Here is a 70897-nt window from a genome sequence, read left to right on the forward strand (position 1 = left end):
CGGCGAGGGATGCCATGCCTATAATAGGAGGATGACGTGTGTCCTCCTATATATTTCCGAGGTAAATATTTAAGTTGTATGTTATTATAACTTTTATGGCAATAATATCTAATAGCTTCATATCAAATATCTATTGTCAAGAGATGTGTAAAAGCTCGTATAAGTTTCAATGTAAATAATTAACATTTCCTATTTAGCATATAAGGGCATGTTTGTTAGGATTGTAATCTGGCCAGATTATATAATCTAACTAATTAGTTCAAAATAAATTAGATTATATAATCTGGATAGTTTATAATCCTAAACAAACACCATCTAAGTTTACAATGTAAATATTTAACAATTCCTATTTAGCCTGGCATAGAAAGGAAATTAGAGTTTCAAAAAATACGGTGAGTACACTCGTCAGGAAATTAATGATCCGTCGTCCTCTTTAAGACCTTATTCGGTTGTATAGAGATTGAAAAGGATTGTGAAAGATTAAGTCTCTTTTTTATTTTATTTTAACTAGCAAAGAATTTAATACTCTTGGATCCACTTCTAACCCAACAGGAAAGTTCGATTACGACCGCTTGGTGCACATAAGGGTCAAGGGATTATGTGGCGCAAGTGTAATCATCGAGAACCGTCCAGTGGGAGGAAAGAACCTATCTATAATTCTATATCCGGGAAGATGATGCAGCAGTTATCGTCTCGGATGCTTGGTTAAACCCTGGGCACAATATGGTTTGAACAGTGAAATGCCGCGTATTGGCAGGGATCATTCTACCTTCATGGCTCCATTGCCGTGGTGGTTTCATCATTCTACTTTCATGTAAAAACATTAATAGCATAATGAGAGGAAAACCTTCAGAATAAAGCATTGAAATCGTAGGTTCAAGTTAAGACATACAGCCCATCATTTCCTCCACTGATGCTGTTTGGATTCATTCATGGACCTAAATGCATCACCGTGGTGTCCCACTGTCCCTTAACATGAGACTCACCTCCACCTTGCCCCTCCCAGTCGGATCACCTCTTCCGTTCCAGAATCCCTGTGCGCCCTATCGTCGCCAGCATCATTCTTCACGTTTGTCGCATCGCCGTACAGATCCTTCAGCTTCGCCAGGTTCGACAATTCTGGAGCCCTACCAAACGGGCTGGAGCGATGTTTGTCGCCATCACTTCTGCCACGGACTGGACTCCTGCTCCTGCTCCTGCGGACGCTTGCATGTCTACTCCGGTCAGAATCCCTGTCCCTCCTTTCACGGCCTCGTGTTTCGCCATCCCTGTTCGAATAATCAGACCGACGATGATCGCGGTCTCTGTGCTCACGAGCATGCCGATCAGGCTCCCTATCCTTGTAGTACCTGCCACTGCCACGTTCACGATCCGAGCGCTCCCTCTCCAAATCATGATCACGCTCAGAGCTCCGACTCCGGTGCTTCATCGGTGGCGATTTCGCACGGTCACCTTCCTTGTCCTGTTTGGAAGGTAACGTTCTTCGGACCGGGGAAGAATCCCTTGTGGATGCACGGTGTGGAGCGCGCTGACCAAAGGAGACAGACAAAGAAGCCTTTACGGAAGGAGGCCTTCTGGCGGTATCATTTGATTCAAGCCTGTTGGAATCCCCAGTCATTCCTGACTGCTTTGTTGGAAGCTTTAGCTTCTCAAGGTGGCTAGTGACCTGTCGGAGGATTGGGAGAGGCACTCGTGGAAGGAGACTGTCGAAATAGTACTGCAAAAAGAATAACAAATATCATTGACACTTTGTTTTTACATGTGAAAATAATAATCCTCAATGTCGAAATAGTACTGGAAAAAGAATAACAAATAAGAAACAGCGAGGAATTGCATCAGAGTTATCAACAAAAATACAGACTGGTAGGTCAATCTGATGGTGATTTAATAGACAATGATTTGTCATGGCAGTTACGCTGGCAATTGCACGCACCTCTAAAATTATTACAAAAGAGTAAATGACCATACTGTTCAGTGATCAAGATTGCAGGAAAAAACGTGACAATTCAGTCAAATGTTTTGCAATTGCCTTCAGCAAACTGAATTGACCACCGTTAATGTATAGTGTATCGGCGGATCCGAAAAAAGGGTGCAAGGACAAATCTGCTTTAGAGCAGCCTTGGTTTATCCCTTCCCCAGATCCCTGGTCTTCCCCCTTTTTTTAGAGCAGCAACAGGAACAACCGACCAAACCAGAAAATCTTACTTTATGTCACTGCTTTCCTAACTAGTGTGGCAATTAAATGTATGAACTATTGGGCCTCGGTTAAATTAGATAGGAATTTAGATAACTTTGCAATACAATACATCAGAGCATCTGACTGGGAATAAATGTGGAGTCAAGCACCAAACAAGAAGAAAAAAACTGGTTTTACAGTTAACCATCAAATCAGTATCCATATTAGCCATCTTTTTTTCTTTTTAGTACCATTTCCTCCAAAAAAAACAACTATATGGTATTTAATGCGTTGGAACCCTTTCGCTTCTGTCTAGAAAAAATGGAGTTATTTCCTTCATAACATATCACATACACCTTCAGTGAAGAATCATGTCTGGAGGAAAAGAAAATACTAGAAACTCTCGCCGCAAGAAACCAATATGGGCAAAAGCCCCATGTACATACATGTTTGTGTGATATAATCCTCAAGATGTAAAAAAAGATTAAAATTATCTTGCAACCTACCAAGACCAAACCATTCCAAATGTTATGAATACTTCAACCACTTGAAACATAGGTTAAACTAGCAAAAAACAGTGAAAACAGAAATTCTGAGCAACACATCATGACAAACCTTATACAGTGATGTTACTGGCGGAAGAGATGATGTCTCCTCTTAAAAGCAACTCCACAATTGAAACATCCCCTCAGTATGCCAAATCAACAGGTGAGTGATTCAAGGAAGACTAATTGCATTTAAGTTCAGAAAATAATATGGTTAACGGTCTCTGCCCTCGGATGTAGTTGGATAACTAAGGAGACACTGTGATAGCAGCTCAGGATACTGTTTTTTTATATGGAATAATTGTGAAATAACTTCAAGAGATATACCTGACCAAGGAGGAGATCACGCACATAAACGCCCATTGTAGTCACTTTACGATTTGATCCAGGTGCAAACTCCTAAAATAGTAGGGCATTAGATTTAAGACATGGACACGGGAAAGAAGTGTGAAACGGTTTTTTATTATGTCGTAAAGAATCATAAATATTTTACAGCTATAAACATGGGCAAATCAGTGCTAGTATAGGCATGAAAAAAATACTATCAAATATAGATCCACAAGGCTAAGCAGTAAGTTCATACGTATGCACATCATTGTGTTCCAAAGAAGTAAAAGCTAGGACATTTATGGGGGATTCCAGAGAACCACCAATTTTGCCTCAAAGATTGCATATTTCAATATATCATTGAATACATGTTTCGAGCATTGGCTGATTGGCTCCTTTTTTCTGATTCTAGACTAGAATACAAACATAGGAAACGAATTTTGTCCCACCTTTACTTTTTACAACTATATCTGATTCTTTCTACAAGCACTGCTGTTAGTATATAGCAGCTGCCAATATCAAAAGATGATCTTTAGTTACGTTACACAAGTTTTAACATGCCATTTAAGTGGGAACTATGCAACAGAAACTCGAGGATATGATTCAGAAACATATGGTTGAACACTTAAACTAGCAGTTGTTCTCTTGCGGTTTAATTTAATGTGAAACAAACAAAGCAGAAGCATAAGTGCTGATGCAGTAGAGACAAATACCTCGTCATCCTTGATATAGGGTTCATACCAAGTCCAAAGTGTCTTCGGTTCTGCAACGTATCGTAGGTAGAGGAATCCAATCTGAAATAAACCAACTATTACATTCTGGTACCCAAATTCACTTGTTTGATAAACTGAACATTTGAGATGATCGACAAGCTAGTGCCATGTAAGGATGGGCATATCACTTGGTTCTATGTAAATGCAACCAAATCTATCAGCTATCAGACTATCACTACTACTGGGCTATTACACGTACTACCAGAGAAGTTTTAGGCTTTTAGCCAAAAACAATACAGTGAGGACCATTTATAGTCGTATTTGGCTATTTGCTACTCTACTCGCTACGAAAGGTATGGTATAGGTTCCTGTAGAGTTCAATGCTTTCCAAGGTCTGATTCGCTAACTAAATCCCCTAAACTGTAACAATCGGCAAGAAAAATCTGTTCCTGCAGCGGTACATGCAGAATCAGCAAAGAAATCATTGAATAGAAAACCAAGAGGGAAGAGGTTCACTTACAGCTCTGATGTAGGGGGAGTCCTGGTGCTTGAGCAGGCCGTGCATCTGCTTGACGGTGAGCTTCATGGTGAATAACTTGTAGAGGAGGCAGAAGGCGGAGGAGGGCCCGCGGCAGTTGCCGGTCATCCAGGGCTCGACGTGGTCCACCTGGTTGTAGATCTCGTCGACGACCTCGTGGTAGGTCTTGTACTTGAAGAGCTCCTTGAAGTAGTCCGAGGAGAGGATGTTCACGGACAGCACCTTCTCCATCAGCCCCTCGATGGAGCGGCCAGACGACTGGATCTCCATCCTCTCGCCTCTGGAATCAGCAGAAATCAATTCGAACCACGCCGGGGGCCGTAAGGCGCATGCGGGTAGCAGAGAAAAGAATAGAAAGTTTACCTCTTCTCTGTTCCACCGGAACGCGAGCTGTGCTAGGGGCGCCCGGGGAGACGCCGCCGCGGCGGCCCGGAGGATTCGCTTTGGATTGGAAGGGTTCTGTAGGAGAGGGACCTAGAGGAGAAGCGGAGGGGAGGAGGAGCCCGTGGCGTGGGATGGGTGCCTGTCAAGCGTGAAGGCACCCGGGTTGACGCGCCTGTGCTCACTGCTCAGTCACATCAGAGCCGTCGGCTGGACGATCTACATACGGATCGTACCGGGTCACAGGGACCAGCCTCGAGTCGGTTTACTTTTCAGGCCACATTCTTATTTTTAATTTGTTTTTAATTTTACTACATATTTTATTTGTTCTTGAGTAAAGATAAAATATTGCGTGGTTCATATAGCACTTCCACATATTTTTCTAGTCTCGGCTCATGTACTTGTGCTCTATGTCATGATCACCGAGTTAATATGGATGTTCTCTGTCCAATTCATGCAGACAAGGGTGTTATTGGACATGTTTGGATTCTAGTTCATGTGGACTAACAATCATGCTATAAGATTTCTCTCTTCACAATGGATACAACAAGAGTCACAGTGTTCTTAAGGGCAGCTAAATGGGCCCATTGCCGCAGCAAAGTACTCATGGAGTATTGGAGTATTGTGCTACGGAGAGCAAACATCGCAAACTACAACACTTGTTCAATTAGAAGTAGATTGAAAGGGATTAAATAGAAGAGAATTTAATCCTTTCAATCCGCTTGTCTAGGTTGTTTGTTAGCTCGTTCGCTGGTTTTTCTACTGTGCGCACTGTGCGCTCTGTGTAGGTTTTGGGCCTGGTTTTCCTTAAAACTAGGTCAATTCCATTCTTTTTAATTGAAAGGCAGAGTTCCTGTCATTACGTTCAAAAAAAAATCCTTTCAATCCGCTTCGATCCCCATATAATCTAACACGGCCTTAGGTGTTACAAACAACCATAAAAAGTAAATAACTGTATAGGATAAACAATTAATAAAACTTCTCGTTCCATGCAATCATGAAAATTCGGAAACAACATAAATCACGAGAATTTTGCATGTTTTTTTGCACAGTTGACGATGAAAACTAGCACAACCGAGAATGAAAAAAAGAACAGCGGCATGATTATTTTAGGGCTGGTTTGATGGGGAATTGAAGGGAATTTACGATGAAGGAATTCTATTGGTATTCAAATTTGATTCCTCCCATAGATCTCTCCGATTTCCTATCCACCAAACCAGTCCTTAAACAAAAAAATGCAGTCCTAGTTTGAAATGCCTTAAACTAATGTCTCCAATTTTCAGATTCTTTTAGCAAGGAGGAAGCAGTAAAAGGAAATATAGGTTGGCTAGGTGGCATATTGTCTGTCAACGAAAAGCATTGGGAGGTTTAGGCGTTTCTAATCTAGCTATAAAAAATATTTGCTTACTCGATAAATGGCTCTACAAATTACTTAATGAGGATGGGATGTGGCAACAGTTACTCAAAAATAAATACCTAGGAGATAAATCTCTTACTCAAATATCTAGAAGACCAGGTGATTCACACTTCTGGTCAGGTCTAATGAACATCAAGGATCAGTTTCTTAGATTGGGTCACTTTCAAGTGGGGGATGGTCAAAACACCGGATTCTGGCAAGATAAATGGCTAACCAATCGTCCCTTTTGTGAGCAATTCCCGAACCTTTTTAATACAGTGCGCATTAAATCGGCCTTGGTTGCAGAAGTTTGTCTAGACACGAATCTTAATTTATCTTTTCGTCGAACAATTACGGGAAGTAAATTAGTGGAGTGGAAAAAATTGTTACACTTGCTAACGACGGTTAGATTCAGCCCATCTAGAGACAAATTTTTGTTTGGGATGGTCATAAGAATGGAATTTTCTCTGTCCAATCTGTGTACCATTTGTTGATGTATAATTCAAAAACAATCGGAACAAGATGATTTGGAAACTTAAAATCTCCTTGAAAATAAAAAGTGTTTTGTGGAATTTAGGTCAGGGAGCGATCCTCACCAAAGATAATTTAGCTAGAAGACGATGCAAATGTAGCTTGACTTGTTACTTTTACAACCGTAATGAGAGTATACACCACCTCTTTTTCGATTGCTATATTGCCAAAAATGTTTGGAGGATAATTTATCTTGCTCTAAAAATAGAAACGATAGTCAACATTAATCATATTATCGGGTCTTTGGCAAGTAACTGTGGTCTAGTATACAAAAAGTTACTATTTCCTGCAATATCAGCTTTATTTTGGTCTATTTGTCTTACTCGAAATGAGGTGGCATTTAATCAAAAAACAATACCATCAATTGTGCAGGTCATCTTCAGAGGTACCACTGGTTCAGGTTCTGTAGACTCCTACAAAAGGAGGATGTACAACAACAAATTCTCGATGTGTGTCAAGCTCTAGAAGTGGTGGCGATGGAAATATTTGTGTTTCATGGATGGCGATCAAATGCAAGACTTGAGTGTGCCTAGTGTTTTCCATAGCCCTGTTATTTGGTTTCGTCGAGTTAGTTTCATTTTTAAAAGAACCGTTCATTAGGTCAATATTTGACATGTAATGGTTGTACGCATCTGATGCGAAACGCCGGAACTCTTATTTCCATTATAAAAAAGGGCTATACGCAGAAAAAAAACTACTCTAACAACATCTCATTTTATAAAATTTAGTCAAAAAATTATAGGACACCTTATCAAATGCCATCAAATGCCCCAAATATACTACACCGCAGTTGACTGCCTTATAATATAGATTTTGGCGCTCTGGTGTTGAAGCACAATATTTTGCTGATATCCTAAATTATATAAAATATACTTATTTCAAAATTATAGAAAAATTTTTATAGTTAACGCTCTTATAGCATCTCCAAGAGACTAGTTAAATAGTTTGTCAAGCTAAATTTTGGCTAATTAATAGCAAAATTGCTTTCCAACAGATTAGTCATTTAACTTGACAAGCTATTCGGCTCTCTAAATTGACTATCTCACTAGCCAAATTTGGCTAGCAGCTCTCGCTAGCCAAGCTAACTTATATGTTGGAGAGTCTGTTGGAATGAGATGTTATATATAAAGTTTAATCTTTACAGAGAGACAAATAAAGAGTCACTTGGAGATGCTCTTAGAGATGCTCTAAGTACCAGGTGTCTCCGTTATGTTTGCTGGTTTATCTAGTTTGGTTGGTAATACTATTGGTAGTGTCATGACGAGTGGGGCCGCGGGGGGTCTTTACATTTATTTATGTTTCCATCCGGCCTGTGATGGAAATTGTGCTGAGGCAAAGTGTGCAGGGCCGACGACAAGTATTTTCGTCGAGAGAAGCAACCAAAGCCCACTCCTCCAAGGCAGCCACCCCTTCCCACGCGACCTGTTGGCTGTCGCACTCAGCTCAAGCATTTAGCACCACCTCGCCAGACCACACTCCGCTACACCAGTTTAAATATTCATCCCGACCGCCTGCTCTCGCCGAGCTCAGTAGCGAGAGCTTGTAACCTAAGCGGGGGCATTAAGGTGGTGTGGATGTTTCCTGACGGATTCTGGGCCTGGGCCTGTATGTGCCACTGGCCGGCCTGCCCGTTCCAAGTTGGTTGTGGCTGGTGGGGCTCGGGCGAAGGCCTGGGCCTCTTTAGACCTGAAGCGGCAGGCATGGCGTGAGGCTGGCTTCACAGAGCAGCGATCACTGCCCGCTTCCAACGGTGGGAGGATAACAGGCCGCTGCATTGCAAGCCCAACTCGGTCCAGAGCCTCATTAAACAGACCACCATCTTTTTGTTTTTTTTGGACTGTTCTTCCCTCGGCGCAAAAAATGTTTTTGCTTTTAATAAATCTGTTTATCTCCAGACTTCTCTATGACTCAAATCTATCATCAATCTCCCTGTATGCAACAAATATTTTTGCCGTCTCCTATTTGTATGGCCTTCGTTCCTGAAAGTTGGATACAGTTTCCAGATGATCGGAACCCGCCGACGACAACATTGGCGCTACCTGGGGCCCTGAATTCTCGGGGCGCAGATGGCAAATGCTGCCCAATCCGGCTATTGTCATCTGTTTGTTCCTTTTAGTGTACAACAAACTCATCAATTCTTGCACTCCCATTTAAGATCGGCCAAAATGACTCAATGCTGCAACCAAGTGCTTCTACAGTGTTATATGCTAATAGAGCAAACAACATAACTATAACAGGAGTAGAGACTTGATTATAAGCTAAAAGAAATGTGGTCCTAGTTTTGATCGCAAAGGGGTGACGACAACGACCAGTTTTATTGATAGGTACACACTGTCTCCGTTCGTTGCCTTGGCTGGTTTCTCTAGTAGAACTCCTGGTAGTGCTACCAACCTTTTATCTCGCGTCAAACCGAAATACAGGAAAATATTCATTGCGTATAAGTTGTTTGAATCACCAGCTGCCATGGGAGCAAAGCTGATACGACGAATTCCTCACAATTCTTCATGCCTCGTACAAATCATATGTTCCTCCCTAGCCTAGCATTAATTTGACTAGTATATAGGAACAAATGCGTTTGAGAGGGGATATCTTTACAGTTCTATCCGGCTTGTGTGACGGAAAATGACAAAACGTGCCAAGGCAAAGTGTTCTGGGCCGACTAAAAGTATTTATTTCGTCGAGAGAAGCAACGAAGCCCACTCCTCCGAGACACTGTTCCCTCCCACGTGACCTGTCATTTAGCACCACCTCGGCAGTCTCAGTCTGTTCGTACCAGCTTAAATATTCTTCGTGACTGCCTGGTCTAGCCGAGTTCTGTAGCTGGAGCTTGTAACCCGAGCGGGGGCATTAAGGTGGCGCGGATGCTTTGCGATGGTTTCTGGGCCTGGGCTCGTTGTGACTCTAGCCGGCTTGCCCATCCCAAGTTGGTAGTGTCTGACGGGGCTCTAGCGAAAGCTTTGGGTCTCTGCAGACCTACAGCGGCAGGAATGGCGTAAGGCTGGCTTCACAGAGCAGCGATCACTGCCCACTTCCAACGGTGGGAGGATAACAAGCCGCTGCACTTTGAGCCCAACACAGACCCAGATCCTCTCTTAGCAAACCACCATCTTTTTTATTTTTGCCCCTGTTCGGACAACTCATTTTTCTTTGTGAAAAAATTCGGCTACTGTTTGTTGGTGGGAGAGAGAAAAAGATTATATTTTGAAGTTTTGAGGTCAGTTTCCATCCGGCTTGTGTGACGGAAAATGACAAAACGTGCCAAGGCAAAGTGTTCTGGGCCGACTAAAAGTATTTATTTCGTCGAGAGAAGCAACGAAGCCCACTCCTCCGAGACACTGTTCCCTCCCACGTGACCTGTCATTTAGCACCACCTCGGCAGTCTCAGTCTGTTCGTACCAGCTTAAATATTCTTCGCGACCGCCTGGTCTCGCCGAGTTCTGTAGCTAGAGCTTGTTACCCGAGCGGGGGCATTAAGGTGGCGCGGATGCTTTGCGAATGTTTCTGGGTCTGGGCTCGTTGTGACACTGGCCGGCTTGCCCATCCCAAGTTGGTAGTGTCTGGCGGGGCTCTAGCGTCTCTGCAGACCTGGAGTGGCAGGAATGGCGTGAGGCTGGCTTCACAGAGCAGCGAACACTGTCCACTTCCAACGGTGGGAGGATAACAAGAGCCGCTGCACTTTGAACCCAACACAGGCCCAGAACCTCACTAAGCAAACCACCATCTTTTTTCATTTTTGCCCTGTTCTACCACTCATTTTCCTTTGTGAAAAATTGCGCCTAACGTGTTTTAATTTTGCATATGTTTCTTTCTGGGTTTCACATCTGATTTACCTTTGTTACTAGATTCTATCATTAGTCTTTTCTTTCGTTGTTGATACTGTTTGTTTGGTGGGAGGGAGAAAAAGATTATATTTTGAAGTTTTGAGGTCAGTCATGTCTTTAAATGTATTCAGTTGGGCACTGTTGCTTGTCGGCCACACTCGGAGTAATCACACTTCCACTCATTTTATTTAAGTGTTGGAGATGAGAGTGACGTCTCATGGCCGGTGAGAGTCGAAGAATGGTTGAGAGCGAAACACAGCAGTCGAAGAACAGTCTGCATTTTTTTTCAATTGTATTTAACCAAACTGGCTAAAACAAAGTGGTGATCGACGCCCTACAAGTACGCACACATTGAGAGGTGGCTGTGTCGTCCCACACCTCGTGGTCAAAGCGCTGCACATCCCTTTGCTCCTAACTGAAATTGTATTTAACCAAACTGGCTAAAACAAAGTGGTGATCGACGCCCTACAAGTACGCACACATTGAGAGGTGGCTGTGTCATCCCACACCTCGTGGTCAAAGCGCTGCACATCCCTTTGCTCCTAACTGAAATAAAAAAGTGTGACAGAAACTAAAAGTTTCGACACCGAAAACTGAACTGAACTCTGAAACTACTGAGAGACGACCGAATGAGGTGAACGCTAGGGTTATGAATTCCAATATTAAGGAATGAATTGGTACATACAAAACTAAGTAGCTTTATTACATTAACTGAAACATGTCAGCTCCAGCTCATTCTCCTAGTTGGCGTCGTACCACAATTTCAGTATTAACATGCACAGTAACAACGTTACATCGGTGCTCTGTAAATTCTTTTTAGTATATACACCGTGACTATTAATCTATGGTGCTATAGGCTTTGTCGTCCCTCTTTGGGATTTGTGCATTTGGCCACCTCCCACGGCACGCTTCAGTTCTATCCAGACAACACAATCGTAAAACAGCATGATGAGCGTCCTCCGAATCAACTTTTGCACATATTGCCTTTTATCTATCCAATTCCATTCTTCTTGGTGGTTCCTTCCCCTACTTCATCAACAGAAGGGCATCACGATGACGCCCTAGGAGGGTCAATGCAGTTGCAGCTATGTGATGAGCAGTTAGGCCAGCCAGGTCAAGTTGCTCTGCGAGCGATGCATGCTCAATGTACCTGTCTGGCAGCACAATGGGTCGCCACTGCAGAGTTACAAAGAAACGGGAACCTTGAGATCAGCATGTAGAAACAAGAAAAGTCAGTAGACAAGTAAACACGGCCTGAAATTGCTAACAACTATCACATCAAGAGCACTGGAAAGTGTTAGCTGCGAAGCATGGGGCTCGTGCCTCCATTGCAAGATTCGCAGAAACAGCTTCGTGCTGGATAGGGGTCACAAACAGCATTGCAAAGTGGGCAAGGTACCTTTGTTCGACCGTCAAGTAGACCATCGAGAGAAATAAACTGTGAGACATGTGATCCAAAGCCACCAACCGTTCCTTCTTCCACTGTGATAAGAAAACTATGCTGCTGGCACAGCGTTCTGATTAGGTCGATGTCAAGCGGCTTGCAAAACCTCGCATTTGCAACTGTCGCCTGAATGCCAAAGTTGGATAAAAGAGATCGAGCAATCAAGCATCTCTGGACCACCTCGCCATAGCCAAGAAAAGCTATCTCTTTTCCCTCGACAAGAATCTCTCCTTTACCAATCTGAAAAAGGGAACGGGGAACATTTACAACCTGCCTACACTTCAGAATATCTCATAATATAGTGACAGGTCATAAGTGACAAGATAAAAGGAACACTTATATACTTTCCAGATGACAAAGCTCATCTTTCTTGTTTTCAAAACAATAGATTGCTTTATATTTTTGTAATGGTAAGAAATACATAGAGCAATATATTCAATAAGTGGTACACTGTCTGCTATCTCCCGGTGATAAATTGAATGTTGAAATAAGAACATGAGATTCTTAGACATCTTTGTGTGCACTGTGCAGTCCAGCAATATGGTAGATGTGCTTGAAATGTTTGGGCTGTACTATTTGAACGTAATGTTGACTTAGAGCAAAATATGTTCAAGGGGGCCTACCTCAAATGGATTCCCATATGTTACACTTCCACTAGTCCCAACAATGGCACCCCTAGGATAGCGGAAGCAAATAGGTCTGTCCTCAATCATTGCAGCTGTTGCCACCATGTCAATAAGTTCATCCTCATTAGATGGTGACATGACAATCATGTTTGGCAAGCATGACATGAATGTAATATCAAATGGTCCTGAATTAGTTGGACCCTCAGATCCTACCAGACCAGCATTTGTGATAGCAAATCGAACTGGTATCTTTTGCATGTCCACATCTTCAATTATCTGCCATAGATGTGAGCTTTATGAAATTTAATGTACATAAAAGTAAAGCAGCCTTGCAGATTTGATGAAGCACAGGAAGATTATGCACACACTAATTTAGCAGCATTATGTATTGGCACCTGATCATATGCTCGCTGAAGAAATGTGGATGGAATTATGCAGAAAGGCTTTAGACCTCCGCATGCCAAACCAGCAGAAAAGGTAACAGCATGTTGCTCAGCGATGCCCAAGTCAAAAAATCTGTCTGGGAACCTGGACTGGAATAAGCGGAGTGATCGATCGATTCCCATGCCGCCATGAACTACCACAATGCGCTTGTCATTCTCTGCTTCTGCTGTTAGTGCTTCTACAAAGCAGTCATTATATGTCCTAGAAAGTCCAGTTCCTAAAAACTTTAGAAGATCAGGGCTTGAGTTTGAAGGCCCTGTTGTCAGTAAAAAATAAGGTTAATCCATAAAGTACTCATTCAATATATAGGCCTCAGTCTTTGTATCTGTTTTGGTCTATATTAGACCTTTTTTCTCCTATCTTAATATAATGAGGCGCGGTTCTTCTGCACGCGAGAAAAATACAGCTAGTAATGGTTCTAAGAGGACAATAATGTAACACGACTGCAAAAGCAGCAGTACATTAGTAACCGTAGACTCTTAGTGTACTTATTAGAATGTGGAAACTTAAACAGACCTGTAAAAGTTGTGAAATTGATCGCACAGATGCTAATAATGACATATACATATTTTTAAAGAAGTTTGTTTGCCATGAGCACTGACACTCCCTCATGTAGTCATATTGCCATGGTTCTTCCTCCCCTAGATGAGGAACCCCAGTGCAGAGGTAACAGAGCAAGAGAGCAAAAAAAAAAAAAACACTAGGCATGCCTCCTAGAGTCCTAGTTCAGCAAAAGAAAAGTAAAACACCATGCAAATTTTGATAGCAATCTACATTACAAACCTTCCTCAACTGCATTTATTTCACTTCCAATAATTCCACCAGTGTCATTTTCAGTCCCAGTAATTACATGTACAAGTACTGGGCCAGTTGAATCTAAGCTCGCAACTTCCTTAAGTACACAGATGAGATCATCAATGTTACGTCCATCAATAGGACCAATATAATATAATCCAAGTTCTTCAAAAAGAGTTGCACCATGAGGACCTATCATACCACGAGCATACTCATCAACTTTGGCAGCAAATTCGTGCATTCCTTTGCCAAACCATTTGGCAAGTCCCTAGGAAGAAAAAATCGAATATTAAAATGGTTCATATAGCATAAGACTGCACCATAAATCTCAAAGTGACAAGGACAAAGTTGTTTTTCTATGTAAAGAAATCAGAGCTACACAATTACATGCATTATAAAAGGTCCAGTTCTGTGTTCACAATACATTTTCAAAGGATATAAACATTTACCTTAGCAGCCTCTCTAAACCTCCTAAATCCTTTGCTGGATTGAATCTTGCTTAGAGCACTAGAAAAGGCATTGACTGACATCTTTGCCCCGCCATCTGCTTTAGGAAGCAAGGTATGACAGCTATCATTTAGAATAACCACCATGTTGGAATCGAGGAAGCCAGCATGACCCATTGCCTCGTACACCTGGCCAGCCATGGTTGTCCAATTACTTATAACTGTCACTATTCGATTTTTTCTCCCATTTATATCCCTTGCAACCGCCATCCCTGATAAGAAGTAACTCAAAAACTAAAGAAACGAAATGAAACTTTACAAGGCTATAAAAGAAGCAAGATTCAAGAAATACTGAATAGAGCTTGGATTTTATCATGATGTGTAAAGTTTTGCGATGATTAATCTGTGGGCTGTAAGCATCGTTTACTGTGAGGATTCCATGCAATTTCATATGAAAATAAAGAATAGAAACTGAAAGTACTGAGCAGAACAATTTAGATTAGGATCTATCCTTAAAAATAAAATCTCTTAGCGCCGCATAAATAATTGGATTTGGAAACTAAATCCAACTTTATTGAAGTAATAAAAAATCATATAGGTGAAAAATATCACTAAGAAATAACTCCGAGCATCATTTCAATTCCATTCCAGTTGCAGAGAACAGTTCAATTTGCCATGCAAGACAGTAATGAACAAATAAGGGCAGTACCAAGGCCAGCGGATAGACTATTGCATCCATGTCCAGCACCAAAGGGATCATACTCGCTCTCAAAACGCGACGTGAACCCAGAAAGGCCATTTTTCTGTGTAATAGTATGGAAGAGAGAGCGCCTTCCTGTGAGAATCTTGTGCGCATATGCCTGTTGCAAGAAAACTATTGAGCGGAAAAGGGTTGCAGATAACAGATCTGAGAAAAACAAAACAACAGTAACAGAGAGATGTCTTACATGTTGACCAGCATCCCATAGTATCTTATCCATTGGGGCATTGAACACATAATGTATAGCAATTGTCAGCTCCACAACTGAGCGATCAGCACCACACGGTTGGCATTTTCTGGACATTATGAAAGCTATTTCTGAACGAACTTCATCGGCTAACTGCTTGAGCTCCTGTTTTTGTTTAGGTATACAAGCGTCAAAATTTTCTCAAATCATATGCATTATCGCTACGAGAATGGAAGTCCATAGAGTATGACTCTGACGACCTTACTAGATAGATTTTTCAAATGAATGGGTGCATCAATTGTGTCAAGTATTGGAGTAGGATCCTTCTCCCAGAAGAAATCATCAACATCAGGTAGTGCGGCCACTCTCTGAATCAAGCCCTGCACAAGAGTTGTGGTATCAGATCACAGGCCTTGGAATTTGCTCCAGGCGTTAATGTATATCTAACGATATATGCGAAACAACTTCGGGAAGAGCATACCCTTGATGGTGAGGCTGGTGCTATTGTTAGCAGCGGTCTCGAATACATTGGATTGCATCTCAAATACCGAAGAGTATGAAAAGGGTAGCTAGTGGGGTGAAGAACGGCAAACTCGTCATAAACCAGATTACGGGCAAGCGGAGGACTCAGAAACGCCGTGTCCATGCTGGAGCCTGGCGCCAGCTGCTGCAGTGATGCCCCGAATCCTGAAATTTGACGATCCACTTATAAGAAGAAGAAAACCCGAACCGGAGTAAGCCAGCTGAATCTTCTTCCCCTCCAAATTAACAACTCCAATTAGCTTAAGCGCGAACGGAAATGACCGCAGCTACCTCAAACCGGCAGAAGACGCCGCCGCAGTGATCTCCTCCTCCCCTCGCGCGGGACCGGCGGCCGGTTGCGGCGGCTACTGGCAGGGCGTCGCGCTGTACTGACGACCCTACTCCGATTTGGGTGGATGCGGAGCGCTGCGCTGTATTGGCGACATGACAGAGAGGCTGATCCGAACGCGAGATTTTGATCTTTTCTGTGTCCTAATATAGCATAGAGTTTGCTTTCGTTAGTGCGTCCAACTGTAGTCAAATTGCGGCGACTTTTCCCTGAGTGGGGGCTAATCTGCGAAACTGCGGCTATTATTACTCCCGAGTCACGACCCGAATTAGGATTTCTTTTGGAAAATATATAGGCCGTGATTGCCATCAGCGATCGAAGCTAGGTGTCTTTCTGAAAAAACACAGGATCTATATTAGAAGTCTCGACCCAACAGGGGTCTTTTTTGGAAATGCTTTGGGCTGATCTGCAAACTTGCGGTGAAATTCCGGCTTCGGCGGTTTGGCCAGCCTCCTTCCGCGGGGTGGATTTGGATAGCGCGGCGCAGAGAAAAATGGCGGCTTCGGCTCTCCACCTCCACCGCCGGCGGGTGTGAAGCTTCAGCAGAGGCAGCTGCGCTCGGTGAGCCCCGTGGGACCCTCTACTGAACCCTTCTTCTACTCCCTTCTCGCTGCATTCATGTTTGTTTCGATTGTGCGAGAGGCGGAGCCACGCGCCCACGCCTTCTGCGGGTGATGCCCCGTGTGCCTCACCCAGGACCCAGTACGTTGCCCGCCATGGCGCTGCGCTGCGACTGGCAGAGTGGCAAGCCGCAAGCATGGAGCGGTCCGGGTCTCTTCCGTTCACTGCTGTGTTCCGGACTGCCTAGCCATTATAATGCTCTACAGCTCTAGCATAAGAGGATTCGCGTGTGTCTATGTGTGTTTCACATGCATATAAATTCAATCTCTCACTTATGTCACATGGAAATCGACGGCATTTTGATTGCGCAGTTGGGTGACCTTACCTTCTTAAGGGACTAAATTGCACAGATGACCTTACCTTTTTAAGAGGCTAAACTGTACTACTTTTCATTATTCAATGATCATACTTGGGCATTCAATTGAAGTCAACTGATTTCCTGTTTAGTAAGGCCCAGTTTGTTTGAGCTTCTGCTGTCATCCTCACATATTTTAATTTTTAAAGCATGTTGGAATCAATGAAATTGCTGTGCAGACATGTGTTTTGAGGTTGTGTGCTGTTTGCGCCTGATGTTTATTGCACAAAATACAGCGGCAGGGTGGCCTATCTCGAAGACTTTTGAAAGTTGTGTCCTATTACAGTCTCACAACTCCACCATATAAACTGGTTGTAAGCTTGTTGACGTCAATCTCAAAAGATTCACGTGCTGTCATTAAAGGAATATCCAAATTTTAACTTTGTTTACCTTTGTTTTCTGGTACAATGCTCAGGATGCTCTGGAACCTTACATGAGCAAGAGGACAGTTGAACTTCACTGGGGTAAGCACCATCAAGATTACGTGGATGGCTTGAATAAGCAGCTGGCTACCAGCCCTCTGTATGGATATACGCTGGAGGATCTGATAAAAGAAGCCTACAACAATGGCAATCCATTACCAGAATATAACAATGCAGCACAGGTAACTTGTTTACATACTCCGTCCATTCTATTTTGCTTGCACTGATCATCTTCTGTCTGTCATATGTTTTCTTTCAAAAAAAACTGCAATTTGTGCTTTCGGCAATAGTAGGATGGTTTTTGGAGTTCCAAGCTTGTGTTTTCTGTCATGCAGGTCTGGAACCATCACTTCTTCTGGGAATCGATGCAACCAGAAGGTGGTGGCTTACCTGAGGGAGGTGTGCTGCAGCAGATTGAAAAGGATTTTGGCTCGTTTACTAATTTTAGGGAAGAGTTTATCCGCTCAGCCTTACAACTATTGGGGTCTGGTTGGGTTTGGCTTGTCTGTAAGTTTCTTTCTATTTTCTCTGAAGTACAGGCTACCGATTTCCTGAATTGCTCTTTCTAAAGCTAATTTCTAAGTTTAGTTTATATTCTGCTGAATATTTGTTGCAGTGAAGAGAAATGAGACAAAGCTTTCAGTGGTTCATACACAAAATGCTATCTTCCCACTTGCTTTTGGTGATATCGTATGTTTACTAGTCTCCTTTTTTCCCTTCATGTGTTTTCTACAATGTTTAGAGTACAAACTTTGCAATGACATCCCATATTTTCTAATTGCAGCCAATCATCAACCTAGACTTATGGTAGGTAAGGACATGGATTCTGAGTTGTAGATTCTTTTTTTGTGCCAAATGTTAACACTTCTTTTCTCTCCAGCATGCTTACTACTTAGACTACAAGGTGTGCTCCAGTTCTCTCTCTTTTGTGCTTAACACCTACTTTTGAATTTTGACAACTTGGTTATAACTTAGCAGGAAACATATGTGGTTCTTTGTTTCTCAACTTTTCAGGATGATAGGCTAACATATGTTACAAACTTTATGGGCCATCTCATCTCTTGGCATACTATCACTCTACGCATGATGCGTGCAGAGTCTTTTGTGAACCTTGGTGAGCCTAATATTCCGGTGGCATGAGCTACAGATACACCCTAGTTATCATCATGAGGTAATGATTCAGACTCAGTATTTTTATGCAGTGCACCTGACATGTATATATCTTGATCACATACTCCAGCTCAGGAAACCGGGGCACTGTTTAGTTTTTTTGTGCTTTTTTCCCCAGCTACTGAGTAACCTCCAATAGTAGCATTAATGGAAATTGAATTCAGAACATGCATAGGTTTGTAGTGCTATCTCATGGCACAAAAAACTTTTTCTTGGAAAACTAGTACATGAGGAAACATAATACTAGTATTGAGACTCATGCTCATGCACCATGAGATATCAGGTATCAGGTTACATGGAGGTTTTATGCAAAGGTTTTCTTTTCTTCTGTTTTACTTAAGTCCAGGTCAGAGTCGTGCCATGCCACTGAACTGATATGACAATTAGAGGCTGTCGCTATCACATTATTAGCAAAAGGTCGATCTTTATTGGCTAGGAATGCTGCTATAAAGCACCCAGTCCCTCACAAACTAGATAAAACAAAAAAAAACATCCTAGCTTTAGCTAGTTTATGCGATGTTCTTGCATCCACTATGTAACGATATCAGAGTTATGCGGAAGGCATTGCCTCTCCCAGGATGTTGCCGATTGTTTATATATCAGGCCAAACTTGGCACACAAGTTACAGGCTACAGATACGAACACGATTACAACAGCTAGGAGAATCTAAACTATCTATAGTTAGCCTGGTTATAGATAGACTATACAAATATACCTCAACACACTATACTTATATTGTATGTCAATGTCAACATTAACTATCCTGGCCCACAGAGGGTGGCAAACGGTCCAGTTGTCTTCCCTTTTGTCACCTCATCTAAAAGCAAATATTTAATATTTTCTGTCATGTTGCTGGGTGCGCAGCTTTCAAGAGTCTGATCCCTTGTTTCCATCCACTGAATAGGCATCCTTTGGATACGTCGGGTCAAATCCTGCTGGAGGAACCAGAGACATGCTTATCACTCGAATGCCATACACGCAAAGATAAGCTGCATGCTTGATTTTCACCACTGCCCTTGGATATTGCTACAGGGAAACCACTAGTCAGCATCCAATCTGAAGATGTGCAGCAATGCAGCTTTAGAAGCTCTGGGAGCTGGTAGGTAGCGATCCAACTTGGGCTTCGAAGCCATGGCGCTTTCGCTAGATGGCTATGCCCGTGGCACGATCTGGAGCAGCAGACCAGACGCTACTGGTGACAGATGATTCAGACATGAAAAGATTAAATTGTGCCCGGCCCTATGACACTCGAACAGGGTTCCCCAGGACCCTGAATTCTGCTGTCATCACAGACAAAACGAAGGACACGAAGAATAGATTGTGTCGGATCGGTAGCAGCAGTGACAGGTAAACTACGCGAACGAATGCCTTGTGTTTGGAATCGGAAATCGGGTGATAACAATAGCAATGACAAAAGGGTGTGGTGGTTCAACTGAAATCATGGCGCTACGACATGCATGCTTTATTAGGTTTGCCACAACCAGACTAAAAGGAGACAGGCTACTGAAACTGAATCATCATCATCATCATCATCGTCACTAGGGTAAGGTAGAAGTGGCGGAGGCGATCTCCATCTGCGTCTCGATCGTCCTCTGAGCTGGAGCCGGGCTAGTCGCAGCAGCAGCAGAGGCAGTCGAGGCAGCACTCGCAGGTCTCGTAGCAGCAGAAGCAGCACAGCGCCGTGAAGATGCTGCCACACCACACACGTACGGGTTGAGCAACACAGCAGGAGTTAGTTCGGCAGAAAGAAAAGAAAAGAAGTGTAGGCATCTGATGGAGTTCTGTCTGAGACGCACGGAGCCCTGACTCACCAGGCATAGAGGCAGCCCTTCTCCTCGTGCCTCTTCTGGCAGTGCTCGTAGTAGGACATGTCCTGCGGCCGCGGCGGCGGCGCGTTGTACATCCTGGCTGGCTGGCTGGCTGGCTTCCCCTTCCTCTTCTTCTTCAGGTACGTTCACGGAGCAGCAGATGTTTCACCGACCTCTGCTTCTGCTTCACTTCTCTTCCCTGACCCTGCCTGCCTTGTGCACTGCAATGGATGCAGAGGCGAGGCCGTATTTATTGACTGCTTGCGGGCTTGACATGGTCAGATGATATCTCCCAAGAGATATAGAGCCGTTGTCGTCACCTCGTATGGATGAATGTTTTGCTTAGTGACTAAGAGATGAGAGAAAAGACTCACTCATGACTCATGAGGCTGCGTAGAGCTAGAATAGACTATCTCCAGCACTCTCTATCTCACCACCTATTTTAAACTCTACTCTATAAGCAGCGTAATCTACAATACAAAACAGTATTTTACACGACCGTTTACTCGATCTGCTGGAGATGGTCTAGAGGTAGCAGAACACGGATTCCCTGTCATTGCAGCTGTAAGGGTTGATTTGGTGACAAGGGGATCCCGGGAGGATTGGAGGGGATTGAGAGGGAAATGAACTAATTTCCCCCTCAATCCCCTCCGATCCTCCCGGGATCCCGGATTACCAAATCAGCCCTAAAAGGATTCTCTTCTCCGTCCGTTGCTGACCGTGACCGGACGACGTGCCTGCTTCCTTTCGTCGGCATCGACATGGTCCAGCGGTCCAGTATTGACCAACGTAGGGCTTGTTCGGTTAGCTCTCAATCCATGTGGATTGAGTGTGATTGGATGGGTTTGAATCCCAAACAAGTCAAACTTCTTAAGGGCTTGTTCGGTTATTCCCAATACACATGGATTGGATGGGATTGGAAAAAATTGAGAAGAGATTTGACTTGTTTGGGATTCAAACCCATCCAATCCTACTCAATCCACATGGATTGAGAGCTAACCGAACAAGCCCTAAGAATTTTTTCCAATCTCATCCAATCCATATGTATTGGGAATAACCGAACAAGGCCGTACGTGGTGAGCAATGCATGCTAACTATGCATTCTTAGCGGAGAGTGTTTGTTCGGTCGTTTCGTTCGCTGGATTAGGAACGAGTGAGCAATCGGCCGCTGTTAGCAGGTTACATCGGTTTGATATCTACGTTATGGGCTTCTTTGGTTCACTGCTTGCTCTCGAGTGTTGGGCGACAAACCAAAGAAGGCCTCCTCCTGGGCCTGCTGGGCTGCATATCCGAATGCGAGAGCAGGGGCAGAGAGGCAGAGCAGACAAGATTCGTCCTCGGAACTGCAGACGAGCAGAGCAGAGGCGGCTGCGACAATGACAATGCCCTCCAGCCCCTCCTCTGCCGCCTCCCCCATCCCTACCACCATTGCCACTTGACTCCCATGCTGTCACAGCATACCAGTTGTACTTGTACAGGCAGCACAGTGTTCCGTTCCATACCGATCGCGCATTGAACGTGGCTCCATACGATGCCTGCCAGCAGCACCGCAACTTCGGCCACCTACCACCGCCCAGTGCCCGACGACGCCGACGCCATGCCTGCCCAGACTACTACGTACCCCCAGCGGAGCAACTCACGGGGCTCTTGTCCATTCGTCTTCGACAATGACACTGACCACTGACGAGACAGGCGTTTGGCATTTCCTAGCTAGCTGATGCATGCGTCCTCCTCTCCTCTCCTCTCCTCTTGTTGCCACCAAGTGCTCTGCTCTCCTGTGTGTTCTTCCTTTTGGTCGTGGTTGCTAGTAAAGGAGACGTCGTGGACGGGCAGCACTGCACGCAGCAGTGTTTCCAATTGACTTGGCATCGATTTTTCTATCAATCCCATGGGCCGGAACCGATTGGACTTGGCTCAGGCTGGCGCGCGGGCGGCAGCAGGATACATACGACCCGACCATGCCAAGTCAGTGGATGATGAGCTGAGCCGCCGCGACATTCCATTCTTCATCGTCAACTAGGTGAATGCCCGTGCGTTGCAACGGGAATATATAATATCACGATAACTAATGTCAAATGACACGAAGAAATTGAGAAGGAGTATCTTGTGGAGATATCGTGTAGCTATGGTCCATATCATCAGAGGCAACATCAGAGAAGCCCATCATGTGTTTGCCCGACCCACCAGCTAGCAGGCTGCCACCTGCCGCTGGCGTCGTCGGCTGGCCAGGGCACGGGCGGCGACATGCAGTCGATTACAGTGACCTCCCTCCCCCTATGCTTCTTCTTGAAGCTCAGGAACCTCTTGAACACCGGACATGAAGTAGATTTTTGCCAACAAAAAATATGCACAAGAGTGACTACCAGTCTCACAGCTGAATTACATGGTACTATTGTGAAGAATAACATTTCGACAGGCCCACTTCAATCTCCCAGCTGAATTTCTTTAGTAGTGGCTATTTCGCAACATTTTCGATTGTGATGCACCAAACGGTGTAGATAATCAAATGGTGTAATGGCCAATCCCAAAGCATTGATCACCAGTACCATCACCGCTTACAAATGCATTATCTGACAAATTATTCTACGAGCTAATATCTACTATGCAGAGTTTTAGTAACTTCAGAACAGACTGCACAGCTAGCCATCAGTTGTCAGATCCCATGAAACGGATCAAGTTGTCAGTATGAGACTTAAAAGTCTTCACCCATCTTCTATCTTGTATGAGAAGGACCCATGGGCAGTGGGTTCGAGTCGACGTAGGTGAGTTCAACTTTCTGGGGTAGAAGGTGGTACCGAATGGACATCTCCTCGAATATTTTCTTCAACTCCATAACGAGCTCAGACCTCCTGATGTTCTTCTCCCGGATGTTTTGAAAGTTCATGGTGTGCTGGACTGAGAGAGACATGTTAATCTTGTTCACATCCAAGATGTCCTTGAGATTTACAGTGTGGGTAGGGTGCCAATGCGTTGGTTTGCTCTCCAGGTACCTGAAAGTAAAGGGAACCGGTGACAATTGATAATGTGTATTCTTCATAAACATGTGATTATACTAAGATAACTTATTCGTTGCTGGTGCCACTTGCAACTTCGGCTACCTCATACTATAAGACTAACTATCACCAACCTCTTTGTAATATTATTCAGTCTCCCTCTCCTCCTTCTGCCTCTCCCTCTCCAGCTTCCAGTTTTGTGGACATATTTGAATTGTATTCTCTCTCCCCCGCTCCCCTTTCTTGTAAATATTCTGCAAGGGTTTTTTAGCCCCTTGTAATCTTATTCCTTTTTAATAAATAAAATACAAGCTGCCTAAATTGGCTGGCATAGTTTCTTTCGATAATTTTACAAAACTGAAATTAAATATGAATGCAGGTTAGGTTTGAGAATTACCCTTTAATTTTGGACCTCAAAGCTGCCTAAACTGGTTGTCATTCTTGAAGAGAACAGTGGTTAATATATTAATTTCCTCGACGATCATCTATCATCAGAGTACATTCATGTCGGTAACATGGGAAATCAATGGAAACTGGTACCAGAAAGAGTGATGTAGAAGTTACCTGTGTTTCGTCGATAACACAGCGGTTAGCAACCTCAAATGGATGCATGATGAATACAAATATAAGGGCCTCAAATACAGTCTTGCATGCATTCCCAAATATGAATCCCGCAACCAGAAGCTGGGACGAGATGACAACAAGAATCTTGGTTGTCGCAATGCCCATAAATAGTAGTGTAACAATGATGACTATAAGTCTATAACACTGATGAGGTCGTGAAGTTGCATAACTACGGTCTTTATGTCGTTCAGAGAATTTGCCAGTGACTTGCGATCGAGGTATGCTTTCACCTGGTAGTTGAGAAGATCAGGAATGCAAACAGATATCGTCCAATACATGCCAAATGATTTGCAATGACTACATCAAAATTTACAAAGCAAAACATGTATTGCCAAATTTTCATTAGCATGTATTGTGTATTTATTTCTGTTTCAAGGAATCAAATGATTTGCAACAACAAAAAAAATGGAATGATGTCGAAATACAGAAGTAAAAAGGCAACTACACAGAAATCATATAATCCTCAAATTATGCATATTATGTTACAAGTTTCTGCTCCACACAAGGCTCAATACCGATAGTTATAACTGCATCAGAACACAAAATTAAAATAGTAGATACTATATAAGGTAAATTACTATATAAACATTGTCTTACAGTCTCAAACTATATAAGGTAAATTACTATATCAGAATACCGATAGTTATGACTGCATCAGAACACAAGGTAAATTACTGAATCAGTCTCAAACTCGCCTCCAACCAACCATCGACGCACCAACATAGTAGATACTATATAAACATTGTCTTACAGTTCCACTGGCAGCAAAAGCATAGTACCTACCCACCATGGCTCTCCTGCATCATCACCACAAGCAGGAGACCTGGAATAATAAAAAAATTTAAAAGCAAAACGAAACTGAGAAACACTCCATTCACGGCACAACAAGTAACCGTCTAGTACATGCGATGCACATAGCTTTTCTCAGTAAGCGCCAGCGGCCATGAGCAGCTCGTCAAGGCTCCAGATATCGCCGCCGCCACCACCACCACCACCACTGCTCGCCCCATCCTGTGGAACATCACCAGCTCGCATCATTTGAAGGCAGTCCATGTCGTGCGTCGACGCGCCGTCCGACGGGCTGCTCTCGACGACGTAAGGCAACAGCTGGTACTGGTAGTTCGTCTCAGGGTCAAAGCCGCCCGGCATGGCCTGCGCGCCATCTCCCTGCTGGAGCATCGCCACACCGTAGCCATAGCTGCTCCTCGTTCTCTTCGACGCCGGTCCACCTTGCGTGTACCATGCTGGCACAACGTTACTGGGAGCAGCAGGAGCAAAGACTGAGGCGTAGTCTGAGGTCATGGTGTCATCGTCCCAGTCCCACCCCAAGTCACAAGAGCCATACGAGTCGCTGCTCTGGCCGGAGAGCAGCAGCATGTTAGCCGCAGACCTCTTACTGCCGGGCAACAGAGGCTCGTCGTCCAACACTTCCACTGCGGGGAGGAAACCGGCGGCGCCCTCACCTGGCTCCACACGAACGACCTGACTACTACTGTCACTGAACGCGAACATAATCGCGAACAGATCGTTGCTGCCACCGTTCATGTTCCCGAAAACCTCGTCAGCACGGAACTTCGGCGGTGGAGGACCTAGCCTCGCTGCGCTGGCACAAGCAGTTGGAGTAGTTGCGGTTGCGGCTGGCTTCTGAGCACCTGCTGCCGCCGCTTCATCCCGGAAATTGACCTTGGCTTTCTTCCCGCGTATCCTGCGAGCCTCGGCGTCGTACGGTGCTGTAAGTGCCGAGCCAGACGCGGACGCCCTTGCTAGGGTCTCTGATCTCGGCCGCCCATTTGCCCAGGGCCGCCGCCGGATCCCGTGCAGGAAACTATGCGCATAGACAGATCAAACAATTGGGGAGTAAAAGGTGTTGGAACACTGACCTTGCGCTCGGCACGGGGCGAGGCACGTCGGGCTCGAGGTCAGCGGGGAGGTCGAGGAAGCCAATGAAGCGGTCGAAGGTGACGTGTGAGACGTGCCGCACATCCGTTGGCCCCCCTATTTGCATACCACCCGGGGGAGTCACCCCGTCCTCCTCCTGCTCCGGCTCGCGCACGCCGGCGCCGGCGCCGGCGCTGCTGCTGCACAACATGAGCGACCTCCGAAGCGCCCCCATCACCATCTCGACCACGGACACCCCTCCCCTGGCCTCCGTTGCCGGCAGCATCAGCGGAGACGAAACCGTCACCTCATCCATCTCCTCCGCCCTCCACCCCCTCGAACTCCTCCTCGTCTTCCTCTTCCTCTTCTTCCTCCTCCTCGTAGGAGTCAGTGTCGTAGTGGGATAGGGGATCTGGTGGCCGAAGCGGATCTCGGCCGATAGCGCCATGGGATTCTAACCCCGCGACAAGCAAAAGAGTGGAGGGGAGGTGGGAGAGAAGTGGGCGGCGGCAAAAGCTTGGCTGGACGCTGTGTCTGGTTAGTGGATAGTGCCATAGCGGCGGGCGGACGGGCGGCCGGCCGGAACGCGACGGTCGCCGCATTCGCAGGGTGGATTGCGGCTGGATTGGGGGCGGGCGTAGGGAGTCGGGGTCAGTCTGCGGCGGTTCGCGGCGTGATTTGCGGGCTTGCGGGCGGGCGTAGGAGGCGGGGGCGGTCTACAATAGGCTCTTAATAGTTAGTAAAGATGCGATCGATGGAGACGACGCCCGGACTGCGAAAAGGAAGGGGGTGCAGAAGTTCCGTCGAACGATCGATCAGGGCCTGTTCGTTTTTCACGGATTGAAGGCCTGGAACGGTTCCTGGCCGGATTGTTTCTCTAATTTATATAAGTTTTGATAAGTTGGAATGAATCCTGGCCTAATCCTGGACAAACGAACAGGCCCTCAGACTGCTGTGAATCTGTCATACAAGTACTCCAGCACGGTTTGGTGCAGGTAGTTGGGGCCCCCTACCGCTACCGGAAAGATGGCCTGCCATCGATCGGCACGGCGCTGAGCACGTGGCCACCGGCCGCGGCCAACGCGCCCATGGGTCCTCCTCCGTCCCCCTGCAACTGCAATAAGAGAGAGAGGATGAGGGAGAAGAAGAAAAGAAAAAAAAGAAGAGAGAAGAAAACGAGACGCCATCCGCTTCGCGAAGCTACCACGGCTTCCCAAACTGCCCCCGGCAAAGCTGACCGCGTCGGGCGGGGCCGCGGTGGCGTACTGGCGTCCAGTCCAGACGCGCGCTGGTCAAGTCGCCCGCGCTGCCCGTCATCTCGGACGGGCGCCGGCTGGATTATTCGGTCCGCTTCCAGTCAGATGTGGCAACGACGGCGGCATGAGATTCTGAGGCCTAACACGCTTGGGAATCGGAGGAGATTAAAGAGAAATTACTTCTTTTTATCGCTTTTAATTTGTCGTCTTTTTTTAGGAAATAGTTCTTCTTTATATAATTCTTGACTTGAATAGACCAAAACGTCTTTAGTTTTTTTTTCTACGACTTTACTAGACCAAACCTTTAATTATTAATTGTGGAGAAAAGGCATGCTTTGTTGGGCAGGTAGAATATCGGGAAATCCCTTGTCAAAGCGCCCGTTAAATTTGCACCGTAGATACGCACGCCCAAGAGAATCAAATGAGATTACATGATTTTTTTTTGTATTGGTGTGCTGGCTAAGCACACATGTTGTGACCGCCAATCATAGGTTACATCACCACATATTTATATACTAGAACAGGAGGCGCCCTTACGGACGCCCTATCAGATTAGGAGGAAAGCATGTATCTGATTGCAAAACTGAGTCAATGAACAATTCAATAATTGGGAAATGAACAAACACATGTTGACTGTGACATGATTGAAACAAGTTCCACTATGATGCTATCGAACAAAAACAAAACCAACAATGCAATCAAAATAATAGCAAATTAGTAACAAAGGCTAACAACATTGATGTCAATTTGATTATAGCTTTACAAAGTATGCAGAAATTACAGGTTTGAAATGATAGCCAGAAACATGAGCATCCGGTTCTCCTGCACGCTTCGCCACATCGCGACCACCTGCTCCTGATGGCCCGTTGCTCCTGTCTCAGCTGGACCACCTCCATGGCCACCGTGTCCTCGGCGACAGCATTGCTTGTGTTGCCGTCGTCCTTGCACTTGCCGCCGTGGCTCCGGCGGAGGATCCGGGCCAGGAGACACATCTGTTCGCTTAGGAACGACATGTGCACGAACTCCCATGTTAGCAACTCCGTCGACTAGTGCACGAACAATAGTTGCTGGGGCGTAGGAAAAGGAAGAAGAGATGTCGTGGGGAAGAAGAAGATAGGAGTAGCTGTGAAAATGATTTGCTATTTTGGTTATTCGATGTCCTTACAATTGCCTGAGTTGTATCCTTTATACTTTCTCGGCAGCTCGGCCCAGCTAACCCTTACACAACCAACGCGGCCCAGTAATACAGTCGTTGCCACGCTTCTCACACTTTGGACGTGCTCAGTTACTTGCCTCGGCAGACCCCCGGCTATCTCCATCCTTGTCGTCCGTGATTGGCGCAACCGCCTCTTGTGTAACAGGGCTGACATTCCCCACTCCTCGAAATACGGCTTGCCCTCAAGCCGCTGACAGTGTAGACAACGATTGATGGCTCAACTTATGCTTTAGACGCCATATATCCCAATCCGAGAATATGACACATCACATTAAAGCCCGCAATGACACCGTCGTCCGTGGTGGTCTGCCTCTGCGAGTCATTGAAGTAGATGGTACTGTCACCACTGCGTCATTGATGGTGGAATCGCTATAGGCTTTTGCAATCTCCTTCATCTTGATGAGGACCACAGAGGAGATCTCCTCAGCAGCGAACTGCTTCTCCTCACCCTTGTAGTTGACTACTATCATGGGCTTGTCACCAGGGCCTGAGATGACCTTGAACAGCCATAGCTTCATGACACTGTGCACTGACGGGTCATAGAACCTCCTGCCGATCAAACGCTTGGCTAATTGGAGCAGCTGAGGGTGTGCGATAGTGTCCAGTCTACTAAGAAGCTGGTGGAAGTTGAATGTATGAAGAAAGGGCCAGCTGTTCTCCAACTGATCAGAGGTCACCTGAGCCGAATGCAAAGTAAAGGCTAATAGCTTCCTAGATCTTCTAACCATCTCAATGCCCCTTTGGAGGTCAGAGTCTGATAACTTAGACTTGTGTAAGTCGTCAGCCAGGAGCATGCTAGTGACACTCTTGTCCTCTTTAAGCACCGTTGATGCCATATTCCATGAACGGACATCACAAACCTCTTGTGTGGTACAAATTGAGCCTGGTCCCATTCTAACACGCAACCCATCCCCATCAGCTTGAATCAAAGTCTTGGTCTGTGCACTTGTCACCACCTTACCACCGATCAATTCCACCTCTGTATACATTTTTCTCAGGCGAGAGTTGAGATGCTCCGGACCGATTGTTGTGATTTCCTTGACAAACGATGCCTGATCACCCAGTACCAATACGTCTTGCTGCTGAATCTGCCGCTGAATCGAACCTCGAAGACAAAATGTACCAGCCGCATGCGCTCCTGACCATGCTGTACAATATAGCATCAATATCAGCTGTTCATTTGAGTCTGGTTTCTGTTCTGGACTGCCCTCCATACACAAAAATTCACAGACCTCGTCGATGGCGTGGAACTGCACACATTTGTGACCATTAAACCTCTTCTCAGCCCAGTGGTCGCATAACCCCAGTGTGCGGTGATAATTCTTCAGCGAAGACACCCGATCAGATGCTGACGCTGCACGCATTAGCTGACATCCATCCAACAATGAAGCTAATTCAGCAGCCTCCTCATGACTGCAGCCAAGTGTCTCCCATGGTGATTTCAGAGCCACGCGAGGTGAATCTTTGGCTTCAGATGTACGGCCAACTCTTTTTAGAATCTCTGCATTGAACACCAAGGTTCTACCAAATCCAGGAAATTGCACTCTACAATAGAATTCTCTAGTAAACAAACTCTCCAACGAAGTGGGTGGTGGCCATGGAATTGGCCGTAAAGCAGCACTGCCACACCCAAACTCAACATGAATATGAGGTGGTGGCCAAGGCTGCCGATGTGGTGCTGCATACCAGATGTTAGCAACTCCGTCGACTAGTGCACGAACAATAGTTGCTGGGGCATAGGAAAAGGAAGAAGAGATGTCGTGGGGAAGAAGAAGATAGGAGTAGCTGTGAAAATGATTTGCTATTTTGGTTATTCGATGTCCTTACAATTGCCTGAGTTGTATCCTTTATACTTTCTCGGCAGCTCGGCCCAGCTAACCCTTACACAACCAACGCGGCCCAGTAATACAGTCGTTGCCACGCTTCTCACACCTTGGACGTGCTCAGTTACTTGCCTCGGCAGACCCCCGACTATCTCCATCCTTGTCGTCCGTGATTGGCGCAGCCGCCTCTTGTGTAACAGGGCTGACATCCCACTGGTCCGGATCAACCTTTCGGAAGCCCTGCAGAGTGCAAGCAGGCCGTCGTTGATTAGAATAGGAGGAGTACGACCGTCGTCGTCGAGCATGTGGCAGTCGGCATCTTCCTGCACCTCCTGAACTCTGAGGTCGGGGATACATTCCGCGGCACAGCTGTGCAGGGTTCCAGAGCGCGTTGGAGGCGGGTGCAGCGGGGCTGGGACCAATACAGCTAGGGTTGGAAGCGGTGATGTCCGGCAGAGCTCTAGAACCGGGAGCGACCATGCACGACCGAGGTCCAGAAACGAGTTGGATAAAAGATTTGGCGTCCGAGTCCATGATACTTCACATTCGTGACATAGAAAATCTCGGGTCCGTGTGGTGCACTGGTGCGTGGACGTGTTGGCAGGCTAGAGGATGCCGTACGCGGGAATGCGGAGAGAGTCTGAAACCTGAGCGTGTTTTAAGACTTTAGACTAGTTAGTTGCTGATATATCGAGTGGCGGACCTAGGTTTTTACTTAGGGTGTGGCACAAGAAAAAATTTCATATAAAATTTTATATGTATAACATATAATTTTATAGTAAAATTATCTTTTCCACCATCTAGCATCCCAGCAGGAATTTTCAATAGGAACTCTAACTTATAACTTTAATAGCAACCAACAGAAGAATTTGCTTATTGAATATCAATCAAACTCCAGTAAGATAAATTGGCTGCCTAGAGCCCTAGACCAACATTGTTAGTCCTAATCAATCACCTTGGTTTTGGTTTTCTAGTCCACGATGTTATCCTTGAACCTGAGAAATCTCACAAGTTTCTCTAACATGCCAACTTATTGCTGCCCCTACATCACAAATCTAAAGGCAATATAGTGCAAAATTGAGCAACATCATTCAATCAGTCAATCACACAACACATCAACAATTCGACAAAACAAGCCAGCAACAGATTAGTAGAAACACAAATCACGTGGATGAGGACCAAAACACTCATAAGCCTCCCATAGGTGAGTCTAGTAGTAAAATTGCAGAAACCTACTATTTTAGGTAGTGTTTGGATGGAGGGACGAGGAAGGATGAAGAGGGATGTGATGGGATCACTCTAACTTGACTCGCGTTTGGTTTGAGGGTCCAGAGTCAGGGTCAAGAAATATTCTTCAAAAATGGTGGATGAGGCCATCCCTCAAAAAAATAAGGGACGGGGTCAGCCCAGGGTTGATCCCGTCCCATCCCTCGTTGACACCGAACCAAACACTACCCTAGTGGCTGGGCATGGGAGCGCAATGGCTGGACACTGGGCTCGGGCGCGTGGAACTATGACGGCTGGGCGCGCAGCGCGGCGGCTTCTGGGCACAGGCGCTCGGCGAGGCAATGGCATGGCACGGACCATGGGCGCGACAGCAAGCGATGATGGCACTGGGCACGGGTGCGCAGCAACAAGGCGTCACTAGGCAAGGGCACGTAGCAGATGGGTGGCGCTAGGCTGGGCATGACGTCCTAGTGGCCGACGGCTAGAGAGGAGGATGTTGCTCGTGCTTCTTCTCAAATGCGTGAGCATGAAGACCGAAGGGTACCGAGGGCGGGGTCTTGGTGGGCCGGCTTAGGGTGTGTTGTGGCCCACCTGGACACTCCTGTAGGTCCGCCCGTGGATATATCACTACAGTTGTTATATACCACAAAGATAGATCTTCCTTATTTAGAATATATCTCCTATTTATACCACAAACAAACATTATCTCAGTTGGTTGAAGGCTCTAGATCATTCCAAATGGTGGGTTCGAATCCCCTCATCTATAGGGGGGTCTAGGGAGGACACAAGAAGAGTTTCCCACTTAATTATAATAGAAATATGACCAATAATATTCTTGTTGTTTCGATCCATCCTACCAAGTCATGGCTAATAAATCTTTATGAGGCATCTATCTAGTCTTGAGAAAAGTTTTATAGATAGTTCATGTCCAACTTCGAGGACACCTACTTTCTCGCCTGGCGTCAAGTCCAGTCTCCATGCCATTCAGTAGTAGCCTTGTGAGTCTCTACGTGTCATCGTGCACTGTTTTTACCACGTTACGAACAACATCCCTCACAACTCGTTAGCATCTATCGTCGTCGCTTTTCCGACAAGGTACATATGCCGAGAAGATGCTCGAGAAGATAGCCACACACGACATCTAAGATCTCACTAGAATCGCACTAAAATCTGCCCACTATGGGGCCATCGAACCGGACCGGTCCGATGCGCCTCTAGACTGGTAGCCACGTCAGCTAGCCGTTGGCGCGCTAGCGCCCGACTATTTGAGACGGTCCGACGACACACCGGACCGTGAACAGTACTAGTCCGGTGATTTTTATATTTAAATTCACAAGAGCGCGCTATTCACGTACGGAGGTGGTCCGGTACACCCTAGATCGGTCCAGTGCGCCAACCTGCATGGGGCCCAAGTCTAGGCCCTCACGAACCCGGTTCGGTGCACCACCGGACCGGTCCGGTGAGGCCAAAACCAGCACATCTTAGTCTCTTTTGAGCCTAAGTCCTTCGATCCTTTTTGGCTATCTTTGGAGGTTCCCCTACGACTTAGACAAACATATTTAACACATAATCCAATTGACTAAGTGTGGGAAACTCACCTCTTTGCCATAGTTTCTCTAGGATTTGCAATATGGCCAAAACCAAGTCCAAAAATCACTTTTATTGCATAAATGAGTTAGTAGCCAAATAGAAGTGCTAGAAACATAGCATAGGGTATGTGCAACTTATTCAAACACTTAAATGTCATGGTTATGTTGTTTTACCCAAAGTTGCACTTTTGGTCTCCTGGTTGAATTCTTTTGGACTTGATCTCTTCAAATTGCCTTTAATGGACCTGTGCTCGTACTCATATGTAGTCCAATGCGGTGCGTTGGACACTTAATCACCAAAACAGGTAGAAATGGCTATCTAGCACATTTCTCTTTCACAATCAAGCCCTAATGAGGGTTTTGGAGCTAATGACCACCGAATTAGTGATAGCCGCATAGAGGCGGTGAATAGGCGAAACCTAAAATTTACAACTTTAACATAAAACTTGATCCCTCGATTAGTGGTTAGAACAAGATAAACAATTATCGAAGTATAAAACTAAGTCCTTTGCTTGCAAAAGTGTTGCTTTCAAAGAATGCAGAATTAACACAAAGCAACACAACTAAAATATCTATGGAGATAAAGCAAGAGGGCTTAGATAAAAAGAGGAACAACACAAGTTCTTTCTTGCAGGGCGTTGCTTCTATATATGAAATTTTAACTTGAAGCAACACAAAGTAATATCAACAAAGAATAGTGCAAGAGAACTTAGAGAGGGAGAACACAAACAAATCACAAGCAATAAACACAAGTGACACGGGTAATTTGTTTTACCGAGGTTCGGTTCACCAAGAATTTAATCCCCACTGAGGAGTCCATAAAGGACAGGTCTTTTTCAACCCTTTACCTCTCTCCAACGGTCACCAAAACCGAGGAGTGTTCCTTCTTCTTTGTCAACAAAAGATTGAAGTCTCTGCAAGGCCCACCACAAAGATAAGGGGCTCTTGCTAGCTTTACAATGAATGGGAGTCAAAACTCCACGTTCAAATTATAAAAAGAGGTAGCACACACTTCATCTTTATGATTCTCACAAGGCACTATCGCTAAACGCACACGTAGCTCTGTCTTGCTTGATCTCTCTTTTGTGGCACTTGTGAGGCTTTGATGTGTATATAAGTGTTGTTCTAGTAGATAGGAGTGAATACCCAACTCTTTTGTATGATATGGATCAATGAATCATGTGAATGGGCTGGTTGGGGTGGCTTTTATAACCCTCAACCACACATATAGCTGTTATGGCGCATCTGCCAAAATCTACACTGGCGGACGGTTAACGACCTTCCAACGGTCGGATTTGACATTGCAACGATTATGTCTGGCAAACCAACGACTAGATCAACGGTTGTCTTCCCTTGGTGACGACTCACAGATGGTCTGCCCTTGGTCCCGAATGGTCCGCGCCAACTCTAAAAATCCTTTAGCTCAACTTGTCACTTTGGGTCTGAACCAAATCAACATGGGCAGACGGTCCGTGAATTATAGCCGGACGGTTGTGAGTCCCTATTTGGTTTTGGTAATTGATTTACAACTTAGGTGGACTAATAAGTGTTTATGTTGAAATACACAGGTGATTAGTCCATAGGTACACTAGTGTGAGCTATTTAAGCCATGTTGGTGATGTGGCTTGGTGATATTGAGATGCTCAACTAGTGTGATAAAGAAGCTCATTGCATATGAAGACTAGGGTGACCGGCAAGTCATCAACACCACGGGAAAAAATCATTATGTCAAGTGTCATCATCTCCTCGTTGGTTTGCAACTTTTTCTCACTAGCTTGCATTTACTTGTTCATATACTTATGCTAGTGAGTATTTGTTGCTCTTGTATATCTAGTCATACTCGTTGTAAAATAGTTGCTCACTTGTTGTTAGTTTGTGTAGCTATTCCATTTTGCTTAGCTTGTGTAGCTAAGTAGTTGTTTCTCTCTAGTTGTGCTTGTGTAGTGCAATTAGTGAGTTGTGCTTTGTGCGCTTTGCTTACTATCATGTTTAGGAGCACTCAGTGTGCTTATAGTTGCATAAGTTTGTATGGCCTTGCTAACTAGATTTGTGTGGAAGAGCTCTTTCACTAACTTGGCACCTTAGTTTCTTCAATTAGGATCTTTAGTTAGGTGTTTGTTATAGTTAGAGGGGTGTAGTCTGGGCTAGACCAAAATAGTATTAATTCTGCATTTATTCGTGTTAGCCAACATAATTAGTTTTAGAAAGGACTATTCACCCCCTCTAGTCCACCATCTCGACCCTACAACGGTCCGCGGTTTACAGGCGGACGATTCGCGAATCATAGCCGGACGGTCCGCGGTTTATAACCGGACGGTTCGCAAAAAGGATCCGAACAGTCCACACTTGGTGATTTCAGAACTTGAGTTTTGACTTGTCGTTGATCTTTGAACTATCTTCTCCAAGTTGCTTTGGCGAAACTTAAGAAAGATCCTATGACTTAGACAAATATAACTAGTGAATTTCCAACTAGTCTAAGTCATTGATCTTGGACATTTTAGTTCAATAACTCATATTTCTTCTTTTGCTCAAACTAGCTCCAACATAGTGAATTGTTGATTCCGAGCTTTCCAACCTCTCTAGATGTGTTGAATATGTTCCTTAGGGTATTTAGAACTAATCCAAAGAGTAGAACTATTGGTAGTTTATCTATTCCATGTTTTACCCCTATTTGGTTGGATCTGAGCTGATTGTGACATTGAAACTAAATTGTTGAACTTATGAACCTATGAATCAAAGACTAGGCAAAATAGTTAGTCTGAATGGTTGTGATGGTCATCAAGCACCAAAATCAATTTAAGAAATGATTTAAGGCCATTTCCCTTTCAATTACAGAGCTAATGAGATTTATCGAGATGATAAGCAGGGAATCGAAAAGGAAAGGTGTTATACAGGTTGAAGACCCCCTAGTCACTAAAGATGTTTTTGCCGACTGAATGGGTTTAAATCCTTTTATGTTTTGTATCTTGAGTTTAGGAAAAATTGTACTATAAAGGGGGCTCAAGAATAATTAGTCAAATGTCAAACTATATGCTTAAAATCCAAAATTGACGTCCCTATAACCAATCAAATCAGCCACCAAAATTTCATATCCTATCTCATGATTTGGCTAGAATGGCAGTGCCACCCATAACATACCCGTTGGAACCCTGGGTATAAATATCCATCTGTTCGACCCATGCGTCAACATCTTCTTCTTCCTCGCATATGACCATTGCAAAATAGAAAATTACTCAGCTCTCTCTCCTTCATTGTTTTCCCTCAAGCTTCCAAGCAAATATTTGGTTCCCATTATTAAACTTGAGATAAAAGGCAACAAACTTCGATTAGAGAGTGGATCCATCGAATTTCAATCTCATAGAGCATTTGGTTCACGTTTGGCCAACAGTTCTAGGGTTTGTTACTCCTGGAGCTTGCTCCTAGACAGATAAGCGTCGGTCTTGCTCTTGCTAATTGTTGTGGCTACCTTGGGAGGTTTGAAATCACCCATCTCTTCAAGGGTTTAATCTCTTGATTTGAGAACAAGGGAAAGGGTAAGCCTTGGTGGCAAGCCTAAACATTTATATGGCATCCTCAACAACGTGGACTTAGGCAAGCCAAACCACGTGATAAATATGTGTTTTTGTGCTCCATTTACATTATTGCAAGTTCATATTGTTGATTTAGGGTTTGTGATCGATATACTCATTCACTAGTGATATACTTGATTTAGCTCCCTGTTGGAACTTGCTCTCGACTGCAAGGAGGCCAACGAGGGTGAACAGTGGAGACAACAGGGTTACGTGCTAGGAGGCAATAGCTCTGTTAATCTCGCCTCTCACGGGCACTGTGCGGGGGTATTTATAGGTATCTGAGTGCCCAGCGCCTTGTGTTAAGGACGCATGTGCCCTCAGACACCTAGTTTATCCCCAGAATATTCCCGTAAAGCAGGGTTACAAGCTGTAATTACAAGAATGCCTTTACAAATTAGGCCCGTAACACAAAGGCGGCCACGCAGGGCCCGTTACAATGGGCCAGATCACACGTGGGCCTCAGAGCTGGACGAGGCCGCGCCGCGGGATGACGTCGCCGCAGGCCTTCGTCTGGTGCCGAATCGAGCGAGGGGTGTCCCTGCCCGCTTTGTCTGTCAGAGCAGCGGCTAATCAGCGGAGACTTCGGGCGAAGGGTGGCGTTTCTGCCTTCGCTCCAACATCTGCCCTCCGAGGGACCAGTTCGACAAAGTCACCTGGTGCCGAAGACGTCGCTAGATGGCGGAGACGTTGCCCTCGCTCAAAGTGGTTCCGCGGGGGTTTTTGATGTGACCGTTGATTGACCGGGAACTGTTGGATTGCGGGTTTCCCGAAGCGCCGCGCTCTGTTGGATTGCGGGTTTCCCGAAGAGCCGCGCCCTGCCTATAAAAGGGGGCGGGGGCCGGCACTTTTTGAACTTTACTTTCCGCGCTCCACAAAAACCCTAGCCGCCCGCCGTCCTGCTGCTCGTCCGCCCGCCGTGCTTTTGTTTGCCGGAGATCTGGCGCGAGTGAAGCAGACTGCCCGCCGCCGCCGACGGTACGTAGTGATGCCGTCTTCCTCTTCTTCCGCTGCCGCTACGCCGCCGGCCGGTTCCTCGCCGCCGGCCGCCGCCTCGTCGGAGGAGACGCTGAGCAGTTTGATGCCGGAGGAGTTGCGCGCCGGCGATTCTGTTGATTTCGGCGTGTCGCGATTGTCGTCGACCCGCGTGGAGGACATGCAGCGGTTGGGCTACTTCGGCGGCGGAGTTGCCCGCGCCCCGGGGACGGAGAAAGTTCCCGAGCCGGAGGGCGAGTTGGTTGTTTTCGAGGCGTTTTTCGCCGCCGGTCTCCGCTTGCCTGCGCATCGGTTTGTTGGCGAAGTCCTGCGCAGGTTCAACGTGCAAATACATCAGCTGACGCCGAATGCCGTGGTGACCCTGTCGAAGTATGTCTGGGCGACGACTTCGTACGGCGGACAGCCGTCGACGAAGTTTTCGCGAAGCATTATTGTTTACACTGGCAGAAGAGGATGATCGGGGACGAAGTTGCTCAGTTTGGGTCCTGCACATTCACGCCGAAGACCGGTAAGACCACGATGCCAGTAGTCGAGTTGGTCCCTTGCGCCCGCAACAAGTGGGGCAACTGGAATGAATTTTGGTTTTACGTTGCGGAAGGTACCGTCGAAGGCCACGAGGGACTTCCCATTTCCGAGATGTGCTCTCATTTTTACTCGGCGTACCCGCCTTTTTGAAGTGGCGGAGGATGATGTGGACGAAGGGGCCCTTCGGTGTGCCGCCGGCCAGAGCAGTGGGCGCGACTTGGTTGAAGAGTTTGTGGCGTACGGGGTATGGCCCTTGGCGCATGGTTGGGCGTTGGGCGAAGTATGCCCGCGCCAGATGCCTTTCCGTGGGGGAGAGATGGTGCGGAGTCCCGCCTTCGCGCTAAATCTGCGAAACCGTGATCCGGCCGCCTTTGTGCGTGAAGCTGAGGATGAGGCGGTGCGGCTTGTTGGGCGTTATGTGCCGAGGACCGAGGGCCAGCGCAGCTGGGAGATCCGCGGGTTGAATGACTGTTTGAATAGGGTCTTCGAATTGAACCGACTGCCATATGACGGCTATCCTGGTCAAGACGACGCGGACCGCCGGGGGAAGAAACCGGTGGTGGAGACTAAAGGCGACCCTGCGCCGGCGGCCGCGCCATCCTCTAAGAAGAGGAAACTAGGTACTGCCATGGGAGGACTTGGGGTTTCCGATGGGTTTGCTAGAGAGTTGATGAGGACATGCGCGGCCCCAGGGGAAAGGATGTCTTCGCCCGAGCTCTGGGAGTCTTCGGCTCGGATGCTGAAGGTTACCGGGGGTTGCTGGCCTAGGAATGTTCCTATCCCCCGCGCGGCCAGCGGGGACGTTTTTACATCTCGCTTGGTTCGCAAATGGAGAGTTTTTCCTTACGGGCGGAATATTGCTGCTGTTGTGTCGGCAGTGATGGACAAGGACCGTCAGGGGGCTGCGCAAAAGCGGCAGGCGGCTATCAGGATTGTTGAAGCCAGGCCAAAGAGGCAAAAGCGGGAGTCGGCGAAGGCTGCGGCCCCCGGCGGAGGCAAGCTGCCGCTGGCGGCGAAGTCAGGCGTCCCTGCAACAAGCAAGGCGCCAGAGGCAGCGGCGGGCACCGGAGGCTCCAAACCGGCGAAGGCTGCGCCGCCGCTGAGCGGGGTGGCGGAGGCCGCGAAGGCGGCCCGAGCGCTGCCGTCGGCAGGCAAGCGTGTCGCCGACTTCGCCACCAACATTTGTGTGGAGGACTATCTTGGCGGTACGTCGCTTGCTTCTTTTTTTTTAATTCGTTGGTGCGTTGCAGGGTCGGACGAGAGCCAGCTTGCTATGGTTGCGCCTGCCGCGGCGATCGCGACGGCTGGCATAGTGCCGAAGGCGAGGGGCGAGGCTCTTGGCTCCGGAGGCGAGGTGTCGGCCCTCGCGGTTGTCAGGGACGAGGCGGGCGCAGCGACCCGCCGGCTGAAGGGAGTGACGGAGGCGCTGAGTCAGGCGACGGAGGCGCTGAGTCAGGCGACGGAGGCGCTGAGTCAGGTCCGCTGGGCTATACTCTCTCTCTCTTTTTTTTGGGCAACGGCCTGACATGTGCTTCTGCAGGTGGCTGACTTCGCTAGCCGTGCTGCGTCGGGGGCCCTCACGGCAGCTGTATCTGCCGAAGTCGAGAGACTTCGGATGCAACATGCTGACGCTGTCCGTGAGAAATCAGCCTCCGACAGCAAGTGCCGGAAACTGACGGACAAGGTGGCCGTGCTGGAGAAGGAGAAGGCTGACCTTTGGCGCCAACTGGCGGCGGAGAGGAGGGAGGCCAACGAGGCCATCACCAAGGGGCAGGCTGCTCAGGCGGAGGCCAAACTAGCGCGGGCGGAGGGCAATCTTGCCAAGGAGCTCGCCGAACATCTGCAGGAGCGGCTCACCGCCTTGGAGAGCCGCGCGAAGGGCGCCGAGGCCGCAGTGCGTGCGGAGGCAGAACGGACGCGCACGCAGCTTATGGATACATACCGTGAGCTGGGTGCGCGGACCGCCGACTTCGAGGTGCCGGACCGAGAGCCCGGGCTTCGCTGTCTGCAGTGGGTGCAGGAGGAGCTGCAGGAACTCCCCGCTGTCGTGGGGGGTTTAATGTCGTACGCCTCCCTGGTCACCTGCGAGGGGGCGATGAACGCGCTCTCCCGCGAAGGGTGCCGGCACTTCGAGGTCTTTGACCAGGCGGATGAAGATTTTGATCGAGATGTCTATAAGGTTGAAGACCTCGTGGTGAAGGATTCTGCCGGGGCCCTCTACGACCGGATGTGGGGTCCGCACGGTCGCGAGGTGGTCAGGGAGCGGGCGGAGACGACAATGGCTCAGGTGATATTTCCGTTTGTTCGGCGTTTGTTGGGTGTGGGGTGTGCGTGTGTTTGCTGAACCTTGCGTGTTTTGTCTTAGGCGTTGCGTGGCGAACGGGTGGACGACCTCGGGGCACTGAACAGCGCGCTGCCTGACCCGGAGCCGACCCCTGCGGAGGCCGTGCCCGGGGTCGCCCTGGAGCCAACCCCTGAGACCGCGGCGACCGCGGCGGCTGCCCCCACGTCCGCTACGGCCGGCGAAGACCTGCCCCCAAAGGTGGTCGAAGGCGCCCCTGATGCCCCCGCAGCTGTTGTGCCGAGGGCTGAAGATCCCGCGGCGGAGACGGCGGAAACAACAGCAGAAGCGGCGGCGGAGCCCGCGGTGGAGGTTCCCGCAGCGTCAGGGCCTTCGCAGGTGGCATAGTGGGTGTAATAGGGTTGGGGAATTTTGGATATTTTACTGAATTTTGGTTGCTGCGCAGGTTCAAGATTTTGGGCCTGCGCACGCAACCGCTACTGCTAAATTTTTGGCGGCTTCGACCGCGGAAGGTGGTAATGAATGTGGTGGATCTGGATCTGAATTTTCTGAGTTTTTTGATGTTGCTGATTCTGGGAGCTCGGTTGAGTGGACTGAGGAGTCGTCGGAGGATTTGGACTATTTCGCGGCTTTGGATGTGGCTGCGGCGGAGACCTCGCCGCACGCTGCGGACGCGCAAGATGTGCCAGGTCCGAGCACCGGGCGCCGACGGCGAAGGGCGGTTGCAAAGCGTAGAGTTAGTACGGAGGAAAGGTCTCGGCTTCGTGTGAGTAGGGCTGGTCGGCAGGAACTGTTGTCTTTGCCGGCCGCCGCGAATACAGGGGAAGGGGAACTGCGGAGTCTTTTTGCGGGTGAGGAGCTTAGGATAATGTTATTTAATTATAGGGAGATGGGAATTATTCCTAAGGTCGAGCCGATGTAGAGCGTGGCGCCCTCGCGTGTATATGTGTAAAGGCTTGTACGATGAAGTTGTGTGCCCTCGCTTGCCCGTGCCTGCGGAGGCGTTGTGTACTTTGTTTGGTATGTTTTGTTATGCTGTGCTGGTGTGGTTATAGTCGGTCTTAGCGTGGACAGTTTGATGTTGTCGTTGCTTCTTTTGTTGTACTAGTTCGGCTGCGCCTTTTAGGCGGCTTCTGCGTGAATAGTCTTTGCGGTAGACTTCGGGTTTTTTCGTACTTGTGCTATTCCGGCGGCACCCTTAGGCGACTTCTGCGCGGATAGTCTTCGCGATAGACTTTGTGTTTTTTCGCACTTGTTGTGCTTAGTCCGGCTGCACCCTTAGGCGACTTCTGCGCGGATAGTCTTCGCGATAGACTTCGTGTTTTTTCGCACTTGTTGTGCTGGTCCGGCGGCACCCTTAGGCGACTTCTGCGCGGATAGTCTTCGCGATAGACTTTGTGTTTTTTCGCACTTGTTGTGCTTAGTTCGGCTGCACCCTTAGGCGACTTCTGCGCGGATAGTCTTCGCGATAGACTTCGTGTTTTTTCGCACTTGTTGTGCTGGTCCGGCGGCACCCTTAGGCGACTTCTGCGCGGATAGTCTTCGCGATAGACTTCGTGTTTTTTCGCACTTGTTGTGCTTAGTCCGGCTGCACCCTTAGGCGACTTCTGCGCGGATAGTCTTCGCGATAGACTTCGTGTTTTTTCGCACTTGTTGTGCTTAGTCCGGCTGCACCCTTAGGCGACTTCTGCGCGGATAGTCTTCGCGATAGACTTCGTGTTTTTTCGCACTTGTTGTGCTTAGTCCGGCTGCACCCTTAGGCGACTTCTGCGCGGATAGTCTTCGCGATAGACTTCGTGTTTTTTCGCACTTGTTGTGCTTAGTCCGGCTGCACCCTTAGGCGACTTCTGCGCGGATAGTCTTCGCGATAGACTTCGTGTTTTTTCGCACTTGTTGTGCTTAGTCCGGCTGCACCCTTAGGCGACTTCTGCGCGGATTTGTCGCACGCGAGGGTGGCTGGCGCTTAGCCTCGCGGTGACCTCGAATTGGTCGAATGTCGAAGACCGTCGTCGCGGTCTTTTTTCGACGCATGTTTTTGCGGGGGATTTTTCACACATATATTACATGGCTCCGCCTCGTTAAAAACCTCACCCCCCCGGGAGGAAAAGAGCGCGGGCCGGTACAAGATTGTTTTTGGCGAATTACAAGGGCGAAATCAGCCTAATGAGTCAAACAAAAAATTTGCGAAGGTTGTCGATGTTCCAGGAGTGCTCCAGGTCCTCGCCGTTTGGCGTCGTGAGCCTGTAAGCGCTGGGGGAAGCTTTTGTCTTGACTATAAAGGGGCCCTCCCACTTGGGCTCCAGCTTGCCTCTGGACTCCGTCCGAGCTGTTCGGACGAGTACGAGGTCCCCTTCGCTGAACTCCCTCGGGATGACTGTGTGGTCGCGCCATGCTTTGGTCTGGGCTTGGTATTTGTTTAGGGCCTGTAGGGCGAAGACCCGGTCTCCGTCAATGAGATCTTTTGAAGTTGGCTCGTCCACGTCGGGGACGGCTGACGGAACTGTACGCGGGGACCCATGCTTTATTTCTTGCGGGGTCATGGCCTCCGATCCGTATAAAAGGCGGAAAGGAGTGAACCCAGTCGCCCTGCACTCAGTTGTGTTTAGCGCCCAGACTGCCTCCGGTAACAAATCGGTCCATCTGCCTTTTTTTCATCGAGGAGCATCTTCTTGACAGCTGTGAAGATTTTCCCATTGGCGCGTTCCACGACCCCGTTGGACTGCGGGTGATAAACTGAAGCGAAGGCAAGCTTGGTGCCGATGGAGAAACAGAAATCCTTGAAATCTTGGTTGTCGAACTGCTTGCCGTTGTCAACTGTTAGCTCGGACGGTACTCCGAAGCGGCAAACAATGTTTTGCCAGAAGAATTTCTGGGCAGTCTTTGATGTTATTGTAGAAACAGCCCTCGCTTCGATCCATTTGGTGAAGTATTCGACGGCTACGAAGGCGAACTTGAGGTTCCCCTGAGCGGTGGGCAGGGGCCCGACGATGTCCAGGCCCCAGCGCTGGAGAGGCCATGTATGGGCAATCAACTTTGTATATTGCGAGGGGCTGCCTGACCGAGGAGAGAACTTCTGGCAGGCTTCGCAGGACCTTGTGACCCGATTTGCGGCGCAGATTATTGCGGGCCAGTAAAACCCTTGGCGGATCACCTTGGCGGCTAGGGCCCTTGGCCCTGCGTGCGAACCGCACGTGCCGCTGTGGACTTCACGTAGGATCTGCATGCCTTCGGTTTCGGTGACGCACTTAAGCATTGGCTGACTAACCCCTTTCTTGTAGAGTTGGCCCTCAATCAGTGCGAAGTCCCGGCTACGATGTCTGAGGCGCTTGGCCTCACTGACGTCGGTTGGGTGGTAGTACCCCTGTAGGAACAGGGTTATTGGTGCCCGCCAGTCTTCGGTCATGATTAGGTTGACTATGCGGTGGCCCTCGCTGTCATTAGTTATTTGGAGCCCTTCGGGGCTCCGGACGGCTGGTGTGCCGATGGTGTGAAAGAACACGTCGGAGGGCAAGGGCTCGCCCCTGGCGGCGGCCTTGGCCAGTGTATCGGCCTCCTCGTTCTTGGCCCTATCCACATTAGAGATGGCAATGGGTACCCGAAACCCGAAACTCGATGGGTTTTTACCCCATTAGGGTACGGGTTTGGGTCAATTTTCATACTCATGGGTTTGTTAACGGGCATAAATCTATACCCGATGGGTTTATGGGTACGGGTTTGTTCCTATAGTACCCAAACCCGTGAACCCGTGGGTTTTTTAAACCCGACCAAACCTAGTGCATATTGTCATTTTATTTTATAAACGAACAACAAACTTGTTATTCGTTATTTACTTCCTAATTTTTTATCAAATGGTGAATGTATAAGTAGTCGGTGAGAGTGTTGCTTGCTTGCTATTATAGTTTTTACTAGCGTTATATATGTGGTGGATGGATAACTTAGTGCAAGGTCACTTAATTATACAACTTATTATTTGTATTTCATTCTCTCTACTAATAATTTTTATACCAAATCATGAACTCGTTGTTCATCACATAAATTTTGGACCATGATCTCATTAATCATTACGATACTTATTGATTATAGGAAGAACAAGCATATCAGAGATAAAACCCGTGGGTAACCCGCGGGTACCCGCTAACCCGATGGGTACGGGTTTGGGCAAAATCTCAAACCCGTCATGGGTACGGGTTTTTTAATGGACATAAATATTTTTCACGGGTACGGGTTTGGGACAGCAAAACCCAGCGGGTTTGTACCCGTTGCCATCTCTAATCCACATGCTGCAAGGTGAATCCCTTGAACTGTCTCTCGAGACTTCGGATGGCCGCGAGGTGTTGCATGAGCGCGGGGTCTTTTGCTGCATAGTCCTTCTCGATCTAGCCGGCAACTATCTTGGAGTCTGTTTTGATGATACATGTGGTGACTCCGAGGGCCCTTAGCTTGCGGAGGCCCAGGATAACCGCTTCATACTCTGCTATATTGTTTGTGCATCTGTCGGATTCCAGAGCGAAGCTGAGGCGTGCTGCATATCTGTGTTTGACTCCGGCTGGTGAGGTGACGACTGCAGCGACGCCTGCCCCCGCATGGCACCATGCGCCGTCGCAATGGATGGTCCAAACTTTCTCTGTGGACGGGTCCGGCTGTGTTATTGGCCCAGTCCAGTCGACGACGAAGTCTGCCAGGACTTGTGACTTGATGGCTGTCCTGGGCTCGAAGCTGATGTGGTAGCCGGAGAGTTCGGCTGCCCACTTGGCAATCCTCACCGATGCCTCCGGGTTTCTGAATAGTTCGCCGAGTCCCCTGTCTGAGGTGACTCAGACCTTGAATGCTTCAAAGTAATGGCGCAGTTTGCGCGAAGACATAACAACTGCGTAGGCGATCTTCTCCAGCTCTGTCATGTTGCATTTGGACGGTGTCAGGACCTCGGAGACATAGTAAACAGGGCACTGTCTGACCGCGCCCTCAACTGTCTGCTCCTGCACTAGTGTCGCGCTGACCGCGTGCGGCGAAGCCGCGACATAGAGCAATAGGGGGAGCGAGGAGTCGGGGCTCGTGAGGATGGCCAGCTCCGACAGGTACTGTTTTAGTGAGGCGAAGGCCGCTGCTTGCTCCGGTCCCCAGGCGAAGTCTTTTGCACCGCGAAGTGTTTTGAGGAAGGGGAGACTTCGCTCGGCGGACCTGGAGATGAATCTGTTGAGAGCGGCCAGTCTGCCTGTCAGACGCTGGACGTCTTTGGCGGACTGCGGAGGCGACATGTCGACGATGGCCTGGATCTTGGTTGGGTTGGCCTCGATGCCGCGGTGTGACACCAGGTAGCCCAATATCTTGCCCTGGCGAACACCGAAGACACACTTTTCCGGGTTTAGGCGGAGTCGTGCATCTCGCATGTTCGCGAATGTCTCGGCGAGGTCGGCGAGATGGTCCTCCTTATTCTTGCTGGCGACTACGATGTCGTCCACATATGTGAATATGTTTCTGCCAACCTGCCCTTCGAGTACTGTTTTGGTGAGTCTGGAGAAGGTGGACCCGACATTCTTGAGTCCCTCCGGCATTCTGATGAAGCAATAAGTGCCGAAGGGTGTTATAAAGCTGGTGCTAGCCTTGTCTTCCTCCTTCATGTATATCTGGTGATAGCCGGAGAAGCAGTCGAGGAGTGACATGACCTCGCATCCGGCCGCGCTATCGACTATTTTGTTGATCCGCGGCAACGGGAAATTGTCCTTTGGGCAGGCCTTATTGAGATTGGTGAAGTCTATGCACATTCGCCATTTCCCGCTTTTTTTTCTGCACCATTACGACATTGGAGAGCCACGTGGGGTAAGCCACTGGCTCGATGAATTTAGCTTCTAGGAGGCGGTGTACCTCCGCCTTGGCGGCCTCTGTCTTTTCGTCGGACATTTTGCGAAGCCTTTGTTTTTTTGGTCGCACCGAAGGGTCAATTTCCAAGCTGTGCTCAATTATGGATCGGCTGACTCCGACTAGGTCGAGGGCGGACCAGGCGAAGACATCTTTATTCTTGGCCAGGCAGCAGAGAAGCTTCTCTTCTTCATGTGAGGTAAGGTCTTCGCTGACAGTGACTGTCTGCTTGGGCATGGCCTGATCGAGGGGGACAGTCTTGGTCCCATCTTGGCTCTGCAACTGTGCCTTGTCATGCTGCTTATCGGTTGGGCTGGCGGGCGCAGGGACCTCGCGCTGGGTCGTGAGACAGTGCACGTTCCTCTGACCAGGCACGAAGTCCCGCTCTATGTTGCGCGCCGTCTGCTGGTTGCCGTAGATCGTAATAGCGCCTAGCGGACCTGGTATCTTCATACATAGGTACAGTCCGTGGATGGCAGCTTCGAACTTATTGATGGAGCCCCGGCCCATGATGGCGTTGTATGGATATACCATGTCGACAATGTCGAAGGTTACTTGCTCACTTCGGGCATTGGGTGCTACACCGAAGGAGAGGGGCAACTCTATTTTGCCAACGGGAAAGGTGCCCTTGCCGCCGAAGCCATACAACGGGTTGTCCGAAGGCTTGAGAAGGCTGTGGCTTATACCCATGCGGTCGAAGGCGTGGAGGAAGATGATGTCCGCCTGACTGCCGTTGTCGACTAGGACTTTGTGTAAGTCCCAGCCTGCCACGCTGCAATTGATTACCATGGCGTCGATGTGGGGGGCGCTGCGCAGGTCGACGTCTCGTGCGTCGAAGGTTAGCGGTATATGGGACCACTTTGTCTGCACGACTGGGCCAGTGACGGCGACATGGTTGATGCTGCGGTAGTGGTCCCGCTTCTGCCGCTTGGTGTCGAAGTCAGTGCTTGACCCCCCTGTTATCATGTGAATGACTCCGCGATATGGTTGATCGGCGAAGTCTTCCTGCTTGGGGGCATGGGGGATGTTTTGGTGTTGCTGGTGTGGTGGTGGGGGTGGAGGAGGTACGATTTGTACTTCCTGATGGTGTTGGTAAGCGTGGTGCGGTGGTTGCGGGGTGGGAGCGTGGATATATGGTGGAGGGGGTGGCTGGTAGTTGTGCGCGACGATTCTGGGATTGTCGGCTGGCTGCGCCCTCGCCATTCTGTCTCTGGTGGCCTTCGTTTCGGGGCAGTCTTTGGTTTGGTGGGCGCAGTCTTCGCCGTGGAAAAGGCAGTAGAATCGGCGCGGCGGCTGCGCGCGCCCTCGGCCCCTGCCACGAGTTCCATTTCCGCGGCCCTGGGGGGGATATTCCTGGCGGCGAGGGGGGTCAGCAGCAGGCTGCTGGTTGGCGATGTTGTGCACTTGCTGCTGACTGCGGCCATCTCGACTGGAGTCTGGCTGCGGAGTCCTCGTCCATGTGCGGCTGGACTGCGGAGCATCCTTGGGCTTCCGCTGTGACTCAACTTTGCGCTGATGGAGCTCTTCAGATTTGGCGTATTTCTCAAAGAGCTGATATAGCTCTTGGAGGTTTTTGGGTGGATCTCTGATACAATGACTGTAGAGGACGCCGGCACGAAGGCCACTGATGGCGTAGTGGATGGCGATCTGGTCGTCGACGGAGGGCAATTGTGACTTGAGTGTTAAGAATTTGCGGTAATACTCCCGCAGAGTCTCCTTTTCCAGCTGCTTGCAAAGTGAGAGCTCGGCCAAGGCGTCGGTGTCTGGGCGGTACCCTTGGAAGTTGAGCAGGAACTTGTCCCTGAGACTTCTCCATGAATCAATGGACAGCGGAGGCAATCTGGTGAACCAGGTGAGTGCTGGGCCCTCTAGGGCGATGATGAAAGACTTCGCCATTGTGGCGTCGTCCCCTCCGGCGGACGCAACGGCGACCTGATAACTCATTATGTATTGCGTCGGGTCAGTGCTGCCGGTGTACTTGGGATAGGTGCCTGCTCGGAAGTTAGCTGGCCAAGGCGTCACTTGCAGGTGTGGCGCCAGGGGACTTCGCTCGTCGAGGTAGTTGACCCCTTGGAATGGCGCGCCGTGCTGGAAAGTGTAGTCATGCTGGGGGAAACACGGGTTCTCCGGCTGCGCCCGGTGTTGCAGGGGTGGGCCATGCTGCAGGCCGAGGTGGCCTTCGCGCGTGTCTTCCGGTTGTGCGCGCTGCTGGAGGGGTGGCTCTTGCTGTAGACCGAGGTGGCCTTCGCGCTGCATCAGCGCGATCTCGCGCTCGAGGTCTTGGGCCTTCTGCTCCTCGTCGCGTATCATTTGCCACACCTTGGCTAGTGCGGACACACGCTGGCGCTTGGCCTCCAGTATCTCTTTCTGCCTCTGGAGATTGCGGTTCTTGAGGCGCAGGGCGCGCAGCTGTAGCTGTTCTTCTGTTGAGACGCCGAGGACCTCGCCGTCCTCGGTGAGATCCGTGCCTTCCAGTGGGGCGAAGCCTGGGGGCGGCTGCGATTGTTCTTCGAGCCCGCAGGTGCGGAAGGTGTCGTCTTCGCAGGTGCAGGGAACATTGTCTTCAATGGGCTCTTGGTGGGTGGATTGGGTGAGGGCGAGGGCCTTGCCCTTTCTTGCGGCAAGCAGTGCTGCCTTCGCAGCCTCGTCAGCCTTCGGGTTAGCTCTCTTGGGTGCCATCGCGGGTGGTTTGGTCGTAGCACGAACGGTGGGCGCCAAATGTTGGAACTTGCTCTCGACTGCAAGGAGGCCAACGAGGGTGAACAGTGGAGACAACAGGGTTACGTGCTAGGAGGCAATAGCTCTGTTAATCTCGCCTCTCACGGGCACTGTGCGGGGGTATTTATAGGTATCTGAGTGCCCAGCGCCTTGTGTTAAGGACGCATGTGCCCTCAGACACCTAGTTTATCCCCAGAATATTCCCGTAAAGCAGGGTTACATGCTGTAATTACAAGAATGCCTTTACAAATTAGGCCCGTAACACAAAGGCGGCCACGCATGGCCCGTTACAATGGGCCAAATCACACGTGGGCCTCAGAGCTGGACGAGGCCGCGCCGCGGGATGACGTCGCCGCAGGCCTTCGTCTGGTGCCGAATCGAGCGAGGGGTGTCCCTGCCCGCTTTGTCTGTCAGAGCAGCGGCTAATCAGCGGAGACTTCGGGCGAAGGGTGGCGTTTCTGCCTTCGCTCCAACACTCCCGATCTGTGATCTATATACATGCAGGAAGGCTAAAAAATTATCTGATTTAAGTTCGGCTAAGTGCATCTTGAATTTGGTCCAAAACTCTCTACGTAGGTCGGCAGCGCCGTCCTATTAGGCCGATAGTGTCGCTCTCCGGTCTGGCGAAATTTCGAGTTCAACTTTTACATGCCTACTCACCATCTCTAGGTATCCATCCTAATCCAATAGATCTTACACCTTTGATTCCTTTAATTGCCACAACAACATGAAAAGAATAGGGATCCTCCCTCGTTTCTCCTACCATCAACAACATCAAGCTTAGATACATGCTTTGTTGATGGTAGGGCTAGCGTTGGCCTCAACATCTTATCGATGCACGTTTTTACAAAATGCAGATTTCGTGTGCTGAACTGACGTCCGCGGTCCGCCCACGCAATGCATGGATCTCAATAGAGGTGATCCTTAAAATTGGCTCCATTGAAGTGTCACACACCGTAGGCACCCAAGTGAGTTCCTGCACCGAATATGTGAAATTCATTGTAGCTAAGCTTCACATGTCCTACAACATGATCTTAGGGCGTCCTAATGCTCTACAAGTTCACGATTGTCGTTCACTATGGATATCTAGTCATCAGGATCATCATTCATATTGGACACAAAGTATTGTATACCTAAAACAATATAAATCTATGTCATATGTATTACCCTATTGAAAGTCGCCTAGAGGGGGGTGAATAGGCAAATCTGAAATTTATAAAGTTTAAGCACAACTACAAGCCGGGGTTAGCGTTAGAAATATAATCGAGTCCGAAAGAGAGGGCGAAAAACAAATCACAAGCGAATAAGGCGAATGACACAATGATTTGTTTTATCGAGGTTCGGTTCTTGCAAACCTACTCCCCGTTGAGGTGGTCACAAAGACCGGGTCTCTTTCAACCCTTTCTCTCTCTCAAACGGTCACTTAGACCGAGTGAGCTTCCTTCCTTGATTTCTCAGGTCACTTAGACCCCGCAAGGACCACCACACAATTGGTGTCTCTTGCTTCGCTTACAAGGCTTTGAGAGTAAGAATGAGAGAAAGAAGAAAGCTAACCAAGCAACAAGAACAACAAAAGAACACAAGTCGATCTTCTCACAAGTCCTAAAAACTAGAGTTGAATTGTGGACTTTGATTTGATCGGAGGCTTTGATTTGTGTCTCGGAGTGTTGTGTATTGCTCTTGTATTGAATGAGAAGTAATGAATGCTTGGGTGCCTTGAAGAGTGGTGGTTGGGGGGTATTTATAGTCCCAACCACCAAAGTGGTTGTTGGGGAACTATGCTGTCGACGGGTGCACCGGACAATCCGGTGTGCCACCGGACACTGTCCGGTGCGCCAGCCACGTCACCCAATCGTTAGGATTCGACCGTTGGAGCTTCTGACATGTGGGCCACCGGACAGTCCGGTGCACCTTCTGGCGCCTGCTCTGACTTCGGCGCGCGTAGTTGCACTGTTCACTGTAGACTTTTGCAGACGACCGTTGGCGCAGTTAGCCGTTGCTCTGCTGGCACAACGGACAGTCCGGTGCTACACCGGACAGTCTGGTGCTACACCGGACAGTTCGGTGAATTATAGCGGAGAGGCAATCCTAGAAACCCGAAGGTAGCAAGTTCGGAGTGATTCTCCCTAGTGCACCGGACACTGTCCGGTGGTACACCGGACACTATCCGGTAGCACACCAGACAGTCCGGTGCGCCAGACCAGGGCAGCCTTCGGTTGTCTTGATCCTTTCTTTTTGAACCCTTTCTTTTAACTTTGTATTGGTTTATTGTGAACCTTTGGCACCTGTAAAACTTATAATCTAGAGCAAACTAGTTAGTCCAATTATTTGTGTTGGCCAATTCAACCACCAAAATCAATTAGGAAAAGGTTTTAGCCTATTTCCCTTTCAATCTCCCCCTTTTTGGTGATTGATGCCAACAAAAACCAAAGCAAACATATAAGTGCAGTAATTGAACTAGTTTGCAAAAGGTAAGTGCAGAGGTTACTTGGAATTAAACCAATATACATTTCATAAGATATGCATGGATTTCTTTCTTCATATTTAACATTTTGGACCTCGCTTGCACCACTTGTTTTGTTTTTTCAAATGTTTTGGAAATTTTTTTCAAAGTCTTTTGCAAATAGTCAAAGGTATATGAATAAGATTTTGAGAAGCATTTTCAAGATTTGAGATTTTCCCCCCCTGTTTCAAATGTTTTTCCTTTGACTAAACAAAACTCCCCTCAATTAAATTCTCCTCTTAGTGTTCAAGAGGGTTTTAAATATTAATTTTGGAAGAGGTTATACCAATTTGAAATTATATCAAAAATAAGATATCAATCGAAGGTATCAATCAAAAAACTTCTTTTAATACAAAAAATGAAAGACTACATTTTTTGAAATTGGTGGTGGTGCGGTCCTTTTGCTTTGGGCTAATACTTTTTATCCCTTTGGCATGAATCGCCAAAAACAGATACTTGTGAGTGAAATATAAGTCCTTAGAACTTTCTCTCCCCCTTTGGAAAATAATATGTGAGTGAAGATTATACCAAATTGGAGAGGGATGCGGAGTGTCGGCGAAGGATGAATAATTCGATGGAGTGGAGTGGAAGCCTTGTCTTCGCCGAGGACTCCATTTCCCTTTCAATCTATGACTTAGCATGAAATACACTTGAAAACCACATTAGTCATAGCATATGAAAGAGAGATGATCAAAGGTATAAATGAGCTATGTGTGCAAAATATCAATCAAAATTCCTAGAATCAAGAATGTTTAGCTCATGCCTAAGTTTGGTAAAAGTTTTCTCATCTAATGGCTTGGTGAAGATATCGGCTAATTGTTCTTTGGTGCTAACATATGCAATCTCGATATCCCCCCTTTGTTGGTGATCCCTCAAAAAATGATACCGAATGACTATGTGCTTAGTGCGGCTGTGCTCAACGGGATTACCCGCCATGCGGATTGCACTCTCATTATCACATAGGAGAGAAACTTTGGTTAATTTGTAACCGTAGTCCCTAAGGGTTTGCCTCATCCAAAGCAATTGCGCGCAACAATGGCCTGCGGCAATATACTCGGCTTCGGCGGTTGAAAGAGCTACTGAGTTTTGTTTCTTTGAAGCCCAAGACACCAGGGATCTTCCCAAGAACTAACAAGTCCTTGATGTGCTCTTTCTATCAATTTTACACCCTGCCCAATCAGCATCTGAATATCCAATTAAATCAAAGGTGGATCCCTTGGGGTACCAAAGACCAAACTTAGGAGTATGAACTAAATATCTCAAGATTCATTTTACGGCCCTAAGGTGAACTTCCTTAGGATCGGCTTGGAATCTTGCACACATGCATACGGAAAACATAATATCTGGTCGAGATGCACATAAATAGAGTAAAGATCCTATCATCGACCGGTATACCTTTTGATCTACGGATTTACCTCCCGTGTCGAGGTCGAGATGCCCATTGGTTCCCATGGGTGTCTTGATGGGCTTGGCATCCTTCATCCCAAACTTGGTGAGTATGTCTTGAATGTACTTCGTTTGGCTAATGAAGGTACCCTCTTGGAGTTGCTTCACTTGAAATCTTAAGAAATACTTCAACTCCCCCATCATAGACATCTCGAATTTTTGAATCATGATCCCACTAAACTCTTCACAAGTAGATTTGTTAGTAGACCCAAATATAATATCATCAACATAAATTTGGCATACAAACAAATCATTTGCAATTGTTTTAGTAAAGAGAGTAGGATCGGCTTTTCCAACTTTGAAGCCATTAGCGATAAGAAAATCTCTTAGGCATTCATACCATGCTCTTGGGGCTTGCTTGAGCCCATAAAGCGTCTTAGAGAGTTTATAGACATGGTTAGGGTACTCACTATCTTCAAAGCCGGGAGGTTGCTCAACATAGACCTCCTCCTTGATTGGTCCATTGAGGAAGGCACTTTTCACGTCCATTTGATAAAGCTTGAAGCCATGGTAAGTAGCATAGGCAAGTAATATACGAATTGACTCAAGCCTAGCTACGGGTGCATAGGTTTCACCGAAATCCAAACCTTCGACTTGTGAATATCCCTTGGCTACAAGTCGGGCTTTGTTCCTTGTCACCACACCATGCTCATCTTTCTTGTTGCGGAAGACCCACTTGGTTCCTACAACATTTTGGTTAGGACGTGGAACTAAATGTCATACCTCATTCCTCGTGAAGTTGTTGAGTTCCTCTTGCATTGCCAACACCCAGTCTGAATCCCTTAATGTGTCTTCCACCCTATATGGCTCAATAGAAGACACAAAGGAGTAATGTTCATAAAAATGAGCAACACGAGATCGAGTGGTTACCCCCTTATGAATATAGCCGAGGATGGAGTTCACGGGGTGATCTTGTTGTATCGCTTGGTGGACTCTTGGGTGTGGCGGCCTTAGACCCTCATCATCTTCCTTGTCTTGATCATTTGCATCTCCCCCTTGATCATTGTCCTCCTCTTGAGGTGACTCCTCTTGATATTCATTTTCATCAACTTGAGCTTGATCCTCATCTTGGGTTGGTGGAGATGCTTGCATGGAGGAAGATGGTTGATCTTGTGCATGTGGAGGCTCTTCGGATTCCTTAGGACACACATCCCCAATGGACATGTTCCTTAGTGCAACGCATAGAGCCTCTTCATCATCTAGCTCATCAAGATCAACTTGCTCTACTTGAGAGCCGTTAGTCTCATCAAACACAATGTCACAAGAAACTTCAACTAGTCCAGTGGACTTGTTAAAGACTCTATATGCCCTTGTGTTTGAATCATAACCAAGTAAAAAGCCTTCTACAGCCTTAGGAGCAAATTTAGATTTTCTACCTCTTTTAACAAGAATAAAGCATTTGCTACCAAAGACTCTAAAATATGAAATATTGGGCTTTTTACCGGTGAGGAGTTCATACGATGTCTTCTTGAGGATTCGGTGAAGGTAGAGACGGTTGATGGCGTAGCAAGCGGTGTTGATTGCTTCCACCCAAAACCGATCCGAAATCTTGTACTCATCAAGCATGGTCCTCGCCATGTCAAGTAGAGTTCTATTCTTTCTCTCCACTACACCATTTTGTTGTGGTGTGTAGGGAGAAGAGAACTCATGCTTGATGCCCTCCTCCTCAAGAAAGCCTTCAATTTGAGAGTTCTTGAACTCCATCCTGTTGTCGCTTCTAATCTTTTTGATCCTTAAGCCGAACTCATTTTGAGCCCGTCTCAAGAATCCCTTTAAGGTCTCTTGGGTTTGAGATTTTTCCTGCAAAAAGAACACCCAAGTGAAGCGAGAATAATCATCCACAATAACTAGACAGTACTTACTCCCGTCGATGCTTATGTAAGCTATCGGGCCGAATAGGTCCATGTGGAGTAACTCAAGTGGCCTGTCGGTCGTTATGATGTTCTTGTGTGGATGATGAACACCAACTTGCTTCCCTGCTTGGCATGCACTACAAATCCTGTCTTTCTCAAAATGAACATTTGTTAGTCCCAAAATGTGCTCTCCCTTTAGAAGCTTATGAAGATTCTTCATCCCAACGTGGGCTAGTCGGCGATGCCAGAGCCAGCCCATGTTAGTCTTAGCAATTAAGCAAGTGTCGAGTTCAGCTCTATTAAAATCAACTAAGTATAGCTGACCCTCCAACACTCCCTTAAATGCTACTGAATCATCACTTCTTCTAAGACAGTAACACCTATATCCGTAAAAAGACAATTGTAGCCCATTTTACATAATTGAGAAACTGAAAGCAAGTTATAATCTAAAGAATCTACAAGAAAAACATTGGAAATAGAATGGTCAGGTGATATAGCAATTTTACCAAGTCCTTTGACCAAACCTTGATTTCCATCCCCGAATGTGATAGCTCTTTGGGGATCATGGTTTTTCTCATAGGAGAAGAACATCTTTTTCTCCCCAGTCATGTGGTTTGTGCACCCGCTGTCAATGATCCAACTTGAGCCCCCGGATGGATAAACCTACAAAACAATTTTAGGCCTTGTTCTTAGGTACCCAAACGGTCTTGGGTCCTTTCACATTAGAAACAAGCACCTTGGGTACCCAAACACAAGTCTTTGACCCCTTGTGTTTGCCCCCAACATATTTGACAACTATTTTGCCTGATTTGTTAGTTAAAACATATGATGCATCAAAAGTCTTATATGAAATGTTATGTTCATTTGATGCAATAGGAGATTTCTTTTTAGGCAATTTAACATGTGTGGATTGCCTAGAACTAGATGCCTCACTCTTATACATAAAAGCATGACGAGAGCCAGAGTGAGACTTCCTAGAATGAATTCTCCTAATTTTGTGTTCGGGATAATCGACAGGGTATAAAATGTAACCCTCGTTATCCCGAACCATGGGATCTTTGCCCTTAACAAAGTTAGACAATTTTTTAGGGGCATTAAGCTTGACATTGCCTCCCTGTTGGAAGCCAATGCCATCCTTAATGTCAGGGCGTCTCCCACTATAGAGCATGCTTCTAGCAAATTTAAATTTTTCATTTTCTAAGTCATGCTCATTAATTTTGGCACTAAGTTGAGCTATGTGATCATTTTGTTGTTTAATTAAAGCTAGGTGATCATGGATAGCATCAACGTTAATATCTCTACATCTAGTACAAATAGTGACATGATCAACACTAGATGTAGAAGGTTTGCATGTATTTAATTCATCAATCTTAGCATGTAAAATTGCATTTTCATTCTTAAGATTGGAAATAGAAACATTGCAAACATTTAAATCTTTAGCCTTAGCAATTAATTTTTCATTCTCAATTTTAAGGCTAGAGAGAGATGCATTCAACTTATCAATCTTAGCAATCAAATTAGCATTATCATTTTTAAGACTAACAATTGAATCATCACAAATATTTGAACTCTCAACCTTAGCAATTAATTTAGCATTCTCATTCCTAAGGTTGGCAATAGTATCATGGCAAGAACTTAGCTCACTAGTTAATTTTTCGCATTTTTCTACTTCCTGAGCATAAGCATTTTTAACCTTGACATGCTTCTTATTTTCTTTAATTAGAAAGTCCTATTGGCTATCCAAGAGTTCATCCTTCTCATGAATGGCTCATATCAATTCATTTAGTTTTTCCTTTTGTTGCATGTTTAGGTTGGCAAAAAGGGCAAGTAAATTATCCTCATCATCGCTAGAGTTCTCCTCATCACTAGAAGTTGCATATTTAGTGGAGGCTCTAGATTTTACCTTCTTTTTGTCGTCCCTTGCCATGAGGCACTTGTGGCCGACGTTGGGGAAGAGGAGACCCTTGTTGACGGCGATGTTTGCGGCGTCCTCGTCGGAGGAGTCGGTGGAGCTCTCATCGGAGTCCCACTCCCGACAAACATGGGTATCGCCGCCCTTCTTCTTGTAGTACCTCTTCTTCTCCTTCTTCTTCCCTCTCTTGTCATCGCCCCTGTCACTAGAAATAGGACATTTTGCAATAAAGTGATCGGGCTTACCACACTTGTAGCAAACCTTCTTGGAACGGGGTTTGTAGTCTTTCCCCTTCCGTTGCTTGAGGATTTGGCGAAAGCTTTTGACGATTAAAGCCATATCCTCATTGTCGAGCTTGGAGGCGTCGATGGAGAGCCTACTTGATGTAGACTCTTCTTTCTTCTCTTCCGTCGCTTTGAATGCGATGGGTTGCACCTCGGGTGTGGAGGTGGCGCCTCGCTCAATGATTTGTTTGGAGCCTTTGATCATTAATTCAAAGCTCACAAACTTCCCTATCACTTCCTCGGGAGACATTAGTTTATATCTAGGATCACCACGAATTAATTGAACTTGAGTAGGGTTAAGAAAAACGAGTGATCTAAGAATAACCTTGACCATTTCATGGTCATCCCATTTGGTGCTCCCGAGGTTGCACACTTGGTTCACCAAGGTCTTGAGCCGGTTGTACATCGCTTGTGGCTCCTCCCCTTGATGAAGCATGAAGCGACCGAGTGTCACACCCGGTTTTGGAAGGCAAACCGAATGCGAACTATGTACGTGCCAGGATCAAAACTCACGTACACAGCGATTACATAAATGAACATCATCGCACAGTGCTCGAATAATAACATAAAAGAGTATTAACTTATTACATCACAGAGTCAGAGACATCCACATAGTCATCAACTTAACTTATAAATCAAAGTGCTAAGCGAAACACAGTAAAGGTAAGGCCTTCACAGGCAGCTGACTGGGGGTTGCCGCCAACCCACACCTAAAACTCGTCGTAGTCTTGGAACTCCTGGAAGTCTCCTTCCACGGCTTCGTCTTCTCCTGAGCAGTGGTTGCAATGGGGACAACCTGGTGTTTTGTGGTAAAGCAAGGATGAGTACACATCAACGTACTCAGCAAATGCCCCGTTTGGCTGTAGTGGACTAGCTTTATGTGGGGTTAGGCTCAAGCAGTTGCTTTTAGTTGGTCAAGTATTTATTGTTAGTAGAAGCCAAATTTTTATCATTAAGCCCAAGTGATAGACCCAAAAGTACCTCCTCAGAGAGGAAATACTAAAATACATAATTAAAGTCACCAACATTAACCATCATCTGAAGTGTATCCGGAGTATCTCTAATCAAAGAGGATCCCAAGGCTGCTCTTATCTGTGAGCACGGCTGATATATCAGTTTCACTACCCTCTGCAGAGGTCGCACACTTTACCCATGAGCCGTGATCCCGTTCTGCCCGGGGAGAGCTAATCCCCATTGACCACTACCTAGGTGGTCCGGCAGGGTATCACTACGTAGCTTTTACAAAGATTCCCTAGAGATCATAGCTGCCCGTTAGGTTTCTCCAGTTTGATAAACACAGTACCCCTCCCTGCAGGAGAGTGACTAACAAAAAGCAAAACGAAAGAACCTCGGCACTCAGCCTCGGCAGAGCAAGCACTGTGCCTGGACCCCATTGACGGCACGACGGCGAAGCAACTACACCTCTAGTTCCTCTAATTAATTAGCTAAGGGCATCCCATTTCACCCTCATGGTTGCACTGTTATCCCGGGTGGTCTCTCAACGAACAGGTCCTTACGGAGAGGTACTCAGGAAACAGCCTGAGCCCCCTAGAGTATCACAAGATCATCAATATCATCAGGATAACAGTATCGTATCATAAATAGTCACATCATGTTCATTGATTAGGTTAAGGCAATAGCAAAATGCTAACCATAATAATAACCCCAAAAGGTCATCAAGGATAAGGTAAAGTATAAAGCTAGTCAATCCTTAGGTTTCAATTAAGTAATGCGGGATAGTGAATTATAAGTGAATAGGACATAATGGGTCAGAGGACACTTGCCTTCACCAAACTGCTGATTAGGGACTTCTTCTGCAACTTCCTCGGGAAACACAGACTGCCCGTTGTCTACGTAAAGTAATCATTCATTCTATGCACTTGGGAAATAACAAACAAAAGCAGTAAACCAAGCATATGCAACAGAGAGATCACAAGTTCACAGTAGAAAAGGATTGGCAATCTGGTGTTCCCTAGGTCTAGGGTAGATGACTATACAACATGATTCATTATCCACTAATCAGGTCTAAGTCAGTTAAATCATTACATGGTTTTAAGCCCATAAACTTAGGTGCTCCAACTTTTATTAAAGTCTACTATCTTCTATTTATCTCAAATAGGGTTCCAATAACATTAATTTTACCCTAACGATCAACTATTAATTAGGACATAAACACAGCAGGGAAACATTGTTTAAATAGATAGATAAAAATATTATGAACCTTTTGCAATTTGAAGCACCTAATTTGGAGTTCATAAGACAAAGTTATGAATTTTACAAGATTAGGGGTTAAAAATATTCCTTAAATACTTATTTTGAATTAAATAAAAGGTCCGAGGACCTAACTGCGAAGATCCAGGGACGGCGGGTCAATTTGCAGAAAACCGGGGGTCTCTTTAAGAAATTGCGCGGGCGAAGGGGTATCGGGCTTCTACGGCCGTTGGATCTCGGATCGACGCCCGAGATTAGATGCGCGGGCGGACGCGCGAGCGCGCGGCGGCATGAGCGGCTGACAGGTGGGGCCGGGCGGGCAGCGCGGGCGCGAACGGCTGACAGGCGGGGCCAAAATGGCAGGGAGGCGGGGTGCGGGGGGGGGGGGGGGGGGGGGGGGGGGGGGGGGGGGGGGGGGGGGGGGGGGGAACGGCCCTGGGCCATCGGATCTCAGGCGGACGGCTAGGGTTGGGTTCGGGCTATTTGAAACAGGGCCGTCCGATCTAAGCTGGACGACGGAGATCTGGCGGCTGGCTTCTGTCTTCCCCTCCGGCTAGCAGAGGCGGCGGCGCCTGTTCCCGCGGCGGAGAACTCGCCGGAGACGAGGGGCGCGGGGGCTCTGCGGGTCCTTGGGGCGACCTGGATGGCCGGGGAGGTTGGAGAGGGCGCGGGGAACCTTCCGGTGGGGACTAGGTCGGGACAAGGGCACCGGAGGGGGGGTGGCCCACGGCGAAGCGGCTCGACGGTGGCGCTAAAGGACTCCGGCGAGAAATTAAACGCAGCGGGGGGCAATAAAAAGGAAGGGAGAGGGCGGGGGAGATTCCTTACCTCAAGGCGAACTCCGGGGACTCCTCGGTTGCGGCGAAGGCACGGCGGTAGCCCAAGTCGACGGTGGCGGACCACGGCGACTGCGCAGAGGACGGCGGGTGAGCGCGGGCAGAGAAAATTAGGGAGGGAGAGGGGAAATTGGGGCGTGTCCCGGGTTGTGGACGTCGAGGCGGAGCTCACCGTGGCAGAGGGCACGGCGGGGCTCCAACGTCGACGGAGAAACGGGCTCGGGTGGCGGCGGTTAATGGCGGCGGCGCTTTGGCGTGTGAGCAGCGTGGGGGGAGGTGGAAGGGAGGTCTGCAGGTGCACAAATGAGGGAGGGGGAGAGGGTGGGCTAGGCTCCGGGCTCAAGTGGCCGAGGGCGAGGTGGTTGCGAGCTCCACGCACGACGTGGGCACGGAGTCCGCGGCACGCGCAGCTCGGGGCGGCGGTTACGCGGAGACGGAGGAGCTGACAGCCCGGGCCCGCGAGCAGAGAGAGCGGGGGAAGCGGGCGCGGACGCGGGGAAAGCGGCTGCGCTGACGGGCGGGCCCGCCAGGGCAGAGAGAGAAGAGGGGGGAGGAAGGCGCGCGCGCGGGATGGGCCAGGTGGGCCGAAAGGCCGAGGGGGCGGGGGGTGTGGGCTTCTTTCCTTTTTTCTTTTATTCTGGCATTTGTTTTCCCTTTTCTTTTTATTTACTCTATTTGATTCAAATCTAAATAGGCCACAAATTCAAATTAGCACTTCCAAGTATTATGCACCAAGCAAAAGTGGAATTTAGGGTTTGACATGATGCCACAATACATACTCCTTGGAGTTTTAGTCTAATAGACTATAATTACACAAAGTAAATAGCCACTTTTCCTCTATAGAAAAGAGAAAGAGGGGATTGGGAAGGGTGTGAAAAGAGAAGTAACACCTGAATTTGTGAATATGAGCAAAGAAATTTTATACCCCCAAATTCAGGGTGTTACAAACCTATCCCCCTTAAGACAATCTCGCCCCGAGATTCAAGGTTGGTCAACAAAGAGTTCAGGGTATTTGGCTTTCAGATCATCTTCTCGTTCCCAGGTTGCTTCTTCCTCAGAGTGGTGGCCCCATCTGACTTTGCACATTCTGATGGTGTTTCTTCGGGTGACTCTGTCTGCAAACTCCAGAATCTGCGTTGGCTTCTCTACGTAGGTCAGATCCTCTTGGACTTCCAAGTCCTCCACTGGCAACTGTTCTTCTGGTACTCGCAGACACTTCTTCAATTGCGACACGTGGAACACATTGTGCACTGCTGACAAACTTTCTGGTAGGTTGAGTTGATAGGCCACTTCTCCACGCTTTGCTTGAATCTGATATGTACCAACGTACCGGGGTGCTAACTTGCCTTTAACTCCGAACCTTCTGACTCCTCTGATAGGTGACACCTTCAGATAGACGTAATCTCCCACTTCGAAACTCAATTCCCTTCTCCTTCTGTCAGCATAGCTTCGCTGTCTTGATTGTGCTATCTTCAGGTTCTCCCGAACCATTTTGATATTCTCTTCGGCTTCAAGCAAGATGTCGGGGCCAAACACCTGTCTCTCTCCAGGCTGGTCCCAATGCAGCGGAGTCCTACAACTCCGTCCATAGAGTGCCTGAAACGGTGACATCTTCAAGCTGGCCTGGTAACTATTGTTGTAGGAGAATTCTGCATAAGGTAACCTTTTGTCCCATCCTGACTTGTCTTGCAATGCACAGGCTCTCAGCATATCTTCTAGGATTTGATTGGTTCTCTCAGTCTGATCGTCCGTCTGTGGGTGATAAGCCGAGCTGAAGTTCAAATGTGTGCCCAAAGCTTCTTGTACCTGCTGCCAAAAATGAGAGGTGAACTGTGTTCCTCGATCTGACACTATCTTCTTCGGCACACCATGAAGGCAGACTATCCGTGACATGTATAACTCAGCTAACGTTGCTCCGGTGTATGTTGTCTTCACGGGTATGAAACGGGCCACCTTTGTTAAGCGGTCCACAACCACCCAGATGGAATCATAGCCGGCCCGGGTACGAGGTAGGCCAACTATAAAATCCATCCCGATCTCATCCCACTTCCACTGAGGAATCCGCAATGGCTGCAACAATCCGGCGGGCCTCTGATGCTCTGCTTTGGTTCTTTGACAGCTATCACAGATGGCGACATATTCTGCGATCTCTCTTTTCATGCCATACCACCAAAACCTCCTTTTTAAATCCTGATACATCTTCTCACTTCCAGGGTGTATGGAGTAGGCTGTCTCATGAGCTTCCTTGAGGATCAGCTCCCGAATAGGTTTGAGGTCGGGAACACACAATCGGTCTTTGAACCATATTACTCCCTCTTCATCCTCTCGAAAGTCCTTGCCTCTTCCTTCTAAGATCAGTTGCTGGATCTTGTTGATGTTTTCATCATCCTTCTGCCCTTCTTTGATCTCCCGCTCTAGGGTGGGCTCTAATTCCACTGTTACTCCTTGCGTACTGTTCAGGAAACCGAGGCTCAGTCTGTCGAACTCCTTGGCTAACTCATATGACATTGGGTACGTGGCCATCATATTAACTTGACTCTTCCTGCTTAGAGCATCTGCAACAACATTGGCTTTGCCCGGATGGTAATGTATCTCCAACTCATAGTCTTTGATCAATTCCAACCATCTTCGCTGCCTCATGTTTAACTCTGACTGGGTGAATATGTACTTCAGACTTTTATGATCTGTGTAGATGTCGCACTTCTGCCCATACAGGTAATGTCTCCATGTCTTTAACGCATGAACCACTGCTGCCAACTCCAGGTCGTGTGTGGGGTAATTTTTCTCATGGATCTTCAGCTGTCGAGATGAGTATGCTACAACTCTTCCTTCTTGCATTAACACACATCCCAATCCGGTGTATGAAGCATCGCAGTACACCGAGAATGGCTTCTGAACATCAGGCAGAACTAACACAGGTGTTGTGGTCAATCTATTTTTCAGTTCTTCAAATGCTTCTTGACACTTTTGGGTCCACTTAAACTCAACTTTCTTCGCTAGTAACGCTGTCATTGGTCTAGCAATCTTTGAAAAGCCTTCAATGAAACGCCTATAGTATCCGGCCATTCCAATGAAGCTCTTGATCCCACGAACATCCTTCGGTGCTTTCCAGTTCAGGATATCTGCTACTTTCTTTGGATCCACTGCTAACCCATCTTGGTTTATGATGTGACCCAGAAACAAGACTTCATGAATCCAGAACTCGCATTTGCTCAGTTTGGCATACAACAGATGCTCTCGAAGCCTTTGCAATACCATCTTCAAATGCTCCACATGATCTTCCTCACTTTAAGAGTATATGAGAATATCATCGATGAACACTACCACAAACTTGTCTAGATAGTCCATGAACACGCTGTTCATCAGAAACATAAAGAAGGCTGGCACATTTGTCAAACCAAAGGACATAACTGTGAATTCATATAACCCATACTTGGTGATGAATGCTGTCTTCGGTATGTCCGAGGGTCGGATTCTGAGTTGATGGTAACCCGATCTCAGATCTATCTTCGAGAATACGCTGGCACCTCTGAGTTGGTCAAACAGATCTTCTATTCTTGGCAGGGGGTACTTGTTCTTAACAGTGACTTCATTCAGGGCTCTGTAATCTATGCACATCCTTTTGGTACCATCTTTCTTCTCTACAAACAATACTGGAGCGGCCCAAGGCGAGGTGCTTGGTCTGATGTAACCCTTCTCTAACATCTCATCTATCTGCTTCTTGAGTTCCACCAATTCTGGTCCAGACACTCGATAGGCTCTTTTGGAAATGGGGGCGGTACCAGGGATAAGCTCTATGGCAAATTCGACTTTTCTCTCGGGTGGCATGCCCGTTAGCTCCTCGGGAAACACATCCGGAAAGTCCGACACAACTTTGATAGCCTCGAGCGGGTTGGCCTCCTTACTATCAACCGAAATCTGGTGACAAATTCCCTCCGCTGATTTAGGCATCTTTAGCTCAACCACTACCTCCTCTCCGGACGGGGACTTCAATGTTACGGTCATCTTGTCACATCTGACGTTCGCTTCATACTTCATTAACCAATTCATCCCTAGGATGACATCTACCCCAGGGGTGTCTATTACTATTAGGTCGCTGGGGAACCCCATCCCCCTTATTTCCACCCTTATATTTGAGCATATTTTATCTGCTTGCACTTTGCCACCGACCGAATTAATCCTCATGGGCGGCATCATTGCCTCTACTGAGATGTTATGCATTTCTACCCATATTGCAGTGACAAATGAATGAGTTGCACCAGTATCAAATAGCACTTTTGCGGGATAAGATTCGACTGAGAACATACCTACTGCCACATCTGGTGCATCCTGGATCGCTTCGGCCTCCAAGTGGTTCACCTTTCCATGGTTGTACGCTTGGCCACGATTGCCTGCTGCCTGCTGCAGTACACCTTGCCTTGTTGGAGCATTGGAGTTGGTCTGCTGCTGCGCCATCTTCTTTGGGCACTGCATCGCCCAGTGGCCTTGTTCTCCACAGTGGAAACATCCTCTGCCTCCTCCTTGTGCTGGGGCTGCTTGGTTGCTCTGATTTGTTGCGGGAGCAGGAAGGCGAGGTGTCTGGTTGTTCTGTTTCTGATACTGATTACCTCCCTGCTGGCTGTTCTAACGATACTACTGATGTTGTGGGTACTGCCTCTGAAACTGCTGCTGATGCGGGCGCTGACTCTGATGCTGATATCCCTGTGGGTGACCGGGCCTGCCTTGCTGAGATGAACTGTCTGAGAAGCGGGGACGGCTGATGCTTCCGGACTGTGGTCCACTCATCTTGCGCTTCCGATCTTCCATATCCTTACGCTTCTTCTCAGTCATAACTGCCCTATCGATCAGGTGCTGGAAGGTGGGGAAGGTGTGATTCATCAGCTGGTAGTGCAGGGGATCCACCAAACCCCTCATGAACCTGTACTGCCTTTTAGCATCAGTGTTGACATCTTCAGGTGCATAACGAGATAGATGCAGAAACTTGTCTCTGTATTCACTAACAGACAGGGGTCCCTGCTTCAGAGCCAGAAACTCCTCCTTCTTCACGATCATCAGTCCCTCTGGAACATGGTACCTGCGGAAACTCTCACTGAATTCTTCCTAGGTGATGGCTTCGGGGTTAGCATGTGTGGCGAGGTAGGACTCCCACCAGGACTGGGCTGCTCCCCTTAGCTAGCGGGGACCGTACAGAACCTTCTCCCTGTCGTCACATTGGGCGGTGCGCAGTTCCCTTTCCACTGCGTGTAGCCAGTCTTCTGCATCCATGGGGTCAGCAGAATGGGCGAAGGTAGGAGGGTGCCCTCTCATGAACTCGCCACGCTTATCCCGTGGCATCTGGGGCATCTGCACTTGCATCTGGGGTTGAGGTTGCTGTTGAGCCTGCTGCATGGCCGCCAGAGTCTGCCCAATAGCCTGCACTGCCTGAGTCTGCATCAAGAACATCTGCTCCACGGTCATCGGGGGTGGTGGGGGAGGCTGCCTCTGATGTTCCTCCTGCTGGGCACGCTGCTCTTGCTGAGCACGCCTGTTGCATCGACGCCTGTTGTCAGACATCTGTGGAAAACATTCATACATCAGCATTGATCTTACAATCCTTCAGCATAAGAAAAGGGAATACAAAATTCTTCATGACACTGAGTGAACAAAGAGCTTCACTGATCCTCATTATGATTCAACACAGCTTCTCAGATAGAAAGGAAAGTAGAAGTAAATGGTTTCCCAACTAAATAACTGACTTCATTAACATCACTAGCTAGGCCAAACTGCAGGGGAAACCCACAGGTTGGCAACAGTCATTACAAAGATTCAAATCTAGCACAAGTTCATCATAACAAGCATGTAAGCAACTGATAAGCAAACTAAGCTGAATGGAAGCAACTGATAAGCAACCTAAATTAACTATCTAAGACCGAGACATCTGACTTAAGAATTGTTACAAACTCCGACGCTAACGATCTAAGGATCCAGATCTATCCTGGTCTTACAGACAGGGGAACCATAAGTGTGGTGACCACGTGGTGGCGAGCGGTATGGGTGCTGAGTCCCAACAGGAGCGGGGGAACCACCCTCCTGGTGGCGGCGCTCTGCCAGCTCAGCACACAACTCAGCAATCTCCGTTCGAGCCCTGCTTAGCTCGTCCAGAGAGTGATCCAGCTCGGTGTTAAGCACCGCGACTAGGTTGACTGTGCTGCTCAACCTAGGGTTATCCTCACACACAGGTGAGGCAACCACACTCTCTGTGTTACCAGTAGGACGGCGGGGGTAGTACCGAAGGTTAAGACCGTCGGCCACCCCACCGAATAAGGAACAGTACTGGGAGAGTGCACGCCGTGCTGTATCCTGCATAGCTGCCTCTGCAGTGTCCCTCTCGGAGATGGAGTAATGCTCCGAAACGGCCTCCGTACCCCGGAGATCATCCTCCGGACGGCGAACTAGGCAGGTAGCCTCCCAGCGGTCCGGGTACCTCCCGCGACTGTGCTGGTAGACTACACAACGATACTCGATCGACCAGGTGTGCCGGTCGAAAGCCTGGCGCAACAAGGTGTCGAGTGCGTCGTGGAAGTGACAACCGCGAGCGGCGTCACGGGTGATGGGTCGGGCGACCCATCCTTCCGCCTCCTGCGGCTCAGAGGACTCCGTGCTGCGGTCTGAGTCGTCGTCGTCGGGGTCTCCTCCAGGACCTCCTCCAACAGCCGGGGCGTCCCGCGGTGGTGCAGGGGGCGCCTCCAGCTGAGGAACAGTGGAACGGCGCCTCACGGACTCCACCTCCTGCTCAGGTGGCGAGGAAGAGCCCTGCTGCTCTCTGTGCTGACGCCGGCGTTCCTGCTCCTCACGCAGGCGGTGGTGCAGCCTCTCCAGGTGACTCGACTGACCGGACACGGTGCGGCGCAGAGGACGCTCCGCAAGTCGAGACGACAGGAAAGGAATCACCGACTTACGTGAAGTGTGTCTAAGACGAGCCATCTACAAAAGTCACCGTAAGCATAAGAGTAAGAACAAAACTAATATGACATGTGCATAAACCATAGACAGAACAAAATAAAATTTTAACAAGGTATAATATAGTATATATATATGTAGTAAAACATAGGGTTGGTCGAGGTGACCGACTTTTGAAGTAGCATCAGAGGTCAAGGTGAGAGGGAAGGTCAATAGTCCTTAGTACGACCAGTGCTACTCTAGGTCAGTGGTCCTACAGTCAGCCTGGCTTTGATACCACTTATGTCACACCCGGTTTTGGAAGGCAAACCGAATGCGAACTATGTACGTGCCAGGATCAAAACTCACGTACACAGCGATTACATAAATGAACATCGTCGCATAGTGCTCGAATAATAACATAAAAGAGTATTAACTTATTACATCACAGAGTCAGAGACATCCACATAGTCATCAACTTAACTTATAAATCAAAGTGCTAAGCGAAACGCAGTAAAGGTAAGGCCTTCACAGGCAGCTGACTGGGGGTTGCCGCCAACCCACACCTAAAACTCGTCGTAGTCTTGGAACTCCTGGAAGTCTCCTTCCACGGCTTCGTCTTCTCCTGAGCAGTGGTTGCAATGGGGACAACCTGGTGTTTTGTGGTAAAGCAAGGATGAGTACACATCAATGTACTCAGCAAATGCCCCGTTTGGCTGTAGTGGACTAGCTTTATGTGGGGTTAGGCTCAAGCAGTTGCTTTTAGTTGGTCAAGTATTTATTGTTAGTAGAAGCCAAATTTTTATCATTAAGCCCAAGTGATAGACCCAAAAGTACCTCCTCAGAGAGGAAATACTAAAATACATAATTAAAGTCACCAACATTAACCATCATCTGAAGTGTATCCGGAGTATCTCTAATCAAAGAGGATCCCAAGGCTGCTCTTAACCGTGAGCACGGCTGATATATCAGTTTCACTACCCTCTGCAGAGGTCGCACACTTTACCCATGAGCCGTGATCCCGTTCTGCCCGGGGAGAGCTAATCCCCATTGACCACTACCTAGGTGGTCCGGCAGGGTATCACTACGTAACTTTTACAAAGATTCCCTAGAGATCATAGCTGCCCGTTAGGTTTCTCCAGTTTGATAAACACAGTACCCCTCCCCGCAGGAGAGTGACTAACAAAAAGCAAAACGAAAGAACCTCGGCACTCAGCCTCGGCAGAGCAAGCACTGTGCCTAGACCCCATTGACGGCACGACGGCGAAGCAACTACACCTCTAGTTCCTCTAATTAATTAGCTAAGGGCATCCCAGTTCACCCTCATGGTTGCACTGTTATCCCGGGTGGTCTCTCAACGAACAGGTCCTTACGGAGAGGTACTCAGGAAACAGCCTGAGCCCCCTAGAGTATCACAAGATCATCAATATCATCAGGATAACAGCATCGTATCATAAATAGTCACATCATGTTCATTGATTAGGTTAAGGCAATAGCAAAATGCTAACCATAATAATAACCCCAAAAGGTCATCAAGGATAAGGTAAAGTATAAAGCTAGTTGTTGGGGACCATAATTAGGGGTACCCTCAAGACGCCTAATTCTCAGCTGGTAACCCCCATCAGCATAAAGCTGCAGAGGCCTGATGGGTGCGATTAAGTCAGGGATCAGTCCATACGAGCGACTCGATCACGCCTCGCCCGAGCCTAGCCTCGGGCAAGGGCAGCCGACCCCGAGGGGTTTCCGTCTCGCCCGAGGCCCCACTTTTAACGACGGACACATCTCCGGCTCGCCCGAGGCTTTGCCTTCGCTAAGAAGCAACCCTGACTAAATCGCCGCGCCGACAGACCGAGTCGCAGGGGCATTTAATGCAAAGGCGGTCTGACACTTTATCCTGACGCGCGCCCCCCCGGCAGAGCCGAAGTGACCGCCGTCACTTCGCCGCTCCACTGACCGGTCTGACAGAAGGACAGCGTCGCCTGCGCCACTCCGACTGCAGTGCCACTTGACAGAGTGAGGCTGACAGGCAGTCAGGCCTTGCCAAAGGCGCCATAGGAAACTCCGCTCCGCCCGACCTAGGGCTCGGACTCGGGCTAGGCCCCGGAAGACGGCGAACTCCGCTCCGCCCGACCCAGGGCTCGGACTATGGCTAGGCCCCGGAAGACGGCGAACTCTGCTCCGCCCGACCCAGGGCTCGGACTCGGGCTAGGCCCCGGAAGACGGCGAACTCCGCTCCGCCCGACCCAGGGCTCGGACTCGGGCTAGGCCCCGGAAGACGGCAAACTCCGCTCCGCCCGACCCAGGGCTCGGACTCGGGCTAGGCCCTGGAAGACGGCGAACTCTGCTCCGCCCGACCTAGGGCTCGGACTCGGGCTAGGCCCCGGAAGACGGCGAACTCCGCTCTGCCCAACCCAGGGCTCGGACTCGGGCTAGGCCCCGGAAGACGGCGAACTCCGCTCCGCCCGACCCAGGGCTCGGACTCGGGCTAGGCCTCGGAAGACGGCGAACTCCGCTCCGCCCGACCCAGGGCTCGGACTCGGGCTCAGCCCCAGAAGACGACGAACTCCGCTTCGCCCGACCCAGGGCTCGGACTCGGGCTCAGCCCCAGAAGACGACGAACTCCGCTTCGCCCGACCCAGGGCTCGGACTCGGGCTCAGCCCCAGAAGATGACGAACTCCGCTTCGCCCGACCCTAGGGCTTGGACTCCGCCCTGGCCTCTGCCGAACGACCTCCGCTTCGCCCGACCCAGGAGCTCGGGCTTGGCCTCGGCCATGGAAGACAGATTCGACCCCAGCTTCGGAGGAGCCTCCACGTCGCCCGACCTAGGGCACAGGCCCGCCACGTCAACAGGAAGCGCCATCATCACCCTACCCCGAGCCGACTCGGGCCGCAGAGAACAAGACCGGTGTCCCATCTGGCTAGCTCCGCAAGATAGGCAATGATGGCGCCCCGCTAGCCCTGTGACGACGGCGGCTCTGAGCTCCCTTACGGAAGCAGGGGGACATCAGCAAGGACCCAACCGCTCCGACAGTTGTCCCTCCGCCAGGCTCCGTTGCTCCTCCGACAGCCACGACATCACACCAGCAGGGTGCCAAGATCTCTCCGGCTGCCATATTGGCATGTACCTAGGGCGCTAGCTCTTCCCGCGCTAGACACGTAGCACTCTGCTACACCCCCATTGTACACCTGGATCCTCTCCTTACGCCTATAAAAGGAAGGACCAGGGCCTTCTTAGAAAAGGTTGGCCGCGCGGGGACGAGGACGGGACAGGCGCTCTCTTGGGGCCGCTCGCTTCCCTCACCCGCGTGGACGCTTGTAACCCCCTACTGCAAACGCACCCGACCTGGGCGCGGGACGAACACGAAGGCCGCGGGATTTCCACCTCTCTCACGCCCGTCTCCGGCCACCTCGCTTCCCCCCTTGGCGCTCGCCCACGCGCTCGACCCATCTGGGCTGGGGCACGCGGCACTCACTCGTCGGCTTAGGGACCCCCCGGTCTCGAAACACCGACAGTTGGCGCGCCAGGTAGGGGCACGCTGCGTGTTGACGAGCAGTTTCCTGTCAAGCTCCAGATGGGCAGTCTCCAACAACCTCTCCAACCCGGGACGGTGCTCCGTTTCGGGAGTCTTGAGTTCATGTCTCTCGACGGCAGCTACGACATGATACTCCTTCCACCGCCGCGCGACAACGACAATGGCGGCCGACAACCCGCCCGCCGGCGGCGGAATCGACGACATCTTCCCCGCGTGGTGGAAGAACGACATTCGAGCTCGCCCCGTCCTCTCCCCCGCCAACGGAGGAGGAGGCGGGGCAACCAAGGACAAGCGGGAGGCCGCGCTTCGTCGGCTGTCGAGCGAATCGACGCCCCCAGCGCACCAACGGGGGGCGCGTCGGGCGTCGACCTCGCGTTTGAGACGGAGGCGAGCGCCGTCCCCCCGCGACACGCCAATCCCGAGCAAGTGGACGACGCCAGCACGCTCGCGG

At 48.3% G+C, this 70897-nt stretch overlaps 3 protein-coding genes and 1 pseudogene across 8 annotated transcripts; 1 reads left to right on the forward strand and 3 right to left on the reverse strand.

The window, feature by feature from the left end:
- Positions 1-835: 835 nt before the first annotated feature.
- On the reverse strand, positions 836-4820 carry LOC100191198 (uncharacterized). The gene is given in 5 exon segments (NM_001136633.1): positions 836-1717; positions 3049-3120; positions 3762-3842; positions 4282-4579; positions 4663-4820. Coding segments are annotated over 4 exon segments (1176 nt in total). The 5' UTR covers positions 4570-4579; positions 4663-4820; the 3' UTR covers positions 836-982.
- Positions 4821-11058: 6238 nt separating this feature from the next.
- LOC100384006 (uncharacterized) lies at positions 11059-16261 on the reverse strand. 5 transcript variants are annotated; one of them, XM_008660687.4, is made up of 11 exons: positions 15944-16261; positions 15612-15817; positions 15396-15510; positions 15131-15295; positions 14893-15043; positions 14187-14455; positions 13726-14005; positions 12894-13198; positions 12496-12774; positions 11828-12112; positions 11059-11604 (listed from the first exon to the last, which is right to left on the reverse strand). In XM_008660687.4, the coding sequence occupies exons 4-11, from the start codon at positions 15245-15247 to the stop codon at positions 11455-11457; spliced, it is 1836 nt and encodes a 611-aa protein (XP_008658909.1). In that variant the 5' UTR covers positions 15248-15295; positions 15396-15510; positions 15612-15817; positions 15944-16261; the 3' UTR covers positions 11059-11454. The 5 variants fall into 5 exon arrangements, with proteins under 5 accessions (XP_008658909.1, XP_035818258.1, XP_035818260.1 ...); XM_035962365.1 differs by having other exon boundaries at positions 14187-14477; XM_035962367.1 differs by having other exon boundaries at positions 15612-15835.
- A 206-nt stretch (positions 16262-16467) lies between these two features.
- Positions 16468-20444, forward strand: LOC100384855 (Superoxide dismutase [Fe] 3 chloroplastic). The gene is made up of 9 exons (NM_001366879.1): positions 16468-16562; positions 17214-17288; positions 17393-17581; positions 17735-17906; positions 18016-18089; positions 18184-18206; positions 18280-18303; positions 18414-18570; positions 19474-20444. Exons 3-7 carry the CDS (start codon positions 17411-17413, stop codon positions 18293-18295), a joined length of 456 nt encoding a protein of 151 aa, NP_001353808.1. The 5' UTR covers positions 16468-16562; positions 17214-17288; positions 17393-17410; the 3' UTR covers positions 18296-18303; positions 18414-18570; positions 19474-20444.
- Positions 20445-22792: 2348 nt separating this feature from the next.
- LOC100192617 (LOC103639077-like pseudogene) lies at positions 22793-26563 on the reverse strand (annotated as a pseudogene). The gene is made up of 4 exons (NR_144528.1): positions 25875-26563; positions 24774-24817; positions 23935-24224; positions 22793-23367 (listed from the first exon to the last, which is right to left on the reverse strand). The product of NR_144528.1 is annotated as a protein-like pseudogene (transcript).
- Between the last annotated feature and the right edge of the window lie 44334 nt (positions 26564-70897).

This window comes from Zea mays, chromosome 9, assembly GCF_902167145.1.
Source record: "Zea mays cultivar B73 chromosome 9, Zm-B73-REFERENCE-NAM-5.0, whole genome shotgun sequence".
NCBI classification, from domain to species: domain Eukaryota; kingdom Viridiplantae; phylum Streptophyta; class Magnoliopsida; order Poales; family Poaceae; genus Zea; species Zea mays.

Bases quoted from the DNA above. Each gene is read 5' to 3' on its own strand.
- LOC100384006 (NM_001176617.2), bottom strand. From the start codon at position 15,776: ATGGACACGGCGTTTCTGAGTCCTCCGCTTGCCCGTAATCTGGTTTAT. The intron at 15,511-15,611 runs GTATGCTCTTCC...ACTCTTGTGCAG, and splicing joins CACCAGCCTCACCATCAAGG to GGCTTGATTCAGAGAGTGGC. The intron at 12,775-12,893 runs GTGCCAATACAT...CATCTATGGCAG, and splicing joins TTCAGCGAGCATATGATCAG to ATAATTGAAGATGTGGACAT.
- LOC100384855 (NM_001366879.1), top strand. From the start codon at position 17,411: ATGAGCAAGAGGACAGTTGAACTTCACTGGGGTAAGCACCATCAAGAT. The intron at 17,582-17,734 runs GTAACTTGTTTA...TCTGTCATGCAG, and splicing joins AATATAACAATGCAGCACAG to GTCTGGAACCATCACTTCTT. The intron at 18,090-18,183 runs GTATGTTTACTA...TTCTAATTGCAG, and splicing joins CACTTGCTTTTGGTGATATC to CCAATCATCAACCTAGACTT.